Raw genomic sequence first — 72,089 nt, forward strand, 5'->3', positions numbered from 1 at the left:
GAGGCAGGTGACCTATTCTCCATAATCACCAGTGATAGGACCCGCAGGAACGGTGTTAAGCCGAGGCAGGGGAAGTTTAGGCTGGACATCAGGAAGAGGTTCTTCACCGAGAGGGTGTTCGCACACTGGAACAGGCTCGCCATTGAAGTAGTCACTGCACCAAGCCTGTCTGAATTTAAGAAGCAATTGGACTGTGCACTTAGTCACATGGTCTAAACTTTTGGGTAGACCTGTGCGGTGCCAGGAGTTGGACTCAATGATCCTTATGGGTCCCTTCCAACTCGGGATATTCTATGATTCTATGATTTTCCATTTGATAATATAAGATCATATAATGGCTATCCAAGAGATTAATATGATTTTGGCACTATAGAAAAATCTTCCTAGGCTACAGTGCTGATGTATGGGTGCCCGTGATCATCAAAGCAGCAGGTCAGGGTAATATCATGTTTTAATAAATAAATGCAGCGTTAAGAAGGCACATTGGATATTTATAGAATGTAGACACCTGATAAAATTACTCTAGAATAAGTCCACCAGGAGTCTAAAATAAGGAGTAATTATGCATACATTCAGACCTGGTGTGAGAAACAGAACAAAACAAAACAAAAAAGCACCACAAAGAACTATTGAGAAACATTAATCATGCCTTCCTACTAAATCTGTCAAGAACCAGAGAATATGTTATTAGCCCCCATGGCTGTCACAACAGGGATTGAAACAGCTACCTCCTGAACTAAAATAGTCCGAGTTGCAACAGCTTCAGTTTAAGAACCATGTCTCTACAGTCAGAGATAAGTGGGGATTTCTAACTATGCTCACTGACTTGGGGTGGGGGGATCAGTCTCATTCAGAGAACTGAATTTGAAGAGCAGTAGACAGAGAAATGTTCACATGCAGATGCAGGACAGGGCCTTATTTTGATATTGACAGAATGCAATTAGCTAATTTGAGTCAGAAAGATGTTTGATTTTTTTGCATCTTCTGTAGCAGAGTGAAAAAAAGCCTACAGAAACAGAACCAGACCATTTAGGAAAGTGTGATATCAGTGAAGTCAGATGCCATACTTCCTGAAAATATCCTGGAACCATTGTAGTAAGATAAATATGATCTAAAGCTACAAATTGAAATCTAACACAGTCCTCCACACTGGAATCATATCTTCCCTCATCTATTTTTTCAAAAGGCTTTATGTCTTGAATTGAAATACTGCCCACTTTCATATTATATTTCTTTCTCAATCCTCATATGCAGATAACTCAAATCTGCAGTTTTTCTGTATACCATCTTTTTCACATGGTCTCTAGATCTACCTCATTGGTAAAAATAAAATCTCATCATCTCTATCTCAGTCACTAAAATACACATTACTTTAATTCCTTTCATTTATTATTATTATTATTATTATTATTATTATTATTAATTAACAACAACAACAACACAACAACAACAACAACAACAACAATAATAATAATAATACCACTGGAATGGATCATCTGTTATTTTGCCAATCATGCTTGCAAGTGGTTCTTTTTCTGTTGTGTTGTGTCAGAGTTGATCTGTACATCTTGCTTTTCAGTATCTTCCATACCTCACCATCACTCTGCTCTGGGCATATATCTACAATGGCCAACAATGTTTTTTTACAGTCTTCTCATTAAGAAATACACTTCTAGGCATGCAGCTGCATTGCATTCCCACTCTGGTTTATCCCAGCGCCAGTCCCTAAGGACTCAATTAATTAGCTATTAAACTGCAGTCTTCTTCGTCCTCTTGGCCAGTAACATAAGACTTTATCAAAAAAGTTAATAATTCTAAAAAACTTCTTCATGGTTCGGTCATGCTGTTGCTTACTATGGTTAGGTTAGGACTACTACAACAGTTTGTTGGGACTGTGTAAAGATGCACAAAGGTACCATTCCCAATTTCAAGCAGCATGGTAAATCCTTCCTTAAAACTCTGGTCATCTGTTCATCTGTAGAAGTGGGTGAAGGATATTGTTTTGGTTTGGTGTCAAGTATTGTAATTATGGAGAAATAAAATAAAGGTTTATATGAAATGAATCTTTAGGAAGTTTTCAGCAAAAAAAGGGAAAGGAAAACAAAACACTTCATTTTTCCTTTGGATACTACAGATTTTTTTATTAACATTGACTTTTAAACACAGAAATGTCATTCCAAAATAAGCTTAAAAAGGTTTACTTAATAAATGTAAAACTGAACCCTTTTGTTAATTTCTAACCCTCACCCATACTTTATTTGACAGAAGTACCTACTCAATTCAACCCAGAAATTCTGTTTTCCAGTAAATATTATATTCAATGGAAAAAAGTCACCTGGCTACAAAATCTATGCTCTCTTATCCCATTGCTCTCTTACAGGAACCACAACCTGTAATAGTGATGAAAATTTGATCTTCTTTGCCCCTTTTGTCTTTTATCAACCTCTTGTCTCTTGTAAGAAAAACTTATTTTTTTATTCTTTCATTACCTCACAGCATAGTGAGTCTGAGGTCAGGACTGAGACTTTTAAATGTTATCATAATACAAAACTATAAGAAGAAGGACAAGATGATAGTTTCTGTCTTCAGAAGTGAAGAAAATGTCTTTTGTAATCATAGATTTATGTATTGTATGGTCATGAAGGGGGAAATTAGGCTGTTGGACATCCAAATTTTGTAAGTCTTTAAAATACTTATTATGTGCTTAATATGTGCATATGTGTAATACTTAATATGTGCATATTTATATGTACACAGTTAATTTTTTGTTTGTTTGTTGGGATTTTTTTTTTTGCTTTTAAATATGGTATTTAATATTAACAGTGGCATCTCAGTGTATAAATCTCTGGGAAATACATTTCAATAAGCAGACTTTCACTCATTTCCGCTTCCTTTGGATACATTAAGGAAAATCAAAATACCTTAAGAGGGCTCCTAAAGCTCCTTCATAGCATGGGTTATCCACAACTGTGGTGGCTGGAACCAGCACCTTGAAGTGAAAAACCGGTGTGAGAAAAGATGTCTTAAAAGATTTCAAACATTTGTCCAAGCTCTGGCAAATTAACAACACAATTTCTGAAAACATTAGGTAGTGTATTAATGTATCTTCTTGAAATACAATGCAAAACAAAAAGAACCAGCTAGAACCGATGGAAAAATGATCTGAAGTACCTTGCATATGGGTTAAACATAATTAGTTCATAAGACTTATTATTAGATAATTTTTCAGTTTTCCCAGAGAAGTCTTAAAGAAAATCTTGAACCCATTCTTGGGTTAAGAGGGAGAAATATCATGGTATCTGTGTTAGAGCTTTGACATTCACCTATCTTTTTGTAAATCTACAGTACAAAATACACTCATTTATCTTAAAATTGTAGAGATACCTGCCATTGGCAGCAACCACAATGAAAACTCAAATCTTTTTTCTCTCATCATTGAATTTATTAGCTGACAATCATGTGTGATTTCACATATAGTTGAAATATGCTTGGAACAGTTACCAAGTTATCCTCACTTTCATTTAAGTGTGGAAGAATCATTTCTATGATTTTTTGGGGGAGTGCTTTTTATTTTTTTTTCTTTTTAAAGAAAGTGTATTGAGTCACAATGAATGTCAAATTCTTCAAAAAGTAAAAGACAGTGTTTAGTGAGAAACTTTCAGCCTTTCATTTTCCAAGTACAGTAGTCAAAGGGAGACTTTTCTTCAACACTCTATCATTACCCCTTCATCCCCTCTGACATTTTGACATATCATCATTTCCATGATCTCAAGCATGTATACATTGATTTTTCAATCATTCTCTATTAAACCCAACAAAAGAAATTTAATGATCCAATTGAATCAATACAGGGGAAATAACTGCTAGTTTCAATGCTATTAAAAGATTCAAGCTACTCTTAAAGTTTTCTTTTTTGTTGTTTTTTGAACTGAAATAAATTAGAAGAAGGTTGTTCCCTCTGAAATCACAAATCGTATTTGAATGAGGGGATATTGAAGGGCTCGCAGGCAGTGAAATCATCTATAGTCCTAGAGACTCAGGATCCTTGCCAGGGCCTAGGAGGTGCTCATGGCTGGCAGGGACATGCTACCCTCTAAAAGGGTACTTCCTCAATGTTGCTTAGCTCGACTGAGGTCTGATGCAGCTCCTTTGATATAGTCTCTGGGTTAGAGCAGGACCACAGCTTACCTTCCCCTCAGGGAGCTACTTCTGTATGGAGGACAAAATTTATGATGCATTTGAGAAATGCAGTTGTGAGTGATGTTTGCACTATGGCACATAGAGATAAGGTGCTGTTTGTGCACTAGCACAGAACCAGTTAGTTTGTAACATGGATATCTGCTGAGGATTTCTCATGCATTGTCTGTATATTGTAGGAGTCTATCTCTAAATGTGCTGTCAATTGGCATATTTCCAAAAGATAAGAACTAATATAAAATTTGAAGGATCTGTACTTTATAAAGAGGCTAGGAAAGTCATTACATCAACTCTGCAGGGATGAAAGCCTTGTATTCTGGAACCCATACTGGAAGATAACTAGTCCTGTTGGTTCCCACTGAAGATTTCATTTTTTATCAGCAGAAAAATTTCTGACTTAGTCATATGTATTGGAACAGAGACAGTTCTGGCATTTTGTGAATACTTGATGAGCAGATGTAAGTGTTGGCAGAGCAGTTCCAGGGAAAACAGTGGCTGATGGAAAATTCTGTGCTGTTACCTCTTTAAGGGGTGTAATAGGAAACCTTTTCTCTTCCAGTCACCTTGGGGAAGAATAACTGAACATAACTTAACTTTTTCTTTTATATAAAAAAAAAAAAAAAAAAAAAGGATATGTCAGATATGTCTTTATAGCATCAAAACACTTGAGCCGTTTTTATAGCCAATTAGGCAAGGTGTAAGGCTGCAGCTGCCCTAAATCCCTTTGTAAAAGATGAGAAAACTGGGTGTTTTTATACTGACTTTTATGACCCCAGGTATTCAGCGAAGATCAAATTCGTCTTGCATAAAGCTCTGAACAAAATGATTGGCCTAATGTAAGCAGATGGTCCTGCAGGGTCAGGAGCTGAAACGCTGGGCCCACATGTAGATTGGTTTTGGCTTGTGCCACAGAAGACCACAACTTCACAGTCCTATCACAACCTTGACTCAGACCGGTCAAACCTGTGGAAAGGTTTAGTTATCTTGGAGAGATGACTGTGCTGATGTGGCTACACTGATTCAGGATGTGGGGTAACATGCCTAGGAAGAGCCAGACTCTCCTGTAAGATTCAACACAGCTCCAGCAAAGAGAGAAAGAAGGAAAAGGAATTTTAAAACCCAGAAGAGGGCACTACATGTGGGGGTTTTGAAACTGGGGAAAAGATATTTGGGCCTAAAGGACTTGGAAATATATATATATATATATATATATATATATATAGGGAAATGTATATATGGAAAAGATGTAAGAAAGGATTGAGTCTCTCAAGCTCTGTCTTTTTTCTTAGATCTTTTTCAAGCATTGTCATATACTTGTAGGGTTGTGTGCTCTCATGCACAGATGCCTAAGGTGTCTATCAAGCAAATAAAAAGTCCATTCAATTTTAATGTTTCAAATAAGATGATATAATTATTTGTTAGTTTACAAGAAATTTCCTTTCCTAATCTTATTTTGCATATTTTTCACTATGTTGAGTAATTTCGGAAGCTAGCTGGATACTGTTTCCTTCATGGAAGCAGATGCAATCTTCTATTATATCAATCAATTTATTATATTAATCACAGTTCTCAATATATTCAGAATTTCTCTGTTTCATACAAATCAGTCTAAAATAATCAGCAACCTGCCGTGCAATGATTGCAATTAGAGTTGTGCAAATCTTGTCCGTTTCAGTTGTAGTGCTTTCACAAGAATACTTTCTTTTAGAAATACTTTTCTTTTTAACTGATTCACTGTTTGAGTCTGTGTGCCAAGGTAAAAATAAAATTGCCCACTGATTGTTCATAACATAATTGAAGAGTAACCTCACATGGACTTCCTAAACAGATTTGTCAGCACTCAGTTGAACATTTATGAAACCTAGCTGAAATTCAGCACATTTTTATTTTCCTCTCACTTTTTGCAGTAGTGTCTCTTTCACACTTGGTAGTTTCCATATCATCCCAGTGATCTAAGAATTGAGGTAGGTTTTTTTTGGTTTTTTTTGGTTGGTTGGCTGGTTTTAGCTTAGAAAGTTTAGTTTTCTTGTCCACACTCAAAGTATTTTTGAAATTTTGGAAATAAAGAAGTTAATATATTATTACTCTTTCACTGCTACTTTATGCTTGTCCAAAATCCTTAAACAGTGCTCTGAGCACCTAAGCCATGATCTTTGCAAGTATTTGAAATACAATTTTTCAAGATTACAGAAAGCATAAGGCTACAAAATTTCATGCCTTCACACTTCTGCAGCTTTAAGAAATGTCTGAATTAAACATAATGGTGCCTCTGAGATGCTCCTATTATAGCTGACAGATGCCAAGGCCTGTACATGATAATGTGTTCATATCATGGCGAAAAACAAAGCTGTATCATACAGAGATTATGCAGCTCCACAGCTGGACCAGCCAGGCCTGTCTGCAAACAGAACAATAGACACCTCCAATCCTCCATGACATTAAGTTGACAGTCTTTATCTGCCATTGTTACTTAAAACATGGGAAAAGTGTTTCTTTGAAAATTCCAAAAGGCACCGGATGCACTGCAGTTCCCAGCCGACCATTTGTTTGTACAGCAGAGCTGAAGCAGGCTATAGTTCTGGACTAGTTAGTTATACACCAGTGACCAGAGAATCGCATACATGTCTCCAAGCCCACTGTGTTCCCTGACACATGTCTTTTAGACTATTATGTAGGATTTGGACAATGAATCTTTCCCACCCCTAAAATAAAGGGAATTTCTGAATAGACAATGTTTCAATCTAATATTGTTCCACTCTCCAGTGTGTAAAGACTAATATATATATATATATTACGTATAGCTACAATGGGGTCATTTAGCATGTTAAGGAATGACAGACGGTGAAGATTTTGCAGTCTTCCAGCAAATAAATGTATCTTCTTTTCTGGATAAAAATAAAACTGTTACTTCTTAGTGTTTCTAATCTCTGAAAAAACAATCTTCTGTCCAGTGGGAATGAAAGTTTAATGCTGCAGACAGTATAGGTGTATTATTCTAAATCATAATATGTTCCAGAAATCTGCAGTGCTTTGTAGCATGGTTGTATTTTAATAAGGAAGGATGGAATAAAGAACATTTTTTATGAGCTCCTGTTTTTTGAACTAAGAAAATAAGGTTTATTATTCAGACTATTCAGATTTTAAATGGGAATTCTTGGAATTATTGATGTTACTTACTGTAATTTGGACACGTGTGTATGCACCTGTATACATTCATATATATAGAACACCTCCAGTATTAATTTTACAGCACATCCATATTTCAAAGTGAGGTGTTTTTGGACTGTAATGAATTGAAAAATAAATAAATAAGGAAGACTTCAAATAGAATTTACAATAACAAAATACATCCTAAGAATGCTTGATCACCATGTAGTGAAAGCAAAAAAAAAAAAAAGGAAAGGAAAGAACTCCACAGTTCACAGTCTCCTGTTATTCATTTGTTTCTTTAAAATACTAGCTGTACTTTGTCTCTTTTATTTTGCATAATAATAAAATGTGAGAGCAATCACAGTATTGGGAGTGCAATTAGGCTTCAGCACAAAAGAGGCTGGAGTCTCAAGACACAATGGAGGTGCTGAGGTAGTGCTGTAGATTTCAAATGAAAGGATAATTGGGTGGACCCAATAGCACTCTAAGTCGTAAGCACCCAAATTTTTAGTGGCCTGTCTTTGGAACTACTGCACAGAGTAGTTATAAGACAAGCAGATACACTTTTTAAATATCTTGAGATTGTGGTGGCAGACATATGTTCCATTTCACCCAGCCTCCTTACTCATGCATATATGTTAAATTAGGAAAAATGTGGGACCAGCTCAGACAGAACTGATCTTTTGCACAGAGTAATATTTAGCATATAGAATAAACAAAAAAGTACCCATAAAATAATTGTTTCCAACAGGTCATTCAGTTTATAGAATAATTTAAAACCACTTAGAACAGTTCTTCATCAAATTATGAACAAACTCTTCCTTATTTGGGAGTGGACATTCCAAGGGGAAAAAAAGAAAAAAGAAATGGGAGTAGATACAAAAATGATATCTAATGCTTAAATCTGGATCTGATAACACAGTACTTCACTCTAAAAACCTTGAGAATGGTAATTATTATACTGAGAGATTTATATTTTTATTAGAGAAACACTGTGGTTACCAGTGGTTACCAGTCAAGAGTGCTTTTGAACTCCATGAAACAGTCTCATCTTTACCCCATCTCTCTTTAATCAATAAAATTCAGCACAATTTTTCATTATTGAGAAAAACAGTTTTCCTGAAGTGTGATTCTGTACGAGTAAATTTAATATATTAGGAGTCTCTCACAATGTTAGACTAGGAGCAACAAAGAATATCTATCCATGAGTTTATTTGTCTTATAACAGTATTGAAACAAGACATTTTTGTATTTTGCTGAGAAATAACACTTCCTACTCAAGTGATGTTGTAAGTGGTCAATATGTGACATTTGAAATATAGCAACTGCAATTCAGCCAAGAATTTGGAATATAGTTCTTTTAAGGAAATGAGTTATATGTTCTACTCTCAAGAAAGCACTTAAGTCTTCCTGACTTAAATTTTAAGCACATGTTTTTACTTTGTCACATTTATATAGCATTAATCACATACTTACTGCTTTGCTGAATGGGGATGGTATTACACATATGCTTAAAGTTAAGCATTTGATTAAGTTTTTGCTATGACACTTTGCACCATGCACTATAGGACATCTAAAGGAAGTTTTAGCAGATTCAGAAAGTTCTAGACAGAGAGCCTAATGCTCCAGCACAGCTATCATTTTACATTGACATCAACAGAACTTTCCTAATTTTGAGCATTGTAATTGAAAACAATATTGGACCTCAATATTGAGGCAGACCCACCAGGTCTGCTCTGCATCATCATTGTTGTCATCATTGCCATTATCATCATGATCACCATTATCAATTCATGAAATGAATAAGTGGGGTGGGTCACAAAGCTGTTGCAGTTACTAAATGATTCACAGCTATTGCAGGTAATGCTAGTTTTTGCTACATCACAGCAGCAGAAAGGAGCTTCTGGCATCTCCTAAGAGATAATTGCAAAAATTGTCATTAGAAATGAAATTGTTTTACCTCACAGCCCAAAGGTATGGAATTGGAAATGTGAAAAATGCTCTCAGTTATCATACAGGTACTGGCAGATAGTAGGTATTTTGATCCCTATATTTTTGAGAATGTATTATTTAAAATGATTTGGATTTCTGTTCTTGGTATTTGTTATCAAAAAACAACACATGAAGTTTCAATTCTTATTTAAAATTCATATTAATAATGTATCTTACCATACCTAAATTAGTCATGGTAGGTTTGAACTCAGTATGCCTCTTTTCCGGCCTGACAATCAATTCCACCCTCATATTTTTCTTTTTTCATTTACTTTACTTTTTTAATGATCTAATTATGCATTCATTATTGTTTTCATATAAAATTTGGAGAGAGATATTTGTATACTTTTTAATGCCAGTTGTCAGACTTTCTACCACATTTCTTTGATTGTTTTATTATCCTTCCATACAAACCCATAGCCCACATTCTCTGGGATCACATTTGCTTTTCCACACATTAAAAGATCATTTCCCAGACTGAGAGGAAGGCCATATGCCTCGTTACCTTTTCTCACTCCTTCTTTTTGCTGTCCCTAGAGAATCACTGATGCTTTTCACCCTTACCAAAATCCATGTCTTGGAATAAACCTGCTAAAGTCTCCTTGGTTTTGTTCCAAAGGTCTTGCCCCAAGCCACTTGCCACCAGTCCTTTTCAGCAGTTCTGCAATTGCGGGTCACTGTCCCCATCATGTCCCTTACTTCTCCCTGTTGTTGCCACTGCCTCTCACCTTTCACATTTTGAGGGGGAGAAAAATAGTTCTTACTTCACCAAAATGTAAAATAGTATATATTTTTCTCTACATTTCTTCCAGTTTCAGTCACACAGAAATTAGGATTCACTTCACTGTATAATTGTTGAAATATGTGATCAGAGTGCAGCTTGCACAGACTGAGTGAGAGAAAGGCAGACCCTTGGCTTCGCTGCAAAACCTCCCAGCAATGCCTGAGAAGAGAATGGGTTTGGGTTTGTGTCTCTAGCAGCTTTTCAGTTTGGGAAAGTTATATATATTCTTGAGCTTTTGCTCATCTCAAACTTTCACTTAAGAGTTCATTATACTCTGAGGTATCTCAGGAAGAGGACTCAGCAAGAGTCCCTTGGGCAGCAAGGCTTCATCTGTAGCATGAATTATCATGCTTGTGCTAATGCCAGGATGCTTCCCAGGCTCTGCCTGACATTGAGAGAATTTTGTTTCTCCATAGTTAGCAAAACACCTTATTATGGAGATAAAGAAAGGTAAAGAAACAGAACAATGAATAACAGGTCTCCATTAAACAGATTTTTTCTTGTTCTTAACCTAATGATGTATTTAAAAACAACAAAAATAGGAGAGACATATCAAAATAAATGACCCTCTCTGCCTTCAATGTGAAATTGTCCCTATCAGAAATTCATGTGTGTCACTTAATGGCTAGGAAAGCTCAGCCTAAAAGCAGCATCTGCTTATCAATTGGCTTTTGCTTTTTATGCAATATTCCAGCTGGGTTGGCTGAAGCACAAACAGGTGAAAATGACTTTTCCAAGGTCATTCTGTGTGAACTCAGCTCATACTAACACTGAGGGCTTACTGATTCCCTGTCCTTCCTATAAGCCATCACGTATACATTCCTATGTAGTTAAATCTTTGAAATGATGTACCATCTTTTGATGATACATTCTTTAAGAAATCCAGTTGTTATGAAATGAAATTATATTTACTGTAAAGGCAATGATCTTGTGACTTTATTTGATATGCAGGTGAGTACTCACATTTCCATAGGAATTTCATTGTAATTCAGGATCCTTTAAATACTAATTAAGTTGTCTCTTCAAGGTTATTTTATTATAATGTTCATACGGTCCTTTTTTTTTTTTTCCTTCAAAGTAAAATTTAAGCTGATCTGTCAAACTCAAATTGAGGTCCTAAACCCTGGACTCTAAGGAGTATATAAGTAAAAAGGTACAAGAAGCTTTAACTGCTTCAGTGATGAAAAAAGTTAGTATGTCGGGCAAACATACTATGAATTACCCAAGCATCTATTAAAAAGTGAGAATAATAAAGAAATCCCTAACCAAAAACTGTGCTAGACCACTTAATTTTATCTCCCTCCAGGGAAAGCTCGGGGTACCAAGACTGAGTCAAGAAGTAACCAAAAACATTACATAGAGAATCCTATGACTGACATAGCATCCTAACAAAAATAGAGTTGATCATCTTGAAATAAGGTAGATTCAGAACAGAAGAGGCAACATGGGATTAAGGCTGCCAGAAATACTGTAGAGTACTGAGACCCTTATCAGGCAAATCAGCAGGAACTCTAGCTCTTGGGTATGGCACAGTTTTCTGTGCCTTTACACAAAGGGGCTTGATAGTATTATTTACACATCTGTTTGTCTATATAGCTATCAGATTACAATTGTATTTAAGTGATTCATATCTCAAATAGGAAGATGACATTTAGAATGATGAATAGTTTCCTAAATGCTAACTGAGCTTTTAGGAAAATTATTTTGTGACAGATTTTTCTTTCTCCAGCCACCCTAGACCCCATGTATGTATAATCCGTGTAACAGAAGTATGCTCCTTGCAACATTCCACCCTGAGGAATGATTTGTTCTTTATAGATAGGTGAACTAAATGAAATGTAAAATTTGCATGAACATTTTTAACCAATTACCTTTTCACTCATAGGCAAAACATGGGAGATAAATCAGAGGAAGGAAGAACACAACCGTGCAAGTAACTTCCTTCCCTTTCATCATCCACAGAATGCTTTGGTTTATGATCAGTCCTTTCTGGGGTCCTGGGTCCTTTCTGTGGCCTTCTCTGTTCAGCCCTCAGGCTCAGGTCTTTCCTTCTGATACCAATCTGTTCAAGTCTGGTAGTCAAAAAATTTTCCCATTGATCATGTTTGCTCCTTTTATAGTAGAAGTTCTTAACATCTCTTCCATTGTTTCTTCTTCTCTGCTGATCAAACCTTGTGCCCTGCAGACAACTAGCTATCTGATCATTAGGATGCCATTCTTATTTAACTTCCAAGGGTAAAAATTTGCTGGGTAAGGGATGAGCCCATCTTTATGAATATATTTTCAAACTCAATTCTTTTGAGTGCAGTTCCCTGGCTTTAATTAACTTGTAAAATCACGTGAATACATGGATAATGGCAACACAGACCCTACATAACTGCTAGAAAAACTGTCTTTCAAGGATAGCTGGCCTCCAAATGGCAGCATACTGAAAAGTAATAGCACTTGCTGTCCAGTGAATCCTGTCCTGTGCCTTCTGCACTGTCTAGCTTAGCTTTGAGTGAAAAACAAAACAAAACAAACAAAACAAAAATAAAACAGAACAAACCGTCTTAGATTAAAGGTTTCTTTTTCTTTTCTTTTTTTTTTTTCCTCTCACGAGTCTTGAGATTTTCTACTGTAAGTGGATATAAGTAACTAGAGAACAGGGTATAAGATTTTTTTTTTTTTTTTTTTTTTTTCAAAATAAGGGTGGTCAAATACTGGTACAGGCTGCCCTGAGAGGTTGTGGAATTTTTGTCCTTGGAGATATTCAAAACTAGACTGAATATGACCTTGAGCAACCTGGTCTAACTTCGAAGTTGGCTGTAACTTCAAAGCTGGCTCTGCTCTGAGAGGGAGGTTGGACCAGATGATCTCCAGAGGTCCCTTAAAACTTAAATTATTCTGTTTCTGTATCAAATGCAGCATTACCTTGTGCAGTCCAAGAAGAGCTTTGTATAACATGAAAGCACAAAATATGTGCTATGTTCACAGCTTTCTAACAGAAAGAACATCACTTTCTAGTCAATCCCTAACCAAATCCTTTATTCAAGTACTTAAATTTCTCTTTGCCTCATTTTTGTCTGTAAAATGGGAAGATTATTATACATCTTCAAGTGCTTGAATTAAATAGAAAATGAATGCAGAGAAGGAGTTCATCCTCTGGAAAAATAAGCAAAATGTTAAATTTTACTATCAAATTCTGTTCCATTATAGCTACAGTTGTACCAATGATATTTTTATGAAAATTATTTGTATTACCTGTTTGAACCTCTAAATGGAATAAAGACTTCACAAATGTCTTCACAAGCATGTGACCCTTTGCATTCCTATGTTGTGTTTCTAAATTTATGTATTGAGGAATGGTTGGAATATTTTTGCACTTTATTGAGTTACTACACAAATAGTTCAGATCATACTTTTTTTTTTTTTTTTTTCTGAAACTGTAATACCAGGCTGTAAGAGAGCTCTGTGAGATTGAGGACTTTTAAGTAGACTCATGAGATTAGTAGCAAATGTTTTTCCAATTAGAAACAGCAATTGGCACTTCTTGATATCTGGTCCTTTACTAACATATTTTTATTAAATTTTGTTTTGAGCACATACTTGGAGTATAAGAGGTGTGGTTTATTTCCTTTTCTAAAACAGAAATTTTATTTTGGAAATACTGCCTATTATTTCAAGTGGTCAACAAGTATTCACTCCGTGACTTCAAATTACCGTTTGGATTTGATATTCATTTTTTCTGCATCTACATTAAAAAGCTAACAGTACATATTAACAGCATGAAACATGAAATATCTCTGCCAAACTTGGTCAATAATTGCATAGCATTTCCAGCTATAATTAAAATCTTTCATAGTTTATATTCATATAGCATTCTTTGAGGTTAATTGGGTTTCTATCACTGCAAAATCATTTTCATGTGATATATTTCACTTGTTACAAATTGCACATTAGTTCATTGAAAATGTACAGTATGTTTCTTAATTTGAAAGTCTGTAGAATTTTAAGTTACAGTATCAAAACAGCTAATTCCTAGCTTCTAATAACATTCAGAAAAATAAAGCCTTTTTTATTTTGGGGATAATGACATTAAACTAATGCTAGCATAAGACTGAAGGTCAGGCTCTTCCAAGTATTGGGATTACCTCACCTAGCTAGTCATGAAGCTGGGGGACTTGGATCCACTTGGACAAGATCAGAGGTCCTAATTTTAGGGAAATAAACAAGCAACACCACCTGAGTGACTGCTGGGGCAATACTTCTTGAGCACATATTTTAACACTTTTCTTGGCATATGGAGGCAGCATCAAGCTAAGAGAAGCTTGGATATGAAAATTAAAAAGGGGTGCTAAGGAGGAAGTATAGACAGTCATATAGAGTTAAGGCCTTTAAAACATTGTAGACTGAGAACCCAAAGACAGTAAATTACTGGAGCCTTTTAGAATCACAGCTGAGATTTCATTCTGTGTGAAATATGACTGCTATTATGATTTGGAAATCATAATATTGAAACTCCTGAAAATGTGTTCACACAAAATTTGAGTCATAATGGGAGTGAGTCATTCTGTCTGAAGTGTCTAATTTGGAAAGCTAGTCTTTGTACGCTCTTCCTAGTCAAAGCAGTCTCTAGAGCTCTGGGCTCTTCAGACCTGAATCTGTGGTGTGGCCCATATCTTTCTATTGGCTGTAGAAGAATTACACTAAAATTTCTATTTCAAGCCTATCATTTCAGGCACATCAGATCTCACTCTTCATAGTGTGCTTCAAGAATATTCAGGGACATAGATTCATATGGGACATTGTGACATATAAAACCCCTCCTTTTCTCCAAACAAAATGTAATAGATGTTTAATATTTCTTAAAAATAAATGATTGTTTTGAAAAATGTTTAGCCATGCAGTATTAAGAATACACATAGCACAAAAATACCATGCATTCATGCTTTAGTCTATGCTGCTTTTATTCTCTATTATTTTGGTAAAATCTGAGAAATTGTAATCAAAGAAATCATGTAATGTACTTAGAATAGACTGCACATTCTCCCTCACCTACCTTCTTAATAGCTAATTATGAATTTCCAATTACTGTATAAAAATAATAACATTTTAATTGCTTCATTAACTGAGGGGAAAATAGCATATATAGAGAGGGAAAAGTTAATGAAATGTAATGCGTGCTTGAAAGAGGGCACAAAATATCTTCTTGGCAAAAGTTACAGACAAACTCAAACAGTCCAAAAATGTTCTTTGTTGAAAATTGTCTGACTCAGAATAAATAATATACAATAAACCCTTCTCTTATTGCAGGACCTTGATGATTTGCAAAACTTATTTGCTCAATTTGAATAAAAAATGTATTAGGGAGGACCTTATATTTTAATGTAAATGTAAAGTACTTGGGAAATTTGTGGGCCCTTTGAACAATAAATTGCTAAAAATAGTTATATTATTTTTTTGTTTCTGTGAGCTCACAGGATACTTGAATGTGTAAGAAGAAAACCTCAGCTCCTTGGAGTTCAATTCTGTGAATATTCATAGCAAATTACTGTCTTAGCTAAAATCCTACTGATGAAGGAATTCTAGTTAACAATGAGTATATATAGGTATTTGTTTTACGCCTCTTAATGTCTTGATCCAGCAACACTGTTCACACTTCCTAAAGCAGCTGCCAAAACTCAGGCCTTGCTGAATTATTTCCTAGGACAGAAGAATCTGTGTTGAAAACTCTGCATATGTTTTATTCAGTTGTATAAACCAGCAAAAGTAAAAATGTGACACTTAAAATGCAGGGTAATCCTTTCTTTCAGGACATACATTTGAGTGTCAATAACCAAGTTGCTAGAACCAGCTCCCATTTGAAGCCTGATTCTAACTAAAGGCTTAAGCATTACAACACATCCCTGCTATCCGGTACTGTCCTCTCCATATCATCTGCTTCCACACAGAACTCGTACTAAGGCAAATATCATGTACATGTCGGCCAGAAACTAACAATTTTTACTTTACACTGTAAACTTTGCAGGTTATACATAGCAACACTGTTTTATTATACATATAATAACAGAAACTATTTTTACCTTGAAATCATATTAACTGTAATATTATTCAATTAAGGAACAGAAAAGTAGTGTCATATATCAAATTAAATGAGTTGTCGTTGATGCGAGAACATCCAGTAGAACTGTTACATGTGCGATCATTTTTGTCTTCTTTATTTTGATAGAGGCTTCCAGTTGTCACTAGGTACAAGTATATAATAGAAACAAATATCAAATACTAAGTATTCCTATGGAAATACATATATAACTGAAGAGAAAGGATTTTTCACCAGAACTATTACAAATACAAACATCAAATTAATTCTAGAAAAGTGAATTTTTTCACCACTTCTCTATATATGTGAAGCAAATATATTTTTTTTGTTCTAATTGAGCTTCTAGGTGAACTAAACATTACTATAACAGAAATAATGAAAATGTTCTGTCACAACCCCTGCTTTTGGACAGAAATAGGTAAGCTGCCTTCACAAAATAATTTACTTCAGAAAATAATTTTAAAATAAAGTAATTTAACAATTTTAGCATAAAATAATTATATAAAAATATCTCAAAGCAAGCTAAATTCCTGAATATAGATGTTGCCTAGTCAGACAATTGCATACAAATCATCTACTTACTACTATGTATAAAATTTTAATTTGTTGCAAAGACTCTTTTCAATGAATTATTAGTGTTTGGTTTCTTCTCTGAATATTGCTGCTAAGTAAAAAATTTATGTATGGGTAGGTAGACTTTATGTGATGCAGCTATAGCCACAGTGTAAAGGAAAGACCAAAGCTATTATCAATACAAGATGTAGAACACTTTCTTAGCCGGAGTCCCTCAGTGGGCTCCTGTCTACAGAAGAGGAGCTTTCTGTCAGACCAGACATATTCCTTTCCCACCCTCGTGCTTGCAGCCTGGCCAAGATAAAACAAGCTGAACAGAAAGAGGGAAGGGAAGAGAATGAAGGAGGAGGGGGGAACCGACAGTACAGAAAATATTTTCTCCCTCCGTTCTGCCAGTTTTGCAGCACCTGTAGGTTTTTAAATAGGAAGTTTGAGGAGTTATTGTATGGGCTGGGGTATTATGGTCTGCAGATTACGGCAGGGAGAGTGACGGCTGCCAGCTTTGGGAGACAAAGACTCGGTGCTGAGCAACCGGGCCATGCTGGACCTTCATGCCCTGTTGACGAGGCAGGTCCTGTGTCCCTGTGCTCCCCACCCCAGGTCCCAGAGCACTCAGGCAGCCCAGGAGATGGAGCAGTTGCCAAGGCCCATCAGGTATTTTCCGCTTTGCTGAGGAATTGGCTGTAGCTGGGAGCATGCCCTGCGTGGTGAATGTTGTTTGTAGTCTGAAAGAGTCACCCCTTGCAGATTTTCTCTGCTCCCTTCCAGTGCAGTTGGTCCCATCAACATGTGCAGCAGATTTTTTTATTTTATTTTGCCTGTTTCATCAAAATTGTTGTTGTGTGCTGGGACAAAAGCCAACCTCAGACAGTAGGTTGTTTGGCTGCTGAGTGCAACAGCATTGTGCCATCCTGAGAAGATTTGGTAGCTAGTAATGAGGGACTACAGAGACAGACCCACAAAGTACATGGCTTCTTTAGAAAAATGACCTTCCTCAGGCAGAGGAGCTGAATGGGGTGCTGTACAAGAGGCTGCGGGTTTTATAAATATTCAGAGCCACTGGAAGTGCACCAGTGCACAAGGCATTGTGGTGTGAGCAGAGGATGTCGGCACCCTCAGGCTGCAGTTATTGCTGATCTGTGCTTCTCTATCAGCCAGCACCTCTGGTGCCCTGGGACAAGGTTGGTCTTGAGAAGGGGGTGAGATGGATTTCTCCCTGGCTTAATTATTATATTAATTGTAATCAGTTTCTCGTATCAAATTTCTATTATCCCTTCTGTTGTGGGAACTTGTGAGTGTGTGATCTGAGTGACCCATTACCAGATTGCCTTAGTTACTGATCTGTTGGCTGATTGATACTGGTGGCATTAAAGAAAATATTTCATTTAAAATCTATGAACCTATATATCTTTAAAAGTTGTGATGTGGGAAATTCTACATAGATCAAATAGTGGTAATCCTATAATCTTTATTTGCACATTTTGCAGCTTTTGGCCTTGTACAATGTAGTTCTTATGCAAAACCCAAAGTGTTTGAGAGAAGTGTTTCCATCAGTTCAGCTGTGGATCAGGTTCAAGTATGAATTTAAAAGCCCAGTACTCTACATTTCTGACATGAGAAAAGAGGAAGTATGTAAATACATTTTTTTTTTAAGTGATCTTCCTATTTAGAAGCAGCGAAGCAGTTCAATACAGATGAAGTTAGTTCATGTCAAGTCAGCTTGTCTGAAGTAAGTGGATCAGAGAAATAGTGGGGTATTTCTGAATGAGTGTATGTGTATATGCTGTAAAAAATATGTGCATGCAGTACTATCTATAGGTTGCACAGTGATTTGGTTTGATCAGTAAAATCACCCAGGCTAAAAAAAAAAAAAAAAAAAAAAAAAAGAAATGCATACAGAAAGAGGTTAATACCAATTATAAACTAGCAGCTCATTATATACTTCTCAAACTAATACAGATACAACATGATTTAAGATTGGAAACTGTGGCTAAAGGAATTAGGCTGCTCGGCATGAAACTAGGTTTATTTAATCAATGTTGCTTCCTCTAGAAAAGTGGATTAGTTTTTCTTTAAGACAAAGTTAAAAGTTTTGCAGCTAATTTATTTTAATAAGCATTCAGTCACTGACTGCTGCAGAAAAAGGCTAAACTGTAATGAAGCACCAGGAAAGAAAGCATGACTTAATTATTTTTCTGGGGTGGATAATGAATAAATTAGCTACGCTGTAGGCTTGCTGTTTGTATAAAATTTATTACTTTTGCTTTAAGAACCATATCATGACAAAGTCAATTTTTCTCCTGACTGCAAACTGATTGATGGGGTAATGTCTGGTTGTGAAAGACTTCCTCTTCATCATTGTGTTGCCAATGTTGGTATCACAAAGTGAGTTTGAAGTTTTCCTGAGTGCATGTTCTCCTACATAATTACAGATGACAATTATTTTAATTTTTTTTTTAAACAAGCTTTCTAATCATGTAAACTACAGACCGAATAACTTAGCTGATACTAAAGATGCACATAGCTCAAAAACAATTTTCTTTGTTCATAATTGGTTGCAATAAGGTCTTCTATGTGATCTAAGTACTGTGCTTAGAATGACAGAAGGCATTTTCATATGAAGATGTGTACGAACAAAAAGGCTTTGCCAAGAAGCATCTAGAGTAGTCTTGCAAGTTTTAGAAGGAGGACATTTTTCAGAGGAAAGATTAATAATTTGATATGACATTTGGGAATACAGGTTTGATTCAATTCCCATTAAAGGCAGTGGAAGACTGATTTAAATGGCAGCTGGGTTTGGCCTGCCAAGTGTAAGCAATATGATGAATTTAAAACAAAGAAAAATGTAGAATAAATATCAGGAGGAAAAAAAATTAATGAGCTGTGTGATTTACTGCAATGTGAATCCTCCCAGCAAAGTGAAGAAGCACACTCAGTTAAGATAATGAAAATGAGTTTAAATAAAGCATTAGAAAAAATATTGTAGAAAACTCCATGAGCAATCTGTTTTACAATCCCTGTCCTTTTGTGACTTTATTTCCTGTTGACACATACATATAAGGTACAAAGTCTTCACATACATTGCTTAGAAATATTGGAGCTTTATTATCTCTTCAGTAAGGAGCTTGCCACTGCATAATTTCAGATGTACCTCAAGAAAAAACATTTCTCTTAAATATTCTGTTTCTTGGTCTGATTGTCAATTTAGCAATGTAACATGGTTTAATTAAAGAAGGAAAAGCATTCTATTAAACTGAGTTTATTTGTTTTGAACACCTTTCTCAGAGGGTTTGTTGAGGGATTTTGTTGAGGGAAACAGTTACCTTGAACTTGTAAAACAAAAATGAAAATGATCAAAGTAGAAGATTTGGCTCTGAAAGATACATTACTAAGCTTCTCCCTATATTGCAGTCAAAAGCCCTTACTAGTTAAGGGTCAGTAAAACAAGGACAAGGAAAGAGGCTGAAACAGATAATGCTGTCTTTTTTTACAGTCCCCAGAGTGCTGTACAGTTTGGGGGGTTGTTCATCAGCTGTACAGGACACTGAATGCTTATCTGCTTATTTCCACAGAAAGTAATCATCTTTTTACTCCTTTATAAATACAAAGCTAAAATCATTATGACTTATTTCATCAAATGCTGTCAATGGGAAAACTTTGAGAAAGGTCAATTGTTTGACTCTTAAGCTGTAGCATTTGCCAAGCAATATTTGGAGTTTGTGATATTTTCTATATAAAAGGTTACAAGACAATGCTAGGTATTTATGGAATTATTTTTAAGTGTTTGGATATCCAATTTAATGGCCATTAAAGTCATTCTAATGAGCATTTTATTGTTAAAGTTATAAAATTTACAAGCACAGTAAGGAAAAACAAGTCACAACAGATTTTGCACATTACAAGCATGTTTTCTTATCTATTATTGAATTTGTTGCTACTCTGATGGGCTCTCCAGTGTGTATATCATCTTTACTAAAAATAATGTACAATGACTCATATAATCTAAATTAATTACAGAATGATACACAGAGCTTTATTCTGTTCTAAACAAAAGTTGAACCTATTCATGGTCATTCACGGCTGAAGTAAAACAAAGCAAAACAAAAAGCCCTTCACGGTGTTCTCCCAAGATGGCACTGCCTCCTGCTTGCTCAAAGAAATGACAAGTAATGGCAGAATTCTGTCCCAAAAACACTAAAATTCAACCAGTCTGATTGCCGGCTTCATATCTGCAGTTAGGAAAATGAATGATTATATGATATAATTTTGACTGAGAGGAAAAAATCTGTTCCAAATATAGTACACAGCAGTTTATGTTTTCCTAGGTCTTCAGTAAGGCAAGATCCTATTATTTCTTATTCAAGATCCAAGAGTATAGCCAAAACAATGCTTTTTCTTGTGCAGATGGGAATAGTGACAGAGCATAGGTCACCTGAAACTGTAGATACTTGCTTTTTCACTTTGGGATATATTTACTATGCTACTGAAGTGACATTAAATTAACATACAGACACAAGCTTTAGTTTGGCTGTCCTATGAAACACCATAGGAAGGTGTGTGCCAAGACACCTACAGGCAGGTGAATTGGCAAGTGCACACGTAGACTCTGCAGCAAAGTGTCTGCCTTGCTGCAGAGAAACCTGTGTCGCCCTTCTTCAAACACCCAAGTTGATCAAATTTATTTGGATGCACCTTATGTTTAAAAATACAAAGAATGTATACAAAGATGGGGTAATTGATTAGAAAATGAAGCATTAGGGTATGTATAGGTGACCAGTCATCTTCAACAAAGAGCAGTTCATGAACAAGAAAAAACCTCCAACAGCTTAAGAGTAACCTTTATACTTAGCAAATAGTTCCTTAAGTACATCATCAAAGAATTGCATTAGGAATTTAAAAAAAAAAAAAAAAAAAAAACAGCTTTGCAAATAAATTGCAAATATAAAATCTAAATATGTTAAAACCTTTATTTCTTGCACATTTTTGTCTTGCTCTGCAGCAGTGTCATTACTATTGAGGCCTTGCAAGAGCTTACAGTGAGCAGATAAGGAAGACAAATGGACAGTGACAGCCATGTAATCCAGTGTCTGATTGCTTTTCCACATGTCACTGGTGAAACATGCAGCTCTCCCCTCAGCCTGTGTAAGGGTCTGCAGTCCTCAGATGCATTCAGCCTAATGCAGTCCACGCAGAGGAACAATGTCTTGAAGGAATACTTTGCTGAGATTATGCTCTCTGGAAGTGTTTTGACACCACTGTTCCTCATCATTAAAAATACATCTACAAGCCTGAGATACAGATAGGAGTTAGGAACTGCTCAAAAAGAAATAAAACCTGAAACTTTTCACCATGAGCTGAAAAAACAGAAACACTTTTATTAACATTTTTCATAAATATTTGATCCAAACGCTTGGTTACTTTTGATCACACCTTGGCAACTGATTCCTGTAAAACTGTAGTTAAATATTTTTCAAGAGAAGCCGCCTCAGTTTTGTTTATGCTCTTTTAGTTGAACCTCGCTTCATTTTCCCTCTTATTGAAAAACTTTATTTCAAATTCCAGTAATGTTAGCCTACTCTTTATTTAAATTCATTCAGTATAGTCTTAGTGTTTGGGAAGTTTATACGGAACAATTTCCTTCAAACTCTTCTTTTGCTGTTAGCCTTTATCATCACCTAAGAGAGTTTCATGCCTAGCCACCATCTCTTGCTGCTGCAATTGCTCATAAGTCATTTGCATTTCTGCATTTTCATTAAAGCAATTAGGAGATGTCAGACAAAATCTTTGTTACCCGGTCCTACTGCTTTTCTTATTGTCAGCAGCAGACAACAGCAAGGCTGTGTTTGGTTTGGGTTTACTTTTTAAGTTGTATGGTAAGTAGGTAGGATGGGTCTGGTTCTCCATGGTTATTAACTTTGTATTCTTTCAAATTCACTGTAGTTCACTTAGTATAAAACTGGAGAAAGGATGTGATGAACAAGATCCCATATTTATAGGGATTAATATGTCTACCTCATTTTATACATTAGTGTGTGGCATATGCCACAGCAAGGATCAATCTCAATATAAAAAAAAAAAAAAGTACAGCAGCTCTTCCTATTCTTCACTTGAAAAACTATCTCCATTCTCTTTTGTTTTCTGCCTTTCAATGGGTACATGGTTTACAGAATGAAATCATAACAACCACAGAGAAAGCTCCTGGATGAACAGAGGCCACCAGTGCAGGGGAAGGCTGCACTGCTGCCAGGCAGGCAGTGCCTGCAGCCCCAGGGCACTCGCCACCACTGCACCTTTCCCTGCTCACGTGTAGCATTGCCAGCTCCAGACTCCCCCAGCCCCCGGGTACCCCCAGCCAGGCAGCTCTGCCCCCTCATGCTCCTGCCCCAGAAGGCCCCAGGGACCGCCCAGAGAGAGGAAAAGCCGAGGGCTGCTCCAACCGCAGCCAAAACATCATCTTTGTTAGCCTTTTATCCCTGACCTACCTGGGTTTTGGAGTGGCAAGAGCTCAGAGCTCTAATGGTTTCCTGGACACAGGACCACTCCTGCTCTGGCATCTCCTTTCATCTAAAAAATGTCATCTGCTTTTCCTAGTGTGTGATCTAGTGCTCTTAAAACATATGCAAGCTAAGGTTCTCCTGGAACAACTTCATCAACTTTACCATTAGTCAGATATATAAATGTAAAATAAAAAGCAAAATATTGTTTCATCCCATTTCCTATTAAACCCCCCAACTGTTATAATCAAGTTTTCTTTGCAGTGTGACATTTACCTCCTTTCTCAGTGACTAGATTTAGGAAGCTAAATCTTAGACTTGTATTTGTGTGCATATTGTGTTTCCTTTTCCTGGTAGTATAACACCCCTACCAGTAATAGAGCTTGTGATTACATTCTGAGATTCTTTTGTCTATTATAGTGGCACCCATTTCTATTAAAATATATATGTTTGGGGTTGTTTTTATAACTTGGTTGTGAAATCTCATAATGGCTTTTTTATTTTTCTTTTTACAAAATGTCTTTTCTTGAGAACTGTACTCATCAGCCTCATTTTTAAAAAAAATTATTATCATTCATTATAACCTCACAGCACACGTTAAGATTTTTTTTTAAATGTTAGTGTGTTTTTTTTTTAATGTAGTTTTACCTTTTTTAAAAAAAAAAAATTATACTCAGGTTCAATTTTCATATAACGAGGGTTAATGAAACATGCAGATTGTGATTTGAGTACATCTGGCACTGTGTTCAGTGCTGAGTGTTTAATATTTTACATCGATGTCCACAGTGCTAAAAAATACAGAATGCTTCAATGTTAGATGTAATTCAACAAATGCTTGTCACATTACTTTAGCAAACATATTGCCACTAATGAAAATAAGATTACTCACATGAAGCCGTAGTTGTTTACACAGAAATGGTTCAGACTCTTAGATATTCTAACACAAAATAAATAAATAAATAAATAAATAGTTTACTGAAATATTTACTTTTCATTGAGGTGAGGTCTTTAAGTTTGCAACACTTCCTTGAATTCTACATTTTCTAAATTTGTTGAAATTACTGAAAAACATAGGATTTTATTCATATTTGCAAAGGAGATGCATGAAAGCAAGAGCTTAGCTCCTAGTTTGTGAATTACTTCAGCAAGTGTTTAAATTTAAGCAGGTAGGCTGCACTTTTGCAGGATCTCCCTACAAACTAAAATGGCCCATATACTTAAATGGATTACTGGCTTAAATACATGGCCCCATTTTCTTAATATAGATGTATAGTTTATACTGAAATAAAAGTCATTTATATTTATTAAAATCAAAGCAAAATGCATTTGTGTTGATGCAGTGAGTGCTTTTGTATTAATATATTTAATTGATGTATTTGATTTAATTTGATAATATTGATTTATTGTGAAATTTGTTGGCAGCATTCTAAAACTGTATAGTTTTACACTACATATATACACGTACACAGAAAGATAAAAATTTACATAGTTAGATAGGTGTATATATATAGGTATATATATATACGCTGAAATTGGTAATTAATACTTGTTTTGTTAATCCCTGTATTTGGATATGTATTTTATTCTGTGTTGTTCAAAGACTGATTATCGAAATAATTCAATTTAATTCACAATTAAGCCAAGCTAACAAAAAATCAACAAAACCAAGCAAACAAACAAACAAACAAATAAATAAATAAAGACCAACCCACCATACACTGTATGAGTAAAGAAGTGATGAATAGTTGAGTATATCTAACCTTCAGGTGTTTACTGGAGAGAGCTGGCAGGAAGGTAAAATCAGGTTTGCTTTTATTTTATGATATGGTGAGAACAATACTCAGGAAAACAATAATTTGCATTTAGTTAATATTTGATTATTCACATTTTTGCAGATGAGCAAATGTAGAATTTAGGTCACTGCCCAGCCCTTCCAAAGAAACCTCTGACATGGCTGGCAGCATGCACCACATCACCAGGTCTCAGAACCCAACTGCAAGACAAGCCCTGCTTCTGCTGTGCTTTTCTGCTCTCCAGATGAGAAATTAGTATGCAGGATTCTCGTCTCCTGTTGTATGCAGGCTCCACAGCAAACAGAGAGGAAAGGTGTTTGGGTTTTTTTACCTACCACACTACAAAAAGGAACAGGAAGAGGCTCTTAAGTAGATGTCACTCAACTCCCTTCTCTGTCTGAGGGGTTACAGATGTGCTCCACCCTCCACACCATTGTTATATCCATTCCTCCATGAGGATCTGTCTGAGAGGCACCAAATTTAAGATTCATTTTGCTGTCCCCAGCAATTTCTCACTGCTAACATTAGCCAGTTCCTCCTCAGCAGTCAACCCATTATGAGCTTCACTCCAAAAGGTCCAACTGTCTCCATAAAATCCAGCAGGAGCCTGGGCATCTTGCTCTTGGTGTGGAGCAGCCATAGGGAGCAGGTGCCTAACTGTTATGTGCTGCAGTTTTCAGTGTTGTAGCACATAAGTCCATTGGTGGATCTAATGATTAATTTAGCTGTATTCCAGTGCTTATTTAATAAAGATTTTATTATGAATGGTAGAAATCAGATTTGAAAATTAAGGTTCTTCCTACCATAATCTTTGTGAGCATAGAAAAAAATATGGGGACTAAAATGAACAGAGAAAAAAGATAATATCCTTACACTTACCACATCTAGACTATGCAGCCCATTTTCCCATTTCTGTTTTACCACTACAAATATTTCAATGAATTCTAGGTATAGTAGTTAAATCATTTTTGCATCTCCAGTGAAACTAGCCCTCCAGCAAGGAGAAGTGATGGAGCTTCCCCAGCTTACATTCAACACAGGGATGCTTAGTAATGTGCAATACGCAGTGTTAGCTCAATATGCATTCAGTTCATAATTTAGGTACAGACGATGTAAAGTGGAAAGGAGTATGTCAGCAAATAACCTCAGTTCAGCATGAAAAAAAAATCTAATAGCATGGATACAATTCTGCCAGATGAGGACAACTTTAAATCCATAATATTCAACCCATTCCCATAGATCAAGAACTATGGAAGTTAATTGTTGGTATAAAATAAGCAGAAACTCCCAACAGCTTTTCTATTTTACTTCATTAAGCCCTGAGTAGACTGCACAGTCATTAAGCAAAACTGTGGGAAACACATTTTTTTGTGCTGTCTGATATGGTGATCCTCAGGTGCAGGTAATTGCCTGCATGTTTAGATGAACTCCATCCTTGCAGCTGTGCTGACAGGCACCAGGCAAGAAGGCATAAAGGAGCAGGATGGTAAGAGTAAAGTCTGTTTCTCTGATGCACTTGTTCAGGAAAACATTCCTGTACCAGATGACACTTAAGCATGTGCTTAAGTTCTAGTGGAACATAATAAGAAGCAGGAAATGTGTGCTTAAGTGTTTTCCTGAATGGAGTCCAAAACTGAGTAGTTCATAGGTGAAATCTTTTCCTGCTATGCTGTTTTGCCTACATCATTACTTGCAGCTGCCTTTCCAAGCCAGTCAAGTATCCATCTACATTTCCAACCTTGTGCTGGCTTACCTCCTGCTCAGCAGGAACAAAAATGTTATCATTTCCAGTTATCCCCTGTGACCTGAAGCCAGACAGAACTCCATCCAAAAAAAAAAAAAAAAAAAGTGCCTGAGGGAAGTTTCAACCCAAGAAAATAACTTATAATGTTAAATAGCATTAATTATCTCATAATTTTAGTGGTGTTACTCACTTACTTCAGTTGCTATAACTTCAGAATAAAGTATGATGGGGCCAAGTGTTCACCTGCATGCTGTATTACATGAATAAAATAAATGATGTAGGAATCTTATTTAGCTCTTTTAATTTAAATAATAAATGGAGTCCTCATTTTTGATTGTGCTTTGCTAGCAATTGTTTCTTTTAGTCCAATACAAGTTTATTTCCATTTATAAATATATACATATATGGATTATTTTAAATCTAACGTATATACTGTTGACTAGAATGGACAAACCATTATGAAAAAGATCAATGATGACATCCATCGATCTGACTACCTACATCTCACATAATGCTCTGTGGCCATGGGACTAGCATATCACAGAGCACTTGGGGAACAGTAGGTTACTGCCGAAAACAGTCAAGAGCCTGAGTGCTACTGACCCAGCTCTTTAAAAACTTCCTTCCCCCCCAGTCCCAATTAGGAATCAAAGTAAAGTATCCAAGGGAGGACGTATTTGAAAGTAGCAAGTCGTCTGTGAAAATTCTAGCCTAAAATGTATTCTGTTTTTTAAAGGAGACATAATTACAGTCATGTTTGTTACCACTGAATGCTGTATTTGAAGTAAGGAGTAATGAAATACTGTTTCATCTTCTGATCCCACATCTCCCAAACCATCTTAAAGGAGCTCTTTCAGAGTATTTTTAACTGCACTTGTAGTGGAATAAACAGAACAGAAAAATGGCTATTTATCACAGCATGTATGCTTCCATTTACTGCAACATTTGTAGTATTTCTCATTCTCAAAAAGGAAACAATAAGCACTGCCATATATTTAGCTACTATCAGTGATTTAATGCCCAGTTTTTAGTGTCCTCTATTGGCTGTGCTATGCAGTGTTTCATCATCCTAATCTTTGCTAGAGTTAAACATACAGCACAAAAGTTCAAAATGTATCACTGTGTTAGAGTTACATTAGATCATTTTACTATAACTATCACTTGTCTTAGGTTGTAGGTAAGAGAGAAAATAGAATGGATTAAACAAGTATTTTCTTCAAAGATCCTGCAATGTTTTTTTCCTGCAAAAACTGGCAAAATTACCCATGCCTATAATGATCAAATGCTATACTTATTTGATCAAAATAATTATAGGAAAACATGACATTTAAAGTTGAAATTGTTTCAAGCACCACTTTCAAAAAGTATTATATTAAAGACAAATCAATACTCTCTCTGCTATCTTCAGGCAAGATCTTCAAAACCTGAGATAATTGAGTATTTGAAGAACCACAAATCACATATTGATCTGAAGAATTTAGATACAGCACTGAAGAGAATGTGTTTTCATCACAAACCACCATGTGCTGACACTACAGCTGCCTATTTCTATGTTTCTCAGCAGTTTTAGGGCTCATCTGCTACCTACAGAAATGTGCAGCCAGTGGCATTGATAATACTGTGAAAGTCAGAAAATTCATAAACCTATTTTCTATATATTGTTGTTAATGTACAAACAGTAAAAGTGAAGACTGGTTGATATGTTATCCACTGAATTAAGGCAGAACAGAATAAGACATGGTAAAAATGTGCAGCAGTTTCCCTTATAACTCTCTAAAGGCGATAGGAGGAAAACAATAACAAAAAGAGAATTGCATTGACTTTTTCTTGGTATTTTGCTGCACAGCACTTATTTTTTTTTCAATATGTGAATTTACTTCTATACATAAGCAGCTGAAATCCTGTCACTCCAACTTCATTCATTAATTTACTGTTGCTTTTCATTTTTGTCATGTCATATCTAAGTTTCATATTATTCATTAGATTTAGGAAACATATACTGAGTGATTTAGAATGGTTTAACAGATCGTTTTGTATTTTAGATAAATTATGCACAACATATCATAGATTTTTAAGACATCATTTTTTAAAAACAAAACATATTCTCAGTATAAAGGCAAACAGGCAATCGAAAAAAAAAAAGCATAAAGTGGAGGGATGCACAAGAAAACTTTGAAGAAATGTAAAACAGACAAAATATAATGGGGGGAAACGTAAAAAGTATGTCTAGCTTTCTAGGTTTTTAAGTGTCCTGAAGTTCCTTGTGTTTTCTGGTATCCTGTGTTCCTTGAGCTGTCCACACATACTTGAAACAGTAGAAATATACATTCCTTTCCTGTATTCCACAGTAAGCCATGATGATTATTCTATACAAGCATCTTCTGCAAGTCCTCCCTTTCCAGTAGATAGATTTCTACACAGTAGTAACTCCAAACCTGCAGTAGGAGGTCCATCCCTACAAAGCCTTTTCCAACAGGTAGCTGAGCTGTTTGGTGTAATATAGGAGGTGGAATCTAGGGGCTAATGGAAAAGGTTATTACTATTATAAAATAAAAATAATTCAAAGTGAGTACTGGTTTCTATAATAATAACCCACTTTTGAAGACTGCCAAAAGACTGAAAAATGTTCTGCCAAGGAGTATTTTTTTCTAGACAAAATTCTTGATAGCTTCAGGAAGAGAAGGAAGGAGAGCCATTAGATTATTGTTTCTGGTGAGGGTAATGTATGATGCAGAATAATAGCAACCTATTCAGTGAAAAACATATATGTTCCAATGAAAATGTGAACATAAAAACTTAATTCAAGTATTTTGTTCTTGATCTGATATGATCTGAATTTCATACAGGTAATTTCAATGAACAATACATTTATTCTGAATGAGTCGTAGATATCCTGAATTTACACCTATGACGATTTATGTCTCAAATCTTCCTCTGGGACTCAAAAGTACCAGAAGAAAAAAGATCTAATCTGAGATACAGTGTATGGTTTTCATTGTTAGTATTGTGATGTGTTAAGTTGCTCTCATACCATGTAGGATTCCATTTGTTACAATAGTTGGACTCAAGAGCAGCTTCTGATATGCAACATACAGCATGTGATTCTGTTTTTGATAATGAAGGCAGGTTGATACTAAAAGTATAAAACTTTGATGTCCACTTCAGCAGAGAATAAAATGTCTATCTCCAAAAAAACATCCAAATGAATACTTCGGCCTTTTACTTCAACATGTAGTGAAGAAATATCATTATTAAAGAAGTGTTTCCAGGACTGAAAGTGAATACTGTATTGCAAGTATTTAGAAGATGAAGATTTTTCAGATTTTTCACAATAATTTATTTAAATACATATATTCAGAAACTATTTAAAGAACAAAGCTATTAAAAATGAAAATACTTCTGTTCAATGTCATTAAATGCTCATTCTACTGAAGATGACAATTTTATCCAGTTGTTATAAAATATTTCACTTACATGGACAATTGGCTGATACAAACTCAAAGTTATTCATATTTATAGTCAGCAGTTTTAGGGAACTTTCCCTCAGTGTATTCTTTTGCCTCAAATGTATTGTCCATTCTCATCAGGCTGATCTTATTGAACAAAGACTGGCTAATTCAAAGAGATCATATGTAGGCCATAGAGACGTCATTAGATGTTATGATAAAATTCTAGAAGGTTATCTCTTGGAAATACTTAGCTCATTAATTTTAAAGGCAAAGTCTGATATGCTATCATAAACTGATACAGCAGAATGCAAATACTTTTGTGATTTAACTACTATGGCACAAGTACTTGAGAGAATCAAACGTGCTTGCTAAATTAGGTTCATTTCTCTCGTGTGCAAGGTTGCAAATAAAACATGGTGTATTGTAGAAATTATATGAATCCATGGTAAAGTAAGTGAAATTTGCAAAATTTATCTGACATTCTCAATGCCTTTAAGGAACACTTAAGTTTAATATTGCAATCAGAGTCGTTATCCTTTTCATACGTGCTGGGGCTTGGATAAATAAGCATAAATCTTAGTATAAATTTAGCAAAAGTTATTTAAACAAAATTTTGGTGATGTTTCAATCATTCAGAACTCTTTTGTTTTCTTAAAAATTTTATGCTTCTATGATATCAGGTACTAGTTTGCAATTATAAAAAATAAAATAAAAATGAGAAAAAACACAAATGGGGGCTTTCCACAGGAAATTGGAAAAATTGCATAAAAGATAAAACATTTGTTGAAGTAATTAATAATTGAGTTATCATGAGGGTAAAATGATGCTTTCATATTTCATTTTAATAAATAATAATAATAATAAAAACAGATGCTAATTTCAGAGAGGATCGAAGCCTCTTGGGATTCAATTAACGGAGTAAGGACCAGGATCCTGATTCCATCACAGCCAACATAAAATTTCCTATTCTTGTTACAGACCCAGCCTCATGTCTGCTGCAGTGAAACTTCACTCAATTTCTATGAATAGATCTCGTGCTTGGATGCATGAGATTTTAAGCTGCTAAATCTGTGTGGAGTCTATACACTAGATTTTAAGCTCTCACCTTAAAAAAGCCTACTTTCGTGTTCTATGGCTCTCTTTAGGATGACTGTCAAACAGTCTTTCATCCTCCAAAAGCTTTTCTTTCTTTGGTCATCATCCTGAGTTTATTAATACTAGATTTAGGTACTCCAGCATCTCTTAGAATTGCATATTGCTGAACACAGTCAACATCAGTATAGTATTTAGACTATCGGAGACATGACCGAGTCCACATGGTATGCCACACTGTTCATTGAGACAAAACAGGCTAGGGTGCACTGTAGGGAGCTTTAAGAATATTTTCCTATGTGGTTTCCTTTCTTTTAAGTATCATTACTACTTAGATATTTACATTTTAGTCCTGTCATTTTCTACAATTTCTGAATGCTTTTCATAAGTTATGCTGAACAACAGTATGAGTCCACACCTGATGATCCTGTAATGCAACTTCAAGCAGGATCCCTGAACTAGGATAATTGTTTCTGCCTCTATAGATCACATTAAACAAGAAAACTGATGATTTGGAAACAGTTGTAGCAACTACATACATCACACAATTCAAAAGAAAGTGGAATGCCAATGTAATAGATAATAGAGTGGCAATGTCTAACTGTCAAGGGAAATGTGTTCTGACAGGAGGCAGATGATGTTTGGAATTACATAATTCCATAGGAAGATAAAATCCCTATTTCTGAACCAATAGGAAAAGATATGCTTTTTCTGTGTGCAAAAGACATGTTTTCACTATACCATGACTGAAAATGGTCAGAAACAAGAATGAAACAAAATACTGTTTTTACAGTGGAGTTAAATGTATGTATGTATGTATTTATTTTGGCTAACAGGACAATGCCTACACAATTCTGTTTAAATTTGAAAAAAAGATATGAATGTTAAAATTAAATAGATAGTTTTAAAGGCTTAAATCATTTTTTTTTTTAATGAAATAATGTATTTCCATCAATGCCATTAAAATATTTTTGGCTTCTGTTTAAATTAATCCAGATTCCAAAAAATTTCATTTCTGCTTGACCCAAACTTGATTTTCCCCTTAATTTTTTGGTTCAACTACCGTTATTTACACAGCTGTAGATAATTTATTGTGCTTTCATAATCAAGCTGTTAGCAGTTACAGCTTTATGTGTAGTAATTCTTGGGGGTGGGAGATGGGGGGTGGAGGGCAGGTGAAGAGAGACAGAAATCAACAAATAATTGAAGGCGAACAGGCTCCATCTCTCTGTAAAGAGCATTTCTCTACCTTTGGCTTATTTTGGCATTATAATTGTCATACTTATTCCAAAGAGAATCATTTCAGTTTTAAGGTGCTCTTCATCACCAGTGTCATGCAGCTGATACAGGGCCTGATGTCAATGTAATTAAAAAATAAAATAAAATAAATAAAATAAAATAAAATAAAATAATTTTTTTTTTTTTTCTGTGAGAAACAGGACTAATCTTTTACATTTTCAATATTTTTTTTCCGACATTCTCATCACAGTTTCTTTACATTACCTGTGTGAATATCCAATTACTTATCCTCAAAACAAACAGACAAACAAAGAAATAAAAAATGTTGAAAACACTTCTTATGTCTTGGCCTTTACACTTATTCTTTCTTCCATTATCTATAACATTTTGTCTGATGTTTCTGATTAAAGTCATAAATTATGCTCACAAAGAAAATGACTTTCTGTGGAAGAAAAAAGCATTCAAATATTCCTGATCTGAGAGCTTTTTAAACATGCTTGTTGATTTCAATATATGTGGTTTTGCTATTGGTAAACATTTTTTTTTTTTGACTACATCTGAATTAGAAGCTGGTATGACCAAGCAATCACTTTGCACATTGTGTAAGAGTACTTGGATTTTTGTTTCTTCCTGCACAAAAAGCAGACACACACTTTCAGTCTAAAATTGCCTTTAATTTAGACTAAGAGAACAACAATGAAAAAAAAAAAATAGGAGAGTGCCATATGTTTCCTCCAGGTAACAGGCAGAAACAACTAATGCAAGGTTTTCAAAAGTACTCATCGCATAGTGGCATGGGGAACAAAATGGTTACATCTGCTTTTGGTTCAAGTAAATCTAATGGTCAATAAAAGAAAAAGTCCTGACCGTTAGGTTTCCTGAGAAACAAGTTTCAGTTGACAAAGAGGGTATCCTTGATAGTGAGAAGACAAGCTCTGGAAATTTAACGGTAATCATAGTAAATTAAGGGCTTCACAAGAATTATTTTCCACTTCGTCTTGTGTAAAAATGGCAAGTAGAAGGTAGAGCACCAAAAAAGGAATCGTGTGTGAGGACTTTTTTTTTTTTTTTTTCCCAAGACAATGTACATAAGTTTTATCAAAATCACCAAAGATACACTTACTAATTGTCTTTGTGATGAGACTTCCTAGGATTAACTATTTATACTGCATTAAGTTAACTGACAGATCTTCATCTGATGTACACTAATAACATGAGCAGATGATTTTTAGTTACAAAGGAAAAATATTGGCTCATTGGTGTTGCTGTATTAAGACTACATAAGAAAAAAAATAAAATTCAAGAAAAAAAAAGCAATAAATACTGTGAAATTTTATTTAAGTTCCTACTTGAGTTTATGAGTTAAAATGTTGGCTTGCTGGGCAGGTTTTACAAGTTCTCATGACTCTAATTCATATTTCGTTAAACATTTTGCTTTGTGGCTTACCATGTTCATTACTGCCAAATCCTGACAGATATTTTCCAAAATCCTGATTTCTTAAGGCGATATTAAAGTTTTCAGTTCTGCAATTTCTAGAAAAACATTAAAAACTAGCAAGATTGATAAATCTGTCTGAATTTAAAGACAAACAAACAGAAAACTTCATGATCTTCTCTGCAACTGCAATCTCTCCAGCTTTGACTGTAAATCAGAAAATTACAGCAAAGATATCTTGAGTTAAATCACTTTTTAAAAAGATGCCATGGGCTACGCTTATAATTTCTTCTGTATATTAGTTGAACACAGGACACTTCTAAATAAAATTAATAATAATAATAATAATAATAATAATAATAATAAAGTTTTCTTTGCAAAATTTCAGCATCAGTTGGGTTTCCTCATCCTTCTTTGGGATGGCTGGGAAAGAAGAAACATAGCAGAAATGGAAAGGGGAATATAAAACTGTAATTTTTAAACTCTATTCTGGAATGAATACAGAGGCCCTGATCGTAAAACTTATCTTAAGGCAAGCTAGCTACAATAATATAAAAGTTAGTGCAGGGATGATTTTGCCTTCTGTTTCTTTTGAGAGTTCTTAGAAAACATTTCCATACTTTCTTGAGTCTTTGAGCCAATATTCTGAAGTTAATTTGTTCAGATATCTGTCATGTTTAGATCTTGGTTTTCTTCTCTGACTCAGTTCATAGTTGTAGTTCTCAAAGATATTCTGCTCTGTATGAAATCGTTCTTTGAGTTCAATGAGAAATCTATGTAAGATGAACAGAGTTAGAATCAAGGGCTAATTTCCCCTTCCCACTGATGCCTGGCCCTTATTGATGCCTCAGAATTTGACTTCTTGTACATTAGTTTTGTACACAGAGGAAAATCAGATTTACTTTGAGAACAAATACTATGTGCCTCAGAAAAAAAGTTTAAAAGTGTCAATATTCTGAACAAACTAGCTTAAGCATAGAAAAACAAATACTTCAAATAGTTTTCTGTGCAGTGGTACTTGCAAAAAAAAGTGGTTGTCTTGTGAGGGATGTGGTTTACACAGGAGATTTTTCTTTCAAGATCTTGGTTTTTGATGAAATAAAATATGAGCTGGAAGAATATTCTTTGTATCATTTCTGGTGTGAACTAAATTCTTTATTCTTTAGAAAGGGAGCAAAGACACATTTTCAGTACTATTTACAGCTTTTTTCCCATAGCTATCTTTGTGAGTCAAAACCTAATACTTCCATGCAGCACAGGAAAGTGCTAGTCAGCATAGTCTGTATTGTAAATAACATAAAATGAGGAGTGAATCAAATGGGATTATTTTTCACTGACTTCTATAAGCATTCAATTGGTCGTGAATACTAGAAATCAGAGAGACCAAATGTATGTTTTCTGGTTCAGTGAATTCCCTTTGCAGAATTACTTTCATATCAAAAGGGGAACTGGTCAAGTTGACTCAGAAAATATTGCTGGAAATAAAGTTGAAAAGAAGCGATTGTTTTGTCAGCTGGACTTTGGAACAGCAGAAAACAAAACAAAACAAAACAAAACCCTTGTTTTTATCAGATGTTTGTATGCTAATCTCTGTAAGACTTTGACAGCTCTTCCTAGAGAACAAGAGTCAACTCAGAAGCGATGACTTCTCTACTGTCAGATTTACTTATCAACGTATCAAAAATGGTTTAGGGCTAGACTGAGACTTTCAGCCCAGTCATAAAGCTCAAGGATGTGGCCTGCACCCTTGTAGAAGCAGTTCTAAGAGAGTTCTGGATATGAATCATACTGATTTCCTTCTGGATTCTGGGAAACAGTCATCTGTAGTTGTGTTATTCCACCAATAATTTTTTTCTATCCTTTTCTTCCTCTGGGTTGGATGCTGTGGTCAGCAAGCAGTAAGAATGGAGCTACACACCTGTCCACTCTCTCCCAACTTCCTTCCTCTCTCAATCAATATTTAATTGATTACTCCAAGAAGTACTTTAATATTTAATTGAGTACTCCAAGAAGCTGCAATAGGAATAGAAAGGAAATTCTTCCATCTTATGATCCCCTTTAAAAGGATGCTTAATTTAATTTGCAGTCTAGCCTCTGTGAGGCCTCTTTCAATTCCAATACTGGCAAGAAAGTGAGAGAATCTCTTTGTTCCACACATTTTAACCTTCTGTTCCTCCCCAGTGCCAAAACACATACTTTAAAATGGTGTGCAGTGGCATGCAGCTGTGAAAACAGAATGAATTTTGGACATGATTGCATTGAGAACCAAATTTGCCATCTACTCTCAAAGGTGAATATTCAGTGCATTTTTCCCTTACCCACTTAACCTCTGAAATGTAATACATTTGCAGAAAAAATTCTAATCATTTAGCATCTACTGCCTGTATTCCTTTGTGTGCTTTTCAACATCCCCAGTGATCAATGCTAAGTATTTTATCAGATTCAAGGCTGTAATAAACAGTGGAAATAGAGTGGGTTCATCTTATCTTACCCTAGTCTCATTTCCACTGAGTAGGATAAGCTAAACTGTGCCTAATGTAATGAAACTACCCTCATCAAAATATTTAGATTTTAATTTTTGAGTCATTATAAGGGCACTTGTATACAGTTCTGAAACAAAATCAATTTGGCAGGAGTTCCTGCATCATGATATTAAATGATAGTATCTAGGTGAGAAGTACAATATACATCTGAGCGCTGAGACCCAGCCATAATTCTGTAAGTTTGTTTACTATGGTTGTAGTATTTGCATCATAACTCCCTCAAAAAATGTGTTCGTTTTTGTCTTTTTTTCATGCCTTAGCAGAATCTTAAAACAGGGCGGACATGTACCTGAGAAAGATGTTTAAATATCCATAAGATAAACAAGTTCAACTTCCAAATTGTAATTCAATGCTCAAAGCAGATGATGACTAAACACTTTTAGTAATTGCATAACTAGGTGTCATTTAAATAATCATATAAATACAGTTGATTAAGAATGACTGATCTTTAAGAAAGCAATCAAAGTGACACAAGCAAAACAGCAAATAAAATAAAGGTGGCAAAATGTTACATTGCCGCAAGGCGTTTCCAAATGCACATACAAGCATGGATTTAAGTACTACAAATCTAAATGTAATAATAAGCACATAATTCCTGCTGATTGCAGCAGAAGTGCTCATCTAGGGAAGCAAAAAGGATTTTACCTTATGTCTGCTAGCCAAATCAGTGGCTACACGCTTCGCTTACTTACACTAGCCCCAGTAACAAACCAACTTTACTACTGATTTACACTGAGCTCAGCCTCCAGGAATTTCCTCCAAACCACACGAGGGAAAGTTTTATATCTCTTTCATGTTCAAACAAGTTCATTGAAGCCCTCCGGAGGTAAATACCTGAAGGTTCCTAAGGTATCCAATTTATTTTGAATGGAAACTAAAGTCAGCTATGGAAGACAGGTATTTGTACCTAGTACTGCTCAGTGCTTTCCTCAGTCTACTGTAGTCTTCTTCGCAGATATTTAAAGCTATCTCTAGCTTCTCAGCAGCTGACTCTGTCCCCCCATCCCCCCCCCCCCCCCCCGAAATATCCTAACCTTTTTTCTAGAAGGAAAATTTACCTTTTAATGTGGTAAATCAGTCACAAAAAGCTGTACCACACATTGGAGAAATGCCCAACTTGAAATGACTTCAGAAATAGTCAGAGGATGGTGGCAGCAGCATTGGCTACAACCCCACATTCACCTGTGCATGAGGTTTAATGTTACCCGGTGGGACTTAGGTGTGCAGAAAGGTGAGCAGAGTGGGAAGCCCTGCAGCAGGGCTAGCTGTACCTGGAACAGAGATGATGTGTGAGCTGAGACCGCAGACCCTCCCTGGATGCTGCCAGAGGGGAGGTGCAGAGCTATAAGCTGCTCTGGTTTAAGAGATGACAAGAGGCCCTAGAAATAACTCCTACAGGAGTTGCTTTACGATCTGGATCTTTCCACTTTTCACCCAACAATAAGATATACTGAAAATTAAGCCCAATGTGTTTAAAGAAGACAGTGTCGCATCCTCTGTGCACTCCTCAGTGTTCTTGTGCACGTGGATGTCTTGTAGGAACACGTCAGGGAACATTGTGGTAGCTATGTTAAACCTGGTAGAACATAGACCAAAGCAAAAAAAAAAAAACAATAACAACAACAAAAAAAAAACAGCATTTATTTATTTATTTATTTATTTATTGTGGTATAACTTACAGCTGAAAACTGGGGGAAAATAGTCACTTTTTATGAAGTCTAATTTCACAGGTTTTTGGTACATCTCTTTGCTGATTTTATACTAATTATAACATATCTTATAATTAAACAAGTGGTCTAACATGAAAAGACAAAAAAACAGGGATACAATATATTACAGTCAAGAAAGCAATCTGTAAAAAGATTAAATGAATGACACAAAGAATGAATAAGGCACAGAGACAAGACAACCTGACTCTACAAGAAACAATATTTCATGAATGTATTTTAGGTCCCAGAACTTTGTAGCCTTTTCATTATGATTTTTTTAAGGTTTTCCAACTGCAATAAACAACATATAAAATGTTATAAATACTTTACCAGAACTGTGTATGCACGCTGTCATTAAAAAATGGCCTTTAAATATTCTGTTTGCACTGCACAAAAAAAGGATGATAAATACATAAGTGGATGAACTGAACACCAAACAGAAGCTGCATTCATTTTAAAAATTATTTTACAGAGAACATAGGTTTAACATTAAAGACAGAGCAACAGGGGAGAGAACAGAATGACTTATTTGTGTCTTCCAGAAGTTGCTTCGTTTCTTAGGTAGAAAACTGAATATCCTTTTTTAAAAAAATATTTTTATAGTAAAAAAATATATATATATCATATATTTATATTCAAAATATAGAGGTCTAGAGCATCTTCTCAAACTTGAGTCAAATTCTGGTACCATTAAGAGAACAATATGTTACCTGTCACTGACTTTAAAAGTCCAGGGTTTTGCCCAAGCATTACAGTTCTAAAACACCTTAAAGATATTAATTTTTTAAAAAACCCAACATTGTAAAAATAACAGTGTGCCATGAAAGCTGACTAATTGCAGCCACTTTGCTTTTCCTACAGATCCATGAGTGAATTTTCAAAAGTATATATATGATGAGGGAGCTTACAGAGCTTTTTTCAAAAATAATGCCAATGTTCAGAAGCAAAACCCTGCTGTTAAAATTAGGAAGATCTTTAGAATCTTGTGTACATCTGAATACACCTCAAAGGCTCTTTTAATCTTTCTTATATACTGATTGCCTAAGAGAATTTATGAACTCTGTGGCAGAGCTTTCTCTCAGCTTGTTTTCCAGTAGCTGATCTTTGGGGCTGTGATTTGCCCAGAAGTGATGCGTGGGACATTACATGCCTGCACAGGGCCCACGTACTCTCTCCCCAGTGTACCAGAACAATTACAGCCATCAATTGTGGCCCGTTATATTTGAGATAATGTACTCGCTGAATGCTTGTACACAAGCGTGGCTAACAAAGCAAGCAATACAGCATATCTGGGTCTATAGATCTCCCACAAGAAGATGAGATTTATTTGTTTTTAAGTGCAATTGTATATGTATTTTGAAAACCTTAATTTAAACCATTTGGAAGCTGACTTTACTAATATAATCCTTTCAAAAGGAAGTGGTACCATTACAGTACAAAACAGAATTAGAAATAATATTGGTAATAAAAAGATAGTGCATTACTAAATACAGTAATAACACAAATGTTTCTTTTTATATGCAAAAAACTCAGATAAACTACTGTTTTTGTTCTCAGAAACACATAATATCTTCCAAATAATTTCTTTATCTAAAGTCTTCATAATTACAGTTAATGACTCTATTCTTTTATCATAGTGCAACATTTAAATAATAAAAGAAACCTAATAGACTGTAATTATTGTAATCTATCTTTAGATATTAAAAACATTTTTGAGGGGAAATCATGTGTTAGTTACTAGTTATATAGTGTTACTGCTGAGCTGCATTCATATTCCTCCTCCCTAATCAGGATTACAGAGTTCAACAGTTTCTGCTTAGATTCAGCAGCTCAAGATTTAGAATGAAAATAACTTGCACACAAAATGAAGCATGAGCTCTAGTGTTGCTACAATCCCCATGCCTGATCTTGGGCTCTGTTTAGCTATCTTTGAGATTTTGAGGGACAGAACTAAAGAACAAAAGATTTAAAACACTCCAGAAAGCAAATCCTTGCTTGGATTGTCAAACTGTACATACTTGCTTTACAATTTATCACAGCTGGTATTCCTGACCTGACTTCAGGCATTAGAAATCAAGAGCAGACGTCTTCTTACCTTAGCATACTAGCCCGTAGAGGTATTTTTTATGTTTCCTTTGAAATAGTGTCTTATCCAAAAATAATAAGATGAACCAATGCATTCTGTCTGTTTTCCTTAACATTTTAAATGCTGATTGTTTTTTGTTTTGTTTTGTTTTTGCTTGTTTGTTTGTTTTTCCTTCTCAGGTAATTTGATTTTCTATCCACACTAATTCAGTTCCCTAAACTCCAGTATCTTTAAATAAATTAAATTAGCATAACTACAAATGATATGTTACTGTCTATGCTGTTTTGCCATTTATATTAATATTAACGTAAACAAAATGTGTGACTACAGCACATTTCACATTAAAGATTAGCATAACATAAGGCAGTCTCAATGGCTTTTGAAATGTTTTAAGCCTTGTGGATATTTTCTTCCGTTGGTAGGACATTGAGGACTGAAAATCACCCAGTTTATGTCTGTTGGAAAATTAAATGCTGGACTAACAAAAGGTGCTGCTAGTAACGAATGGTGCTGCTTTGTTTGCATTAGAATCAGTGGTCAAATAAGGCCACTAAATGAATGACCTATAAACACCACAGTCTCTAGAGAGTATTCTTAAACTGAATTCTGAATTACAGCTCCAGTTAAATTTTTAATTTTCAGAACAAGATACCATTATTATTAGTCTACTGTTATTTACAAATAAATACATATATAAAAATATATTAATATTTTAAATGTTAAAATTGTTTAGATTGCCAGTTTTTGCTATATCTCACTTTTGAGGTTTAGAAATAAAAAAGAAAAAAACAGACATTACTGTTAGTAATCTACAGAAAATATTTAGCCCTTTTCATTCATTTGTTTTACCTGTATTGATTAATGGCATTATTTGTTTATTTATTTATTGATTTGCCCTTGACACCTGGGAAACAGGGATTACCTCTTTGGTCACGCATTTCTTAAACGTATGATCCATCTCAGGTGACTGTGGATTATGGCATCCTTCTGCAGCAGTTCTCTTTTCAAGCATTTCAAATAATCCCAAAGCTCTGAGTTTGTGTTTGAGGGTATTCATGAAAAGCACGCATGCTGCACTGCCTACCTGCTTGTAGGTGTTGATCATTACTCTCTGTTCTTTTCCTAGTTACTTGGTGACTACATTCTGAATCTGGAGGGTTGATGACATGTCCATATCATCTAATCACAATAGACACACACACAAAAAAAAGATATTAAAATATTATTGGTTTCCTTATTTTGCTTTTCATCATAAATGCAACTGGTCTGTCTACTTTTCATGATACATAGGGATATACTTAACATCTTGATTTATTTTTTTTCTCACTTGAAGTTACATGTAAGAAGTCCCAGATAATTTAATAAAACATTGTTAGTGCATTATGTTAGTCTATCTAAGAAGAAATGCTTTCACAGTCAGAATCATAATGACTATTGACAAAAAATAGCATTGTATATCATAAGAAGTGCATGTAAGCTTTAAAGTTTACATAAAAGTAGAAATATCAGGACAAATAGCATATCATAATGAAAACCAGAAATGATGACTGCAAATACTGTTAACATCATTCGCTAATGATTTATTGGCTTCAGGATAAATCCATACCGGCCACTTTTCCATTCTATTCTAGATTCGTTTCACAATACTATAATTACCATCACTTTCAACAACCTTCCATTGATACAAGAAATGATATAACTAACATCTGCCATGTGAGTTTTGATCTTCCTCTTATGGTCAAGTGAGATTTGTGTATGCAATGTTTTATTGGCTGTACAAGGCAAGTTTTTTTTTTTCTTTTTCTTTTTTTCTTTTTTTTGGGGGGGGGAGGTTGGAGGGAAGCTGCAACAATGGTCACTGAGAATAGGTAGATGTTAATATTTTGGAAGTATTAATCACTGAGGTACAAAGTGTTCTGATATTTAGTATTTAAGCCATATCCTTTACTTCTAGTTCTTTCTGCAGCTCTACTTTTTAAAAGAATACTACTATAGAACAACGCTGTTATGCAGTGCATAGTGTTATGAATATCAGTGTTGCATTTCCTATGGATATTTTATTTTATTTATTTTATTTTATTATTTTATTTTTCTTTCCTTTTATAAGGAAGTCATTTTACTGCCAGTTTGCTAATTGCTCAGTTCAATATTAATTTAAGGTCAAATATTTTAGGACTTAGTTACCTAGAGTTAAAAATCTACCTTTCTGTTAAAATGCAAGGCACTATCAAAGAATCTTGTACTCAACACAGCTATGTTTCACTTCTAGAAGTTCAAAGTATAAGGACAAGAAAACATCTTATTGTTTTGGTAATGTCTTATTCTAAGACTGGGTGATGTTGTAGAAGTGACAACACAGATAACAGCACAAGTGGGTACAATTGGTATAAATTTAATTTTTGGCCAGAATTTTCATTGCTCCAGATACTGTGTAAATGAAACCTTGCTGTTAATGATTTTTAAACAAGTGATTTATTTTTATTTACGTAAATAAAGAACAAAAAGGTAATCCATGTAATAGAAAAATTAATTCTAATAATGAGGATTTGTGTGGTTCAAATATTTAACTAGGTATAAGCATGGAACTAAAAAATTATTTCCCATTAGTAGCTCAGAAATGGAACTTCCTCATATTACAATCTCTTCAATTTCTTCCTGATAACTACTGTAAATAGTTTTGTAACACAAATGACATAGGGCAAATAAAGGCAACCTTGATTTTTCAACCCCCTTTCACAGCTGTGCTTCTGAAAAGTCTGTTCTTTCTTTTACATTGCTTTTCCAGTCAGTGTCTACCAGAGGGATTTCCACATGGGAACAGAACAAGAGGAAAACAGATGAATCAGGAAATGTTTTTTAAGATTAAAAAAAAAAAAAAGTAAAAAAAAAAAAGTATGGGAATCCCGTAGAAATGTTTAAAAACCATATTTAAAAAAAACATAAATCTTGTCACTATCTACAGTGCTGAAATGAAGTTTTGATTACACATCTGACTGTGGTTGTGTTCTGAATAACTAGCAATAGAGCTTTAATTCAGTTTCACCAGCTATATCTTTTGAAATTCAGTCTTTCTTTAAATTAATGACTACAGATTCAGACATCTTCAAACACACAATGCCAGTCTTTAAACAGAGCTATGAGACATCAAATTGATATTGCAGAATTATTCTGCAGACAAAAACTGTTTAAAAGCAAACAAGCAAAAAAAAAAAAAAAGTCTTCTCATTTCATTTGCCTTATGATGCATTTCCTCCCTGATGCAAATCCTTCATTTGGTACCCTCAGATTCAGGAATCCGCTGCGCCTCCTTCGTGCTGTTCATTTTCAGACAAGAAAGATGCTGAGACAAAATCTCCTAAGATGGTTGGCATGGGGATTAAAATACATGCTGGAATCTACACTCTGCTGTATATTTCTAGTATTCCTAAATTGTGTTAACATAAAGAGTTAATAATAATTTAGTTCTGTAATAAATTTTCAGCATACTGGGCTATAAAATAGTTCCATCTCAGAGGAAGAAGCTGGCCTAGGCTTTTGCATCAATATACTAGTCAGCAGTCATAAAGTGAAGATGACAGAGATGATTGTGCATTAGAGAAAAACTGAGCAACTCAACAAAGAGTTGAGAATAGTGAAAAGGTGGCTAAGAATTATAGGTAAAATGAACCAGTTTGACCATATTTTATTTCCATTCTTAGCGTATTGCTGACCTTCATTCCTTTTATTTTATTCAACAACTCTCTAAAATAAAATATGTAATCTAACATAGATCCCATCAACTTGCAGATAAAGCAGCCTCATTTAGCTTTCCACTTTTGCACAACACCTAGGGAGACACTGTCAGCCTTCCTTGATCTTCTAGGGTCTCTTCCAAGCAAAATGTTGTGCCTTCCAACATTTGTGTATGTTCTTTGTGGAAAACATGTTCATGGGAATGCCCATCATCAGCTGAAAATTAATTAGGAAGTGAAATGCAATCAATGTGTTATTATTTATTCTTCATTATACTTGTTTGTGTATTAGATGGTGGCTGTAAATGAAGCAAAGAAGCCAGCTGTTAAGTGAAAGCAGTAATTGGTTTCTTCAAACAAAGGAATCTATGATACTTCTTGTCCTTAAATATCTCCCTTTTCTTGGAAAAGGGTCTTCAAGATTTTTTTCTAGTTAATAAATGGTTGATTAGAAAGAAACCTGTTAGGAAACAATTGGAAACAAACATGGAGAATTAGACCACACACAACCAGCTCCAGATACAGTCAGTCTGTCTTCTTTAAGGTCAACAATTATTTTTTGTCTGTTTTAAATGAAATTATAAAAATCATTTTTTTTCTTACAAGGCTTGGTGAAGGTAAACCTGAATCTAAATATGACTTTCTGTATGATGAGATTTTAAAAAGCAAACAAAAACGTTGACATTTAGTGAAAGATGATTATGAACTGTTTTGAAGGAGCTCATAAATACTTATTTTAAAAGTTGTTATACTGCAGAAAATAGCTATATTATTTGAACTTAAAGAGATGGTCAGAAGCTCTTATGCTTGGTGAGAAAAATTGCTTCTAAAGGATGAAAAAATAAACTAAAATGTTACACGCTGTTGTCACATTTGCAATTTGGTATTTGGGGAAAAAAAAAAAGTAGCTATGCATCAGTTATTTAATTGTTATCAGCAAGAACTAGAACATGGGAAAGACAAGAATGAAGGCTACGCTTCTTTGAGTTTGATTTGTAGAGAAAACTCATCATAGTAATTAAGACTACAAACAGAAAAACAAAGCTGCTGTATTTGTAATTGTTGATATGTAGCAAATAATAAATAACCATAAATAATCTTAATATGCTCCTAAGAAAATTAATATCATTGGTCAAACACCATTTAGGGGCAATTTTAAGTGTGACTGTTACATTTCTCGAAACTATAAGGAAATAGCAGTGAAATGGAAAAGATTTTATGACCTCAGTTATCACCAACCATCCTCTTCATACTCATGTTCATAAAAACAAAACTGCTTAATAAAATTGAATATGTAAAACAGATGAACAAAACATGGAGTTACTTTGTTTTGAATGTCTTGAAGTGGTATTGCCTCCTTAGGGTAAGTAATATGTCCCTCAACCACATCTTAGTTCTGTTTTCACTCAGTCTTATGGTTGAAGAATTTAGGACTGTGCTATAAGTAAAGAAAATACCATTCCACCATGGCAGTGATGGCAGAGAATACTTTAATTCCAAAGAAATGGAAATGAAGATCTAAGATAAGTCTCATGATTCATGAAGTTCACAAAAAGACCATTATAATATAATTATAATGATCATGTCATTGTTGTTTCACCATTTATCATAAAATACCACAGAGCAGGTTACAATTTTTTCTTTAAAGCATAATATTTTACAATATTTTTAATATAATTGCACTTCTTGATATGAAATATTTGGATTTGCTTAATTAAAATAAAAAAATAAATGTAGTGGATAGCAAGATATGAAGTATGCACAATCATAGAGTTATATTTGACTACATAATATTTTCATACACCTGCTTCAAGAAATAAAATCACAATTAATTGAAATTAATATTATAAATCTACAGATCCTCATCTATAAATCTGGACTGCCTTATACCTGTGTATGCTATCACATGTTTGTATTCCTTTTTACCATGGCAGGTTTCAGAATAATTCTTTCTACAGCCATATTCTTAAAATCATATTGTCATCTTCTTCATTATATCATTTATTTAGTTTAGTAGTAGGTACATATGATGGACAATAACATATCTGGTAAGGTTCTTCTTTCTATAAGTTTCCCTCTTTATTGTACTTCATAGTACAATAACTAGTGGCCTAAGTACAAGACAAACTGAAACATTCAAACTAGGAAAGATGAAGTTTAAAATTTACATGGAGTTTGTTGGTTTTTGTTTTGTTTTGTTTTGTTTTTCTAAAAATAGAATCATTTCACTACTGTTGAAAATGAAATTATTTGACCAAATCTCTTAATTTTTCACATTTGGCAGAGGAGATAAGACACCTGTTTCTAGAGTCTGCAGTTCTGCTGTTACACCATGAAAATCCCCATGGATAGATTTTCTTAACTTTAGAATATTATTGGCATAAAATAACTCTCATCAAGCTAAGACATAAGACAATGAACACAATTCGCCATTACGCTGCCAAAAATAAATCTCACTTTTGAAGTTTTTTTGTGATGTGTCCTCACTAATCGTAGTATCAGAGCAGGTCCCTTGAAGACCTTCATGTCTTAAGGATTGTGGTAATCTATATAAAACAGAGTAATGATAAATAAATCACATTGATTTATACTTAAATGAGAAAATAGTATTCTCAAATGATAAAACAGTATTTTACTAGGTCATGGCAGTGTTGCTGGCTATCTGAATTTACAATACATTTTATGCTTAAACATGCCATTCATGTGTTTGCCTAATAATCTATATGTCCCAGTCTCCCAGACTGAAGAGAGAAATCCCTGTCAAATAGCAATTTAAAAATATTTTAACATACTTACCTGATTTAATGCTTCCTTTAATTTTTTTCTGTGACCAAAACATTGACAAGTATTTTTGTAGCTACTTGCACATATTGAATTACCTGAGTTATTTTTTATTCTACTTTTGTTAGACATACACTATGCGTAACTATTTAAATCAACAAAAAGCCCACTGATTTGCACTCTTTTACACCAGAGTAGATCTTTCTAACTATTCAAAGTAACAATTAAATCTCGGGGACATGACTTCAGATTTACATGAAGAATTGTGATCCAGAATAGTAATTATCACAGAGCTTACTGCATATGGGTTAACCAAAGTATTGTGTGGTAACTGGTAAGCAGTTCTTGGGAACTGCTTAGTCACTGGTAAGCAGTTCTTGGGAACAAGGAAAAAAATGCATTAGGGATATTAGTGCTTTTATCATCTCTGTTCTTGATCAATTTGTTCAGCCTGGAGCAGTGGAGACTGAGGGGAGACCGCGTCACAGTCTACAACTTCCTCACAAGGGAGAGTGGAGAGGCAGGTGCTGATCACTTCTCTCTGGTGATCACCGATAGGCCCCGAGGGAATGGCTTGAAGCTGTGACAGGGGAGATTCAGGCTGGACATCAAAACAAGGTTCTTCACTGAGAGGGTGGTCAGGCATGGAACAGGCTCCCCAGGGAAGTAGTAATCATGGCACTGAGTCTGCCAGAGTTCAAGAAGCTTTTTTTTGAGTGTGGGTGGGGAGGGGGGGATGTGGTCCTTTGGGGACCCAGGAGTTGGACTCGATGATCCTTGTGGGTCTCTTCTAATTTGGATATTCTATGAGTTTTCTGAAAACAATTGAGTATAAAAGCCTCATCTAAATTTTATGGTGTTTAGTACAAGTCAGTGAAAATAGACTTTGGATCAGGTTCCTCATACCATATGGTCTGGTTTGCAAACTGGTAATGAGGAGGTAACTACTATTAGTCTTTGGAGCACTGTCTTCTATATCTGATTTAAGGGACATTGATAATACATAGGTCCTGCTTATTTTAAGGTTCTAAGTGCCCTTGAATATTAGGTATTTAAGTACATGATAAAAAAAAAATAAAAAAATAAAAAAAAATAGATATTAGGGATAGCATTAAAGTGTTGTGTTCATTATCTAAATCTAATGCCATGTTGGACATTGAAACTGCTCAGATAATTGAATGAAAGATAACTAATGGATTTTTTAATATAATTAATAATCAGGATGTTCTGACCTTGTTATGAATAAACAGTTTTGGTTGGTTGGTTGGTTGGCTGGTTGATTCTGTTTTTTAAGATAACTGAAGACATACTTTTACCTAAGAGTATTTCAACAGTTCTAAAACTATATTGTTCTCCTCTCTTTTCATTGTTGTTTTACCATTTATCATTGATCCTTTTTAAACAACAGAAATAACCATTTTCTAGTCTTTTTTATAAATTTAGACAAGAAACTTCTGAATTAATTCACTGCAAATGTTATTATTAGGCATTTATTTCTTCCTAATAAGTGAGGTATATTAAGATTAAAATTCATCAACCATCTACTGTAGTCACTTTTTGAGTGTCACAGAAATGAGCTTCCAAATTTCACTCAGAATATTAATGCTTGAAGGGGAAAAAAAAAATCTGTTTCATGATATTACTATCATTATAGCAGACAAGTCTATATTTGATATTCATTAAATTATTTAATGATGGATTTCAACTATTTAAAACAAAACAAAACATAAAACAAAACAAAAAAAATATAAAATCTACCAGCCTAGTGAGTGGCTTTAATAAATATATCCCTATCTAAAGGATTGGTTGAATATTTGCAGATAGGTTTAGTGAATGTTGCTTCTTGGATGAATTTTGATAAAAATTTAAGTACTATTAGTCAACAGATAAATCCAGCTCTGAGTCAGCAATACATCTCTTGATGGTAGATTTCAAGGGAATTTAGGCAACTGAAGGTTCAAGTATGCAAAATGAAGTAAGCAGGATATGTACATATGTCCTTTACTCCTATTGTCACCTTCGTTATTGATAGTACATCAATGCCTGCTTATGCAGCATGCCTGCCAGCTGTTCTTGAAGGTGTTTCTTCACCTTCATTTGAAAGACCTTCAAGTCTAGGTGCATTCTTGCCTACCTACATAATTTCAAAGTGATTACATACCCTTGCTTAAAAGTGCATTGTATAAAGATAGCATCTGGTTTACAACTGTTAATATATTCGTAGTTATATGAGAATATTTTGAGTAGGAAAGCCATGTGCATATTGCATGTGCTTTAAAGTTCTTTATGTTGACCAGAATGAATTTAAAAATGAAAGGTAAAGAGATTAGCAATAGCTTTCATAACAAATGAGAGACATTTTTGACTATACTCTAGTTAAGGCTCTTATTGAAGTAAATACATAAAACACAAAAAAATATAAATATTAAAAATACAGAACATCAAAAAGTATATTTGTATATAAGGGCTCTGTCTATTGGCTGACATTATGCTGACCTCTCCTTTTAAAGCAGTAAAATAGATTTTTCCATACCTAAAGTAATTTAAAGTCAGCTAACTGAAAAGTGTGTGAAGAGCAACTCTGGCAGCCTTCATATGCAGCTGCTTGGCTCAAATGCAGACTCATTACTGAATAAGAAAAACAATTTTTATAACTGGAAATTTGAAGAACACTCAAATTTAAATGTTGAAATTATGCCATATTTGGTACTGTGTAGTTAAATTAAAAATAAACATAGGCATTTGGGTTTGAAAATGGCAGGTTAAAAAATATTTAGATTAAACTACTTTAAAACATGATCATACTGTTAGGCTGGTGATCATAAAATCTATGGAATTTAGAATAAGACTTAATCTGAATGAAAAATACCATCTGAGCACAAATCATTCAAACTTAAATACACAGATTAATTCTTTCAATAATAGTTGACATCCTCAGCTTTTTCAGTGTTCTGATGGACATTATATTTTTAAATAAAATTTTGTTCTTTTCAAAGCAGTTCTAGTTTAGGCACCTACATTCTAATTTTGTATCTGTTTTTCTTCAATATTTAAAATTTCAACAATTATGTCAATACTATGATATTTCTTATGCTCCTTGATACAATTCTGGTCATTCTCAGATACTGCTCTGAAACGTGTTATGTAGGAACCAAAATAGAATAGCAAAAAAAAAATAAAGCAATCACTAAAGTTTAAAACAAAATTATTCAGTGGTACATGAATTCACTGTGAGGATCAAGACCATAAAGTAAGGATGCCAATGAAAAGCTTATAGAAACAGAGAGATCACTGATAGAAATACAGAGCAAATATACTATCAGTTGATAAACTATGATGTCACAGGTTTTAAAAAATAATCCATATATACATAGTATATTTTAATACATTTTTATAGCTTTTACAGTTCATGGTCTCCGTGTTCTTCTATTAAGAAATATATGATTTAAATAGGCTCAGTTTCCAGGTTATTAAAGACACATTTTTGTAAACTGTCTTTCAATGTGCCTTCATTAGGCATGAAAAATTAAGTACACAGTCTTAATGATGTATCATAATTTCAAGAATATTCATCTATTTTAAAGAAGTTAATTGCTAGAGAAATTTAGAGTTCATATGCCAAATATAAAAATCCTGAATGTTAGTAACTGGATGGATTCTATCTTAACTAACCTATTGCTCTTCAATTTTGTACTTATGTCACGACTTATTAGTTCTGAAGGAAAATGAGCAAACAAATATTCTTCTACTAGAAGCCTGAGTTCTATTGATTTTTTTTCCTTTCTTTCTTTCCTAATGGGAACACCTGTGTTTTGAATTACGTTTCATTCAGAAATATTTTGGGGAAAGCAGACTTTAGGTTAGGGAGATCTAAATCAGGTTTCATGTTATACACACAAAATAACACTTTCATTTAAGGGTCACTGTAAACTGAGCAATGGGGGCTGCAAGCAAGAATTCAAAATCGTAGGTTTTAACAGTGAAGAGCTTTATTCTGAGCATCAGTTATTTAAATGATTTCAAATTTCATATTCTATCACTCTAGGGAGAAAACAGTTAATTATCTTCTCATATTAAAGCCAAAAGCTAAAGTGGTGTCTTTTTAAAGAATAGTGAATTAGTCTTTATATATGAATATATATATATATGTATTCTCATCAGTTTAGAAATGGTAGTTTTCCTGCCATAGTTTTACTAAACTCAGATTGCAAAACAAGGTACTCTTTGGTGAGATTTATTTTGACCTGAAATTGTGTGGAAAAAAATGAAAGAACTAAGAAACCGTTCTACTAACCCTCAACACATGTCCCTAAGGAAGGCAGTAAGTATTGTTATTGCTACTCCGAAGACTGAAATAGTGAGGTTAACCCTTCACCGGGATCAGAAATACAACTGAAAAGGAGTCAGTAAAAAGATGTTAGTTATAGAGAACATCAGAGCCACAGTGATTCATGCTTTGTTCTTGCTCACCCTTGGACCAGCCCCCTGCAGCAAACCCTGAATCCTGCTCAGCCCTGCGTCGTTGTTGGGGCTCTCCAGATGAGCTAGAGCAAAGCTGGCTGATACGTGTCTGTAGTTATGCTTCCCAGCTGCAGCATGGACTTACAGATGGAGGGCAAGAAACTGAACAAAGCCATTTAGCAGATTTGCAATGAGAACTCAGCAGTTTTTGACAGCTAGCATGGGTCTTATCCTACTAAAACATGTTGTTCTGTAAACTCCCATAGCTAGTTTCTATTATTGTTTCAAAAAGATCTTACTGCCTATGGTAGTTGTGGTGTTGGTAGTGACACATTATATGTGACAGATGGTGTAAGAAACAGTTCAGAAGGCCAGAAGGATTGTCCTGTCACTGTAACAAAAGGACAGTTCTGTGTATTGAATCAGGAATATCCTCTGTGTGGGAAAAGTTATTTTGTGGTACACAGAGCCCTAAACCATTATGTAATTGGCATCATTTACACTATATTTATGGCATTATGAGTTTACTGTATTTGGGTTTGTTCAAATAATTTTACATATCTTGGAGAAATTGTATTTTATACGATGATTTAATCTAACCACAGCTGCAGCAATATAAATTACACTTAAGACTATGCTGATTGATTATAATCAGTTGTAATCACATCTTATAATTACATTGCATTCTGGAAGCAGAGGACTTTTAAGCCTACTCAGCACCCTGCTACATAAAGAAGATTAGCTGTTACTTCTGACAATCTCAGCGAACACTGAAATATGCATATAAATACCAAGTTTTATAAATTTATTGTTCAAGAATCAAATTAATTTATTTGTGCGTCGATAAAAGGCAAAATAGAAACAAAAAATAGAAAGCCACACTTGCGTAAAATACTCTCATTAAAATATGTATAGTCTCTTTAGCCTGGGTATGCTAATAACTGTAAGAAAAATCAAATTTTTTTATATCCATCTGATCATTATTTATTGGGATCCCACTGTTCAAGCATCAACATAGTGCAGGATGCATTGAAGGTATAGCATGTAAAAGTGGCATCCAAGTACTGCAAATAAATTACTATTTCAATAAAACAGTGAATTGAAAGTCTTTATAGGCGTATGTAATATGCGAGATTCATTCTGACCGTTTAATAGATCCCCTTCTCAAATGAGTCAGTTATCTTATTTCACGGAGGCACAAGGCAGGAGAGTACTTCTACTCATTTGGCAAATGTAGAGGGAAGAAAGGAACCGCCCAATTGTCTGAGAACTGATTGCTGCCAGAATGATCCACTTGGAAACCAGAAGTCTCCTACGTTTGTTCAGTAAGCTCAGGATGGAAAATTGGCCTAACAGTTCTTGTTGTCTGTAAGTTTTCTGGTCCAATCTCATTAGTTGTGTTGTTCCACAGTTCTAGTTATTCTCCCATATGTACATTTTGGCAGGTAAATGTAACACGTTTACTCCAGCCTTCTTCAGCACCTGCCTATTCCTACCTCCCCAGAAATCCTGGGATACATTCCATTTTGTAACTCTGAGATGGCAAATGCCAAGTCAGGAGTAAAAGCATAAACACTTGAGTAGTATTGTACTTGTTTCCCAAAATAGTTTCATTAGGCATTTAACTATTAACTTTGACTCCAATGATTTCACCTTCTTATAAATTGATCTGTAGATACCCAGTCCATAGGATCACAGTTACTGACCTAATCCCTACCTTTATTCTATACCTTAAAGTAATCTCAGTTCTAAAAATAATAAGTACTTTTAAAGTATTTATGTAAGTACAAACATGTACCTTTAAAGTACTTATGTAAGTACTTATGTAAGTACAAACAAACAAACAAACCAAAAAAAAAAAAAAAGTGGTCATTTGATAAGAATACAAAACATTTTCTCATTCTTCCATTTTTTTCTTTCAGCAAATGTGAGAGTGCTCATAGTCACTCAAGTTTAAAGCTAAGATAAAAATTCATGATTCCAAAGCCCCAAACTATTGCTTCTATTGCACAACTTATGTTTCTGTACAATGTCTGCACAATCTCATATACCTTTTGGGTGTATTACACACTAATTATATGTTTCATGTTAAAAATCCTTTTTAACACAGACTATGTGTAAACCCTATACGCAATTGATTACCTATTGCAGAACTGAAGTTATTAGGGAGCTGATAGTAGTGGCTTGTAGGGAAGACACTAGTAGTGAAGGTGGCTCAAAGCCTTAGGGATTATCAGAGGCTAGTGAGGCCTCCTATCAGCCTAAGATGGGTTGACATCTATGAAGATCAACAACTTGAAAATAGGTGTGGCAATACAGTACTATTTGAGTTAACCTATTTGTTTGATTTATTTCTTGTCCACGGGAAGTATTTTTCATTGGCTGCTCAAGCAGATTAAGTTAGTTTTCTCATATCTGATCTTGCTGATCAGGCATTCTCATGAAGCAGTGAAGCAGCTTTTAAATGTTACTTTTACTGACAATCAAGATCTGATGGAAAGGAGGCAAACACAATAAAGAATTACAACCTTGCTGGGGGTTAACTTGATCTATTATGTAAATATTTTATTACTTAAATTCCAAGATTATAAATGACTTTTCATAGATTCCCTCTGCTACAACGTGATATACATATTTTTTTCTCTGTAATTGAGATACTATGTTTCAACTAATCCTTAGATATTAATAGTACATAAATAAGCAAATATTGAGGTACTGTTTTGTCAAGATTCTTGAGCAGAGAATCATCTCACAATACTATATGCTTGTAACACTATGCAGACTATTGATATTTAATAGTTGAAAAAAGCTCAGTAAATAGATTTTATGTAGATATTTTATTAGAATACTTAATAATATGTCTCATGATATTTTTGCTTAAAAACATTTATTCCAGTTAATTTGGATGAAATAACGCCAGAGGAATTGAAAAAATATTAACAGAAGCAGGATAATATGGGCAAAATTGCATTTACTTGGACTATATCTATATTGAGAGATGAGTGCCCAACTAATTCCTCCATTGTCTAGGATGGTATCCAAGTGGAATTCCCACTGCAGCTGCTTTCTGGCCTGGTTTGCTGGTTTTGCTTCCCACCATAATATGAATATGGAATTAGTTGTGTTTTGTACCTTGGTGGGGTATTTTAATAGCAAAATCAAGATCTGAAGTCTCAGAAGTACCCTTTTAAATCAATTTGTAAAACCGATTTTACAAATAAAATTTTGTAATTTGCAGTAAATTACAGAGTCTTACTTCCTTTTTTTTTTTTTTTTCTTCTATTCTTAACTTTGTCTCTGCAAAGTTTGCTAATGTACCTCTGCCCCTGTTGTTAAACTCTTCTTGGTATTTTAAAGAAAGTCTTAATCTTTAATTTTTTTGAAAGAAAATACTTTTGTATACATATCATATTCAATCTCATGTCCTGGTTATTCAATTTAATTATATGAATTAGTTGTTTGACAGACTCTGTCTGTGATCTGACTTGCTTAAATTGTATGACATGTATGTAGTGGGTTAACTGTTTTAGGGGCTGCCAGTACATGGTTCAACATGAGGAGAACACCAGTAATTACAGTCCCCGGTGTTTTGTTCTCTCAAATCACTGTTGTGAAGAATGCTGTTTAATCAGGTCTGATGGGGACAACTCATGAGGACGTGGACAAGAATTAGAAAACAGTATTTAGAGGAGATGGCCTAGAAAAGAGAAAGCCCTGGAGGAAGAGAATAAAATGTGTGTGAAAGATAAATAATTGGGAATCAAATGAGAGACCTGGGAGTAACTAGCTATTCAGAGCCAAGAAAGGAATTAAGCACTGAGGACCAAATTTTACATTAGTTAGGGTTTATTTCAGTGCAGCTAAGAGACTGGATCTGGTGGGAAGAAAAGGATTGAAGAAAAACTCTGGTAGAAGAATCTTAGGTTAAGCATCAGTAAAGGAAAGGACAATTTTATAGAGAATACTCTACCCAACTTCATGCAGCTGGGTAAACTTGCAAAATACTGTGAAGCACACTAGACAAAGTATGAATATTGTATATATGAGTGTGCATGTGGGTATAGTGGTGTTTTGGGTAGCTGTGTTTTTAAGAATGTGAATAATGACACATTTAGAAGCCCTTTCAACAAGCAAAATATCATAAATTCTAATGTCTTAGGAAGAGGTGACACTTTACACAATAAGAATCATAAACTGTCATAAAACTAATTCAGCAACATGATGCCTAAGTGGGCCCAAGTCCAGCTGGATGATGCCCAGTATTATGAAAACAAACTGACCAAGCTGTAAGAACTGAGTTCCAGAAGAAATGAAATGTGAAATGAGACTATGCCCCTCATTAAGTCAATGGGAAAAAAAAATAAATAAATGTCTGCCTTCCCTGCCTGGAAGAAAAGTGGATTCCAGTTGGAGCAATCCAAAAATTAAATTTTGTAATTCTTTTTGTGACTTCAACCCACATTGTCCTCTTCAATGGAAAAAAAATAAATAGAATCTAATAAGACCATCTTGCAAACATCAGTACTATCTGGCTCCAACTAAAAATGATTCACTCGCAGACAATGAGTTTAATCAATGCCTTTTGTATATGCATTTTGAGGTACCAGTGGTGTGAGTGACTGAGGCCTATGTGTACACTGAGGGGCATCAGCATTATGTGCTGTGACCCAGAGTGCTGGTTCCATAGCAGGCGCACTGGTCATGCCCTAAACGTAGGAAGGCTGCTCTCTACGTCTCAGTCCCTGGATGCCACATCAGTGCAACTGCACTCCAGCACCCTTCCAGGAACTGGTATGTAGCCTGGTATTATCCCAGCATGAGAGGGACCAACAGCCAAAGTACAGAGAGATAGGTTGGCACTGTGGGGTTTGCTTTGCACAAGAGCTGCTCTAGGCAGAGCTGAAAGGTTCACCAGAAGCAGACACAGCACACATTTCAAACACCTGTACAGATCTCCTGTTCTTCTCCTGTGTTTGCCACCTCTGTGTTTCTCATTTGAAACCAAAGCTAACTAAGCAGATAGATTATTATTAATTCTAGTTAACATTCATATTTTATCTGGTATACATAGTTTAGAATCATTTTGCTACAAGCTTCAAAGCTGAAGCTAAGAATGCAAATAGTACTGTGGGAAACTTCCACCTGCTGCACTGTAAATGAGGAACATATAACTTGTATGTATTTGATTTTTATAGGTCTTAACTATCCAAAACATCCATGCAGCCCAAACATTGTGTTGCTTTTCACCTCATAATACTTCATTATTCTGACATGTTTAGCCAAATGTAAAATAATAATAATAATAATAATAATAATAATAGTTTAGTCATTTGCTCTCATCACAGCAAAAAGGAGAGGAAAGAAAAGTCAGTAGCAGCAGTTCTCATATAGTGAGTGGTGGTCTTCTCTGGAAGAGATATTGTAACAGGTAGTGATTCTGATATCTGGCAGATCGTTCCATGAATATATTAAATACTTATCACTGTGTAATTATTACAATTATTATTGCAATATTTCTTATGAACAGAGGTAAGACTGTAGGATGCAAAGTACAAAATTGTTTGGAAAGAAAACTGAGGCAGGCAATGGCCTTACCAAAGAGCTATGCTGTTATACTTTTCAAGTGAGGAACAAAAATTAGAGGGACACACTACAACAAAAATTAGGGGGAGGGAAGGCTATACATTAGTATTGCAAATGTTTCAAATGAATTTTATCTAAATATAAATGGTTACATGGAAAAAAAAGAAATCTTGTTTGTTAATAAGGTTGACACTAGTATCTTAGTATCTGGACTGATGAGAGAGAGAACAATATTCCAATACTGAGAAATCTTATCTGAAAATGCAGGCTGACTATCATGGAGTAAGTTGCCACATGAGAATAGATATGATGCAGAGAAACAGTGACAGCTGGGAAAGTGAACTAGTTCATATGTGGGAGAATGGAAAAGAAGTAAAGAGAAAAGTAAAAGGTCAAGATATGGAATAAGTAAATGGTTGAAGAAATAAAGTAACAGTCTTCTGGTTGCTTATGAATGGTCACAAACGCATTCATCAGCACTGGAAATAAAGAAATTGCAGCAGTGGAACATTAAACAGTGACAGACTGGGTGAATTTTCTTGTAAAATGACAGGAAAGACTACATTTAAGCAACATAGTGCATTATGAACTAGGTTATGAACCTCTAATGAACTCTGCATTCTGAAGTGGTTGAGAAATAGGTTGTGGTAGGGAAATGAATCAAAGAAAACAAGAGAGGAGACTCAGCAAGAAGGAAAAAGGAAAAAGAAACAAGCCACTCTCATTCTGCTTTCTTTTGCCCTAACCCAATATTTTCATTTAAGACAGACACCCAAGTCATGAATGTGGTTACATACCAGTGAGAAATAATAATCAATGCTTTGCTGATATGTAAAGACTTCTTTCTTCTCAACATTCATCAATTCTGCTGATGCATTTGTTATTTTACTATGTATTATGACAGGTGAATTTAAATCCTGATCTATGTGCTGTATTCGAAGCTTTGAATGAGATTGATACCCTTGCTTTTGCAACCACACTTGATATATGATATATGATCACTGAAAGTGATAAAAATGTTATTGAAATTATAATGATGCACTAAAACTATCTGTACACTTCCAAATCCACCTGACTCTTTTTGTATATGCATAAGTTAAAATGCTTTCAAATCTAGATAAAATGTTGATTGAGAAAGTTAAGTTTAATTTAATTATTATTAAATGGACCCATCTTCTTGCTAGCCATATATATTGTCTGGAAAGCATACCCGCAATATTGTGTTTTGAAACGGAAATAACTAAAAAGAAGATTTTACTTTAAAAATTAGAAAATGGGTATATTTTAAGGATGCTTTTGGGAAACATGTTTTTGGAATGCAAATGCCTTAGATACACACAGGCATCGTGGAACAGCATAATGAAGGAACACAACTATTCAGCATAGAACGTTAAGCTTTAAATAATGTTTTAAAGAAAGTATCGTCTCGCAGTTATCCTCATTTATCTTTATATCTTTAAATAACAATGTGTTCTTCCCTCTTAAGAAGAGGGAACAAATTCACATAATGAGATACCATAGAACAATAGGAAAACTGTCCTCCTAGTCTCATGCAGTCAGTCTGATGTCCTAGAAAATGAGTGATACATTACACATCTAGGACATTATCTAATATACTATAATCTTTTGTTATTTGAATTAATATTGAATCCCTTTTTAAATCTCCATAAACTAGCAATCTCAAAACACAAGCAATTACAATGCTTTGTTTTATTTTATTTATATCTTTTTTACATATAGATCTAATCTCTGGTTGGCTGTTTTTTAAAATCGTAAAGAAGGATAATGTTATTTTTATATATCTCTGCACTACAAATTTTGTGTGAAAAGCTGATGGTCAGTGCATTTAAGAAAATAGAGAAATGAAGCAGGTGTTTAACTACCAAACTAAAGGCTTCATTTTAAATGATCAAACTTGAAGATGTCAGCCTCCATCCATGTTTTAGTTTATTCATCTGCAAAATAAACAAATTTCCTACTCCCTAGGAAATGGGGGTATTTAAATTAGTCCCCAAAACTCTCAAGAGTTTGAGATGTTCATAAGGATGGTGCTGGATGAACCAAGTATCTATTTTTTTTATTTTAAACACAGGACAGAGATATCTTTTTCAAGTGTATTTTTATTGTAATTGTTGCATAAATCCTTTAAGTAAAAAGACAGATGGTATTATTCTGCTGTACAGTGGCTACTGTGCTTTAATGCTTTTAATAGGACAGAATAATGACATGATTACTATTGTTGTATACTACCATATAAACCCATTCTGTCACCTTAAGATGCTCTTTGAACAACTGCTCAATCCTGTTTCCTGTTCTTAACCTCCATATCTTTGATTTGTACTGCCCCTGTAACCTGTCAAAGTGATTGCTACTGGAGACATATTCCACCGGATATTGAAGCAATATTTCAGCTGAATTCTGTATATTACTTCCACAGTTTTCAAAATGTATATCTATATATAAATGCATATATATACAGCTATACATACACATACCCTGGCAATGCTGAATTTCAGTTCTTATCCTCATGCATGATATGTACATGCACAGAAAATAATAACAGCAAGCTAGGGAAATACTATATAGCTAATTAAGGAAATTACTATGTATTCTAAAACTCATAAAAATTTTGTTTGTAAGACTACCACAATGATAAGAATCACATTCAGAAATAAGTGTTTGTACTAATACATTAAAAGCAAAGTCTGGTGGCAATACAGGATGGTGGTATTCAGGTTTGAAATTCCTGACTAGTTGATCACCTCCTACTAATTTGTATATGAAAAGGTAGAAATGGCAGAAATGGTGCTTTCAGTTAACATCTGTTAGAGGAAAAATCTTGTATTTTTCTTCACTAATTTCTTTCAGAAAACCAGTCAACTGATTTTCTTTCCAATTAAAAATAAGTACTGTTACTAGTCAAGACTCCAAGTCAGGAAACTATTGACATGAGTTTTCCTGCTCACACTGAGTTGAATAGTGTCCATCATCTGCTGACACTGGAATACATTAAGAACTTCACTTAGCTTTTGAGAAGAGCTCCCATTCAGGCACTACATTCTGCCACACAAATACAAGTGAACAGCTGAAGTGTATGTCTTCATTCTACATTACAGTGAAGAAGGTGGAAGCCACTTCTGTTAGAATTTGAATATTAAATTTACAGACCGTGGATCAAGAAAGAAATCTATACTTCAGGCAATAATGAAAGAAAAAGTTTTGTATCCAGAGCCACACAATTATAGAAAGTTATAGTAGTTGTATACCTAAATCACAAAGACAGTGTTACCATTGCTTTTAGGGGTAAAAGATTCCTCACATATTAGTACATAAAATGACAAAGTGACAAAAAAAAAAAAAGATACGGGTTCCATTTTTTTTCTTAAAACATTCATTATGAACTCTTGCTTTATAGTGATGCACTTCTTCTGTTACCAGACTTTAACATTCAAAGGGATACTGTAACATATATACTCTCAGGTTAGATTCTCATTTCAGATTGATTTCCCTAAATGTATAGTACAGAGGAGTTCTAGCCTTTAGAGGGAAAATTAAGAATATAGTATTTAAGAAATGTCTTTGAATAGGATTAATTTCCTTCCAACCGTAAATATCTGCAGAATAGTGACGTTTGTTTCTGCATTGAGTCTATAAGGTTGATTTTGGTTCTGGTTATCAGCTGTTGAGATACACAAAACACAACACAACTTTGCAGTAGGCTTCAAAGTTAGATGTGTATCACCTTCACACTTCCAGTCCTACTCCAGAAATATGCTCAGCAAAATTCTAAGCTTTGGAGAAGTCTGAATGCTTTCCTCAATTACTCTGGCTACAACCTGTGCCAAACAGCCATTATGGCTGTAATCTCAGGGCAGAGCACAGGCTTGTCCACATTTACTGTGCCAGTCCCAGTCAAGAAGGTGGCTGGAGAATTGTACTGGTGTTTGCCTCTATAGCAAGTCTATTTATTCTGTGTGATGCTTCCACTGTGTATTCGGTTTACGTGGCAGGAGGGTGGTAGCAGGGGGGCTGCAGGGGTGGCCTCTGTGAGCAGAGCCCAGCAGCTGCCCCATGTCAGATCAGAGCCAGCACCAGCCCGCTCCAAAAGGGAGCCACTGCTGGCCAGAGCTGGGGAAGGTGTTTTTAGTTTGCTTTTAGTTTCTCACTACTCTAGTCTGTTAGTGATAGGCAAAAAATTATGTTAATCTCCCTATGCTGAGTCTGGCTTGCCTGTGACAATAATTGGTGAGTGATCTCCCTGTCCTAATTTCAACCCCTGAGCACTTTTCCATCCTATTTTCTTCCCCTTTTCCTTTGAGGGGTGGGAGTCAGAGAGTGGATGTGGTGAAGTTCAGCTGCCCAGCAGGGTAAAACCACCACACACTGGTAAATGCAGGCATGAGTGACACTTGGCACTGACAGAAGGCTTACTAGCCTGGAAAAAAAGACATCCTGTGCATAATTCTCCAAATGATGAAGAGTAATGTTGCACAAACCATATACCATCTGAAAGGCTTCCTGTTCTTTTGGATTAATAAAACAGTATATTCTTGAAGTGTTTTCCATTTAAGTCATCCTATTTAAAATACGTATATATTAAAAATTTAACAACAGATTTTTGTGTTTATAATTGTATTTTTTCATTTTTTCACTAAGTTCTCTAGTGAGGTGACAGATTGTATGACTGCAGTGGACGTCTGACAACTTCCATTGGCTATAGAAAATTAGTTTTTATTTGGTATTAGGGTCATGTAACTTTAAGTTCATTTTAGAAATGCCCTTTAATGGCATATGCTGTACTGATCAGCTACCATTGTGCTGGTGTGAAGAAATAATGTCTCCAAGAGGAATTCTTACAGGTGTATATGTTCATTGCTCTTCTAGAAGATAGAGCAGACTAATATTAATGAATGTCAAAGAATGCCTTGATTTTGCAAAGACAAAACTGCAGTTTTCATGCTAATGAACAAACTCCTGTTGTCATTAAATCCTTCAAAAAGTTATAAAAGAATGTATTCAGCTAGCAGGTAGATTGAATGTATCAAACCAAGCTCAGGTAACCCTAGCCTACAATTAAATGTCATTTCCTCTTGGGAACAATTCTTCAACAGAAGTGCAGCAATAGTGCCAAGAACATGTCAGCAGCTGCAACTGCAACTGGAAAACAGCAGGTTATATTTCAGTGTCTTAATTTGTTGTCTTAAACACAACCCTGAGAACTTCGGGTCTAAAAAGGCGCCAAAGACATGAGGTTGGATATGTCAGTGCTCTGAAGCTGACATTATATAGAATAGGAAGCTGTCTTCTGACAGTGCATCCATAAAATCTGCTTCTCAGCTCACTGCTTCACCTCTGTTTTTTGTATCTTCAACAAAAAAGACTAAAAATTAAAAATGTAGATTTGTTTCATTGTTCAAGCTTCCTGAAAATTTAAATGACAGAAAATATGAGTATTCAAAGTTTAATATCTGACAAATAAATGTCAGTATTCCTTTTTCAGGTGCAGAATTCCAAGTTAAAAGAAGTTGCTGTCTTAGAATTTGATTTTCAGAGAAGTCTAGATCAATGTTATTGATTTTACAAGAACCTTATTTATTCATTTTATATCTAGTTTATTATAAAAGTTTGCCGTATGTTGACTAATTATTTTTGTAGGAAATTGTAACTGTCTAAATTAATCATGGAAGAGTGCAGAGTTACCCTGAGGCTGCAAAAACTGGGAACAAGCAGGAAAAAAGAAAGAAAAAAAAAAGGAAAGAAAAAAAAAGAAAAAAGAAAAAGTTATTTTAAAGAAGCTAGAAATATATATGTGATTAGAAGTTTCAGACCATGCCCCCCCCCCCCACCAAAAAAAAGGGGGGGGGGGGGGCGTTAAGTAAAACTACAGATATTATTTCCCACTGGAGGATAATTAAATACAAATAATACAGACTGATCTCTGAGGTTATACATCTCCCTTTGTGAGAAAGCATGTTCCTGAATGACAGCTGTCACCGGTCTTGGCTTGATGTGACACAAACTATTTCAAACTCTAATTGTGCAGAGAAATGCACAATTCTCAGAAGACATGTCATTGCATATTCTGAGAGGAGTCCTTTGGCTGTGGTTAGAAGAATGTGTTACCACAACCTCTAACAATCTACTTCAAATATGGGGAAAAAAAAGGGAAAGAAAAGAAAGGGGGACTTAAATAAATACAGCTTTAGCACAAAGGTCACAATCAGAACAAATGCACTTTTCATAAAGAGAAAAGCTAAGAAAGTGACTTTCAGCAATACTAGGGCAAAATCAGCAGAAGACCAAAACATATTCTTTGAAAATTAGCTTGGAGGAGTGGCATGTCACGTAATGATAATCAGTCAAAAAACTCCATGACAGGAACTTTCATCGGTAAAATATTTTATAATATGCCACTGACACTTAAGAATGTAAAAGAATACCTTCCTTTAGAGCTATAAGGCAATACCTCTTCCATTCCATTTTGACTCAAAAAGTTGTGTACAAGTTAGAGCACGAGCAAAAGCAACAGACAAGTTATTACTTATGAAGTATTAACACTCTATTGTTAAAATTGCACACCTTAGGTTTTCTTTTGAATAAGCCACTATTTATTAGAACACTTTTCTTGGGGAGGAAACCAACATGCATATTTTTTTTTTCTTACAGGGAAAATAACATGAGTTATTTTGAGTGTGAAAATTAGAAATGGGAAGAAAAAGCACTCTAAATCTGAAGCACAGGTGTAAGTATCACATTCTTCCAGGGTTTGGATGCACAATACAAGCAAATAAATAAACAAATGTCTTTTGTCTATATGAAAGACATAGGGAAATCTGTAACAGACCTGTGTAGCATAAAGTGTATTTATTGGATGTGTAAGATGGTCCTTGAAAGATTTTGTAAATGAGAATGTGGAAGATGGCCTCTAGTATGCTTCATTCTCTACATATTATATATATATTAGTATATAACAATTAATAAGATAGCACAAATATTCCCAGATTTCTTTTTGTTGTTGTCGTTGTTGTTGATGATTTTTTTTTTTTTTCTTTTTAGCAAAGACACAAATACCAGAAAGGTGATACTGAGCATAGTGGGCACTCACACATACTGTAGGAAAAAAAAAAAATGTGAAAACTCTTAGCAATGTCTTTCTTTCTAATTCTGTGGTATTTCAGTGTGATTAGAATGTAGTCAATACAGTGTTCATATTCAGGAATGCTACAGGCATTTTTTCTGATGCATATAAATTAGTTAATGCTCATAAAACCTTTGCCAAAGAAAATATCAGGTCAAACAAGAAAGCTTTTCTTATTTCAACAGCTTGTAGAAATTCAGGGAAAATAACTAAATATTTTTTTCTATGTTCATCTGAGTGCATTTAAGACATTTTTTTTTTCTATTGGTCTGATGCAACTGCCTTGATTTTTGTAATTAAAGAAAGGATGCTAAATCTTTTCTCTCTTTTTTTTTTTTTTAAGAAATCCTACTTTTCCCAAGACTATGCTCACATTATTCATTTATTTTTGTTTTACTAGAGTTTTGTTCATAACAATAGAAACTTCACAGCTTGATAAATTACGTCAGAACCTCTTCCTGTTTATTGTTTGGGGGCTTAAGGGATTATCCAGAAGGTTTTGGCTTTCTGTTCTTAGTTTTTTTTATAGACATCTGAATAGTATAGGTAGACACACAAATGTACACAGAGTACTTTAGACAGTTGATGGATTATTATTATTATTATTATTATTGCTATTTATAATACATTCAGCCATTTCTCCATGATTTTCTAAGGATGCTTTAGGCACATCTCTTTATCTTACCGTTTTCAAAAAGTACAACTTTACCTGCAGAAATAATTGTTCCTTTGTATTATAAATCACAGAGATGCAGGCCCCTAAAGCTCTACTGTATGTGATTTAAAAACTAAAATAAGCTAAAAGGCTTAACAGAGAATGAGTACAAAACCTGAAATTGCTTTGACAGTAAGAGTGAAATAATTTATTTCTACTCACTATTAGAAGTTCATTGATTCTAAGTCCATTAAATATTTCTGTAAATGAAGGAAATGTTCAACTATGATTAGACATTAATCAAATTAGCTTTTAAAAATACATGCATTTGGTGATATACTGGCTAGAGTATCTTTTTGAGATGTATTTAGTGATTTTTTCAGAAATTAACAATTTAAAAAAAAATCAATGCAGCTCTTTCTGGAGGATTGTTTGTTTTGTTTTTTGGTTTGGATTTCTGAATAATTCTAAGAATAATATCTTTGTATCACTTGTAATTATTTAGAAAGGTCATCAACATTATGTTAACAACTGTAAGTGAGGAAAATCAGACTATGAGTGCATTAATAAGTAAGTCATCTTAACTAAGTTGGTATAATTTAATGCTATTTGGATAGCTCATTATTAAATTATGTTTCAGTTGTAAAATGTAAGAGTATGCTCATTAAGGCAGTTTACAAATATGCAAGAGCTCTGACCACACAAAATTTGCCAACCCTGTGGGAAAAAATTGCACTGGTGGATCTTTGAGGTATTTCCGTTCTCTTCATGTTTATTATCAGCATTTGCTGCAGGAGGATGAAATATGGTAGCTCATAGATTCTGCATCCATTAATGGTCTGTTGCTCACTTTCTGCTTTGAGAAATCATTAGGAGTTCAGTGAGATTTGTTAGCTACTCAGTGCTTCACAAAAGCAGTGCCGAGATCTCTTCAAGTAGTTGCACTACATACAGGTTCTATCAGCAGCCAATGCAGCTTTACATGTTTAGTTGCCAACTTAAGTCCAAAAGTCTACCCTAAATTTTGTTCTGTAATTTGAAATGTTTGATGACCTTCTGATTGAGCTTTCCATTGTAATCATCATACCATTTCTCAGATATGGCTTCAACATTTGGTTTAATTATACTATAATTGAAATATGCTGCTGGGTAGTGAAATTATTATCCTTTGGCTCTCAGAGAGCTGCCTTAAGGCCTGTTCCTGAAGTCCTGTGACAAAGAAATCTCTCAATGGCTCTGTTTAAATAGATTAATTGCAATGAAATCTTTGCCAGAGGTAAGACTGGAGGCCCTTAAAGAGAATAGCATTGATTGAGACTGGCAAAATACAATTTCCCTGTTATATAATGAACTTTACAGAGTTTAACAGAACAAACATTTTCCTTGTCATGAAATCATGTTTTTTCTTGCAAGAAATGTTATCTCTGGCTGGACTACTGGTTCACAGCTAAGAGATAGAGTCAGATGTTGCTGAAACTAGCAGCCCCTTATTTTAGTATAATATTTTTGTATTATGTTTCTTTCTAACTAACCTGTCGTATACCTCTATATCCACATTGTGAAATACCAAGTTTTCAATAGTTACCTTCTAATAAATCAACTATACTGACACAGGTCTTACAACAGCTAGCAAGTACATATTCTTAGCAGAGAAGTGGGAAACAGGAAAGAGGACAAAATAAAACCTCCAAGAACATAAGCAGCAATGAATAAGATTTAGGCAGTCATTTAGCAACTGCTTAAATTAATCTGGAAACCTAACATTAGTGTGCAAAAACATAAAACCAAAACCTGTGAAATTTAATTGGCAAAAAGAAAATGAAAACGATGGGTGTAGGGCTGTGTCAATCAAGTTTCTACTATTACAAGCAAAAAGTTACTGAGCTAAGCAAAAAAAAATAATAAAATAAAATAAAATTTTGAAACATTTGTGTTACAAAAAGGATTTGTAAACCCAAATTAATTTCAAATCCTTTCAGCTATGAAAATATTTTTTTTTACAATTCCTAACTGAAAAAAATCATTTTTCAAGTTTAAAACATAATATTGAAAAGTAATTGCATCATGTTTTATGTTTGTATTAAAACAAAATACTGTGTTAAAAGACTATTTATTCAAGCAGTTTTCAAACTTTTGCTTCACTGAAAATTATATATATATATATAGGTTCAACCGAAGCAACATTTTTAACAGTAAGAAACAAAACTGCATTGTTTCTACAGTACAATAATGAAACCCTTTGAAAGAAAAGTCTCATAGTACATAGACCTAACAGCTTATGTCACATGATATTTTCAGTGATTGACTGGGTAAATAGAAGAGCCATTCTCCAGTTTTTAAGATCTGCATAAAAGCTGGGACATTAGCTACTGCAGCTGCCAAAACCACAGGCACAGCCATGCAGTCCATGTGAGGGATCTCACCCATGTCTGGTATTGGCCTTCAGATTATTTTTCTGTAATATTAATATGGGAGAAAGCATGAAAGCAGCCAGGACTGTTAAACCTAAAATCTGTACTTCTACCAAAATACAGCAGCTGCAGTACAGCATCACTCAGCTGTGTTGATGATGACACACTTGGCTGCAGGCATCATGAGGGACCTGGCTGGCAGCTGAGGCTGGAGCCCAGGAGGAGCCGGCATGGTGCCCTGTGCCCATGAGAACTGCCTCCCCCAGGACTCCAACAGCAAAGCGTTAGGGACAAGCCCCATAGCTGCAGAAGCAGCAGCAGGTCTAGCAAAGCTGCAGAAACTGTAGTGGTGTGAGTCTGACATTACAGATTAGATGAAAAGTGTGTGAAAAAAATGATTCTGTCATGTTTGCCAGGCCTTCATTACAGACCATCTCCACTCTGCTGCCTGCCCTAGGCAGTGGGGAGGGACCTCGTTCATACATGTATCAACGGTGCACTGTTCCATTTTTACCTGAAAAGATTATGCTCATTTCAAATTATTGCATGCAGTGCCAGTCATTCAACATTTTCATTCTTCAGATCACACTGTGCTGGTTTCAAAGGGGGCTTAGGCTGGTTTTTATTGCAGTGGGAAGAAAAGGATAAAAGAGCTTTAGTTGACTTCAGTTAATGAAAGCAAACCTTGCCTTTGTTTTTGATTTTTATACTAGTTTTGCTGGTACATATTTTATTTTTGGCTTTTTAAATATTAAAACATATGGGTTTGATGATTAAATACTGCAATTAACCATAGAAACATTCTTTAAATTTAAGGTAAAATTACAAGGTAATGATCAAGGCAAGTGGGCATTTTTGCCTGATAAAAGTGGAAGAACTGCTGACCTCATACATGCCAACTTACATTATCTTTGTTGGTAGCAAACCTCTGGGTACTTCATTAATCTGAAGCTATTATTACAATTGATATATATATATATCAGTGCAGATATCATTGTTATAGATAGTATTATAAATTCTGTGCACTTAGTCACATGGTCTAAACTTTTGGGTAGACCTGCGCGGTGCCAGGAGTTGGACTTGATGATCCTTATGGGTCCCTTCCAACTCGGGATATTCTATGATTCTATGATTCTATGATTCTGTGATCCTTTATCTTTGTGAAAAATACACAGTCTTTGAAGACACTTTTATAATCCAATAATTTTGGGAGTATCCACAGTAAATTGTGTGTTTGCTTTAATTAATCTATTAACAATTATTAATGAAGAATAGCACTAATAAAGCAGGCACTGGTGTTTGGGTTTGGATTTCTGAAAGAAATAAGTGCTTTTATGACTATGACTGTTCAGTATTAGTGAACACAATGCATATAAATGTTGCACTAAAATAACACATCATTGAATTCACATGACTGACTATTCAATGGGAAATAATAGGCATGTGATCACATAGTTACAAGAAAATGATTTTTTTCCCTGAATCACGCAACACTGATGTCTATTTCAGCCACCAGAATTGCTTCTCCATACATGTATGAGAATAACCACACTTCTGACTAATTCTTCTAACCCAAGTTAGAAAAAACAAATTGATCATTTTTACTTTGAGTAATTTATTGTTATTGATTGAATTTTACTCTAAAAACTTCATTCTATCTATATTCATTAGTATGAGAATGATTCGTTACCCTTCAAAGCCAGGCAAAAACAAAATTAAGAACACTATTAACTGAAAATAATTAGCCTTTCCATTACCATTCTTCCAACAGAATCTTTCCAAATGCATTATTATTTTTGAAATTTTATGAGAAAGTAATGAGAAAGCTGTTTACATTTTTTATTTCAACTCCTTTAGTTCAATGCAATTCATTCTGGTGAGTTACGAGTCTGTTTTTAATATTTACTATACAATTTAAGTCTCCAAAATTGAGTATCATTTAGAAAGCCTTGAAATGGCATATAGCTTTTAGAGGGCTTGGTTTTGGCAGGTATTGATTAATTTGTGAAAGTACCCTCTTGAATTCACATGGGTCATTTTGTAGCTGCAGCCATTGACACCAGCCCATTGTCACTTGAAGTTGACTGTGAATGGTGGGCAGGTGGTTTGCCACTGTCTTTCACCTCATGGTTTGAATAACAAAGAAGTCCTTCAAGCTGTTCAGTGAAATCTGTTAGATGTCAGAGTCCTATATCATCTGGCCATGGGTATCTGCATGATTCACAAGAGTGAGTGATAGCTGTGGAAGAGAAATACATTCAGCAACAGAAGGACTCCTCACAAAAGATTCCTTAATGGCTTTGTCAGATTCCAAAGAATTTTTTGTTCTTCCCTTCATCCTGACCTGTCCTTGTTGTTTGGTAATGTGCAACTTGAGGATCCACAATGAACCTCACCTTGTGATTAGCAGCCAAGTAGAACTAAAAGTAAAAGTAATCAGAAAAGATGCAAACCTAAGTGGAATATAGATATGTAATGGTCTTGATTCTGTGAATACTTCTAAGTAGGCTGCAACCCTGGGGGCAGTAGGAAGACAAGAAAGAGTTACAGTGTAGGAAATAATGCTAGATACACGGCATGATGTATATAGAGAATGATCAATAAAGTTCAGACAGTATAACAACTGAAAAAAAATAATATATAAAAATAGTAGTGATTGTTTCAGATGATGGCATCACTGAATTCATCTCAGGCTTAAGGGACAAAGCCTCAGATGTTATCACTGCAACACATATAAATGGAGCTATGACAGTTTATTCAAGCTGAAGATCTGCCCCCAGCAACTCAAATGTTTTTGCACAATGCTGAGCCAGTATACCAGGAAAGCATTCTTGGCTTTTATTGCCACAGTATCTATGCTCGCCACCTAGTTTACCAAGTAAATAAACAGTGCTCTCCAAACAAGATTCTGCAATTAAAAAGCTTTAAAAAACAACATGAAAGTCAATGATATTAATAAAAGGAGTATGCTTAGGGCAAAAACATGCTGAAACTGGAAAGAAAAAAATAAATAAAAGAGCAAGATAATATCAACAGAAGATGGTTGATACATTATCATCATGAAAAATATTGATTTGTGTGTCCTAACAGATAAGCTAAATAGTTGGTTATGAAAAGACATGCAAGAAAAAAAAAAAAAAAAAGTAATTACCTCTTCTTGTTTGATAGGAAGCATGAGCTGAGAAGGTTTAGAACTCAGCTGCCTCTTCTTTGATTCAGAAATGTGTCAAGTAATGCTTGAAATGGATCAAGAGTATACCCTTCACCTCTCTGCAAAAAATGTCCTAGTCTCAGCAGCATCGTTTAATGAACTGCTGAAGTGGTTTGTCTTAAAAGACAGATCATTAGGTAATGTGCCAAATCAGTACCCTCCAGCATTTGTGAACAGAATATTGCATTTTTTAAGGAAAAGAAACACAATATTGCTGTGCTGCAATAGTTGCAATATCTTCTCCATTAGCCACTGATTAATTTTTAACATGAAATTCTCTCTGGATTCAGTAACAAAAGGTAATTTCTAAGTTTACCTATCGTACCATGTGTTCCACACTGTATTTCTTCAAAAATACTTATCTACTGCAGGTAGATATGCTTTGTCAGACAGCAGATCACTGCATATGGGCCTGATCTACACTACTATTGTGTCTTCTTGCCTGTAACAGAACAAAAAGATTTTCTTCCTGGCAAAGTAAATCCACTGAAATGAGTGTCAGATTTTTGTTGTTTACATTGTTTTATTTTTTATCTTCCCAAATGGATTCTCCGTTTAAATTTATAGGACAAACATTTTTCATACTATAATAGAATAAAGACTACAGTTGATCTGAAATTAAATCTGATTTTCTGAAATTTCCAGATTATATTTATTAGACTAGAGTCTCCAGACCGACAATAATTGGGTTCCACTGTACTGGGATGAGGACATAAAATATCATATAGGCCCTGCTGCATATGTTGAAACAAAATGTTTTGAAATGTTGCTTTGAATTCTAAACATAAAGCCCGGCTCAGATATGACTTCAGCAATGATGCTGTGTTCTCCATGCTGAGGCTCCTCGTATGTAAAGATACTGATATAACATCTCTTTAAAATTATAAGCATGTTCTCTTTGTGATATCTCCACTGGTAGCCTCACATCAACAACTTCAGGAATCTGTAAATGGTGGATCTTAAGTGGGAGTTTCCACACCCATTGAGATACTGTTGCTGTACCATGAGAATCTGGGGATACATCAGTTCAACACTGGGCTCTGTACAAGGACCGATATACAAGAAATGTAACCTCAAAGGTGAAAAAGTACAAAGCAGAGCTTCTAGGATGATCAAGGGACTGGGGAGCCTGTTTTGCAAGAAGAAATTTAAAGAGCCTGAATTGTTTAGCTAAGCAAAACTATTAAAATCTATGAGCATATATGATTGCTGTCTAAAAAACACATTGCAGGAGTAAATATTGAGCAGTGATATTGTAAGCTAAAGGACAATGCTGTCACTAGGGAAAAATGGTGATGGCTGTAAATGTATTTAGCTGGAAATGAGACAGTTCTAAGCTATTAAAATAATGTGTTTCTGGAACTGCCTTCCAGTGGAAGGAGCACAGAAGCTGGAACTCAGTAATGAGTTGTCTAATATTTATGGAGTTATTTATTTATTCTTTCAGTATTTGCAAAAGTTCTTGCAGTTACATGTATGCTTTGAATGGAGAATCTACACTCATTCAAAAAATGACATAGACATGTAAAGAAGGTATCTGTCTTGTCTAGGAATCCTAGTCTGAAAACTCAGAACTGAAATATTGCCTATATCCGGACATACTCTACATCTTGCCTGTCTGTGTTGTAGCATTTTGTGACAGACTTGATAACTTCTTTCCACACTTATAGCTGATTGAAGACAGTAACAAAAAGTTGTTCCCTGCAGCATTCTGAGTCTCATTGTGCCACACATCTTGCTTGCTTACTTCATATCT

Source organism: Anser anser (genome assembly GCF_964211835.1).
Source record: "Anser anser genome assembly, chromosome: 8".
Taxonomy (NCBI): Eukaryota; Metazoa; Chordata; class Aves; order Anseriformes; family Anatidae; genus Anser; species Anser anser.